At 40.1% G+C, this 72,089-nt stretch overlaps 1 protein-coding gene and 1 non-coding gene across 2 annotated transcripts; one reads left to right on the top strand and one right to left on the bottom strand.

The window, feature by feature from the left end:
• The first annotated feature begins 675 nt into the window (after window positions 1-675).
• Window positions 676-24,639, top strand: NNMT (nicotinamide N-methyltransferase). The gene is made up of 3 exons (XM_024570880.4): window positions 676-971; window positions 1,772-1,979; window positions 23,999-24,639. Exons 1-3 carry the CDS (start codon window positions 818-820, stop codon window positions 24,429-24,431), a joined length of 795 nt encoding a protein of 264 aa, XP_024426648.1. The 5' UTR covers window positions 676-817; the 3' UTR covers window positions 24,432-24,639.
• Window positions 13,606-13,712, bottom strand: LOC112314426 (U6 spliceosomal RNA). The gene has a single exon (XR_002975789.1). It is a non-coding gene; the product is annotated as a U6 spliceosomal RNA (small nuclear RNA).
• Window positions 24,640-72,089: the final 47,450 nt, after the last annotated feature.

Below are 72,089 nucleotides of genomic sequence, written 5' to 3' on the forward strand. Positions count from 1 at the left end.
TCTTATAGGAAGTAGAAGGCTTAAAGTTCACTTTGAAAGAACTGTCAGGATTCAGATTGACTGAAAGGAGTGGGGAGGCTTAGGAAGGAGTGCTTGCCAGACGCTGAGAGATGGAGTGGTGGGTGAAGCTGCAGATTTATAGGGAGGGGATGGAGGGGTGAAGCACGAAGAGAGGGTTACAGATTGTGCTAGGCATACACATGACAGAAAGCCTTATTAAGGATTTTTAGATTGCTTCTTCACCTTTCCTTTTTCCAGACTTCATCTGAGATTCCTTCTTTAGCCAGCATTCCTCAGCCCTGAACACATTTCCTATCCTTATCCTTGTCCTTCTTCTTTCTTCTCTCTTTAACATGTTTAAATTTAAACCATAGTTTGTGACTCTCTTTCCTGAGAGAATCACTATAAGAAGAGGAGAAGAATGAAGTGCTGTGAGGAGATGACCTCTCTGAACTTAGTGGTTCCTCTGAGTTCAATCATTTCCCTGATGAGCCCAGTCAATCTCTCCTGTCTATAATCCCTTTCATGCTGAACTTCGCCTCCTGGCCAACATTGCGTGCAGCTCGTGTTCTTCCTCCTGCCACTCCCCCCTTATCCTAGAATGCCTTCTCCAGGAATTTCATCACTTTCTAAAACAGCCAAACACTTCTGGTATATTTCTCTCAGTTAGTGTTTAACCCAATCCGTAAGGGGTGGCCTGAACCGACAGAAGAAATGTTGAAAGCCTGAGACTCAGGAGGACAGTTTCTGCAGGGTGGCTCCCTGGCTTCTGGAGGAGAGGTAGGGCAGAGGACGGGTGGCTTAGTGGTGAGACACAATGGAATCTGGCTTCACCTCCAAGGACATCTACCTGAGCCATTTTAACCCTCGAGATTATTTAGAAAAATATTATAGCTTTGGGTCCAGACACTCTGCAGAAAACCAGGTTCTTAAGCTTCTTCTGAAAAATCTTTTCGATATATTCTGTGTGGGTAAGTCTGTCTGTTGTCTGTGTCTCCTGTCCCTCCCCTTCCCAAACGTGAATCAAGTAGATAGGCTCTCAGGGCAGGACTGGGTTTTCTGTCTAGTCATTGCTATTTGACAGCCCTTTTGGTACCACCTACTTATGTAGCTAAGATAAAAACTAATGTTGGTATGGATATTTTACAGTTTGCAAAGTGCTTCTATGTCCATTACCTTGTATGGTTATATAAAAGGGAAACCAGACGGCAGGAGTTCTGCCTTTGATTCTGCATGGCTTTGCTATGTGACGGAGTCAGCCATTTAACCTTTGTGATTGGTCACTTCAGAAATGGAGATTCTAATACGCTGTTCCTCACTCAAAGGAATGTTATAAACATGCATGAGATGAAGACCTCTGAAAATATGAATAACTGGATGCTTTTTGGATAAAGACATCATGTAAAGTCAATTTTAAAAAAAATTTAACTTTCCCCAAAAGTATTCCTTAATAGTTTTAACATTCTCTGTGTAGCAGTTTTCCTGGATCACAGGCCTGTACGCCAGATTTTTCCTTCTCCTAGACCTAAAAATATCCTAGCAGCATGCCTCCACGCTGGAGTGGGGGATATAAAATGAAAAGCTGTTTTTAAAAAAAAAACAGCTGATGTAAGAGTAGTGAGTTGTGATTGTCTACCAGTGAGAGAGATGGTCTGTCTTTGGGGCTCTCACTGGGGCTCTCCACTGGAATGCTGTTAAAGGCAGTGCAAAGCAGCTCTATCTGCTGCCATGTAAAATCTGACTTCCTTTCCCGGTCCCTCCTCTACACCAGGTGGCATAAAGGGAGACCTCCTGATTGACATTGGCTCTGGCCCTACCATCTATCAGCTCCTCTCTGCTTGTGAATCCTTCAAGAATATCATTGCTACTGACTATACTGACCAGAACCTGCAGGAGCTGGAGAAGTGGCTGAGGAAGGAGCCAGGGGCCTTTGACTGGTCTCCAGTAGTGAACTATGTGTGTGAGCTCGAAGGTAACAGGTAGAGAACCTGGGCTCTATTTCTGGGCTTTCTGAGGGAACTTGAGTTTGTTTTTCAGAAACAAGAATTATCCCTAGAGTCCAAATTGAAAAGCAAAGAAGACAGAAAGAGAGAAACCAAAGGGAAATCCAAATGGAGAATGAGAGAATGAGAACAAGGCAGACTTGTATGCGTGTATGTGTCCACGCACCAGAACACAGGGGGAGAGCTGAAGAGATGGATGCTGAACCTTTGTAGGCCTGTGTGTGGGCTCCATGTGCTGGCCAAGTATGCTAGGACCTTGTTGTAGTACAACTTCCAGAGATGAAACCAGCTCATCATTGGAAGATTTTGGGTGGCAGAGCTGGTCTCCCTAGTGCCATTCTGCTGCCAGCCATCCAAGAACATAGGACTCTGCTGTGAGGGTGGCTAATGCTACCACCAACAGACACAACAAAGTGATGGCTATGTTTTTAAACTGAGATCATCAGCACAAAGGGATTATTTGAAAGGAACTTGTTACTTCACTATCCATAAAATTAGAGCTTTACATAACTCAATTAATGACCAAAATCTGACACTACCCTGTCTACAAATAAACTTATGCAGACAAGTCTAGTTTAAATTACTGTTCCTCCCCACATGGCAATAGTCTACTAGGCATAGGTGACCAGTTCTGCATTTCACTGACTTGTTCCCTTGTCCTGATGTGCCTCCAACTCCAGCTGACCACGAGCTCTTGAATCATCTTGTCTTTGTCGGTAGGCATACAGCTGAGACCCCAGCAACTCCTTTGTAAACTTCATAAAAAGACTAATGTTTTGTCTAGGATCTTGCTGGCCCTGTTTGCTATGTCTTATATGCTCAGTTATACTTACTTTTTTTTTCTGCTCTTGTGGGGATTTTTTTTTGTACATTTTTTTCTATCTTTCCCCACTTCCCTTACCCAGCATTTAATTTTTACATGAAATCTCTCTCTTCCTTTTCCAATCCACTTTTTCCTATATTCCCCCATTTGCTCATGTAATGTACACTTTGTGTGTTCACACAACATCCTCTGTCTTTCCTTTTATTTTCTTTCACAATGGAAATGCTTATATATTTTTAATGAACATATCTCATGACTTGGTTGGCATAGGACTCTAATTTCCTGGTAAGACAATCCCCCTCAAGAAACAAGTGCTCACATTTTTTGTACATGGTTAAAGGAACTAGCATTCATTCATTTATTCATTCTTTCAGCAAATCTATATTGATCACCTATGATGTACCACAGCACTAGTGACTGGCATAGAATGGTAAACAAGACAGAGGAGATTTCTGTCTCCTAGAATTTACATCAGGGAAGGCAGATAAGTGTCTGATCATTTGGGTCCTCCAGATCAAGTTAAAGGTTGTAAATTTCAACTGTAAAAGGATTGCATTAACTAAGACAGGTATAACCAAGAGAGTGCTATGACCCAATTTGCATTTATAAAGATCTCGCTGGCAATTGTTTGGACAATGGATTAGAGGGGGTTAGAGGAGAATGAGAGATGCAGAAAGAAAACAACTTAAATCCAGATGAGAGATGATGGTGGTTTGAACTAGGTGATGGAGAGAGGTAGATGATTTAAAGATGCATTATTGAAATAGGATGGATAAGAGTTGGTATTACATACCAGGAGTGGCTTCCATATTTCTGAACTTGAACAGGAGGGTTGAGGCAATATTCCTGAATCTCAGGGAAAATACAAGATCATGTGGTCCTAACATGGCCACAAGGAACATGCTGTCTCCATACTCTTATTCTGAAGTGATGGTCATTTTCCTATACTTGTACTTACATTGGGTTCCCATCTGGTCACCAACTGGGTTTAAACCTGAGTCAGTTTCCCTTCTGAAACTAACTTTCAGCTCTGCTTCTATTTCTTTAACCCTCCCACAATCTTTGAGTAGTTTGCTAACTCTTAGCTTATTCTAGGCCTGACTGGTGAAGCTCAGTGGGTTCGGTGTTGCCTTGCAAACTGAAAGGTTACTGGTTTGATTTCCAGTTAGGGTACATGTCTAGGTTGTGAGCCAGGTTCATGTTTTGGTTCTTGGGGGCTTCTTGCACATCCATTTTCTCTCCCTCTCTTTCTCCCTCCTTTCCCCTCTCTCTAAAAGTAAATAAATAAACTCTTTTTTCTTTTAAACAGCATTGTAGCTGTGGCCAGTGTGGCTCAGTTGGTTGGAGTGTTATCCCATAGACCAAAAATGTGTCTCACATTGATGTCTATCTCTCTTTCTCTGTCCTACTCTCTCTCTCCCCCAACTGCTCTCTCTCTAAAGCAAATGAAAAAAAAAAATTTCTTGGATGAAGGTTAAAAAAAAGTATTTTAAACTTTATCTTCATTTCTTTGCATATCGTTGTTACACTGGCTTATTGTTAGTAAACACATATTGCCAAATGCAAGTAAGGTGACTTGGTGGTGGTATAATTTTTTTCATTAATATAGTGGTATGACTACATTGGGAGTTTTATACTTTGTTCCCAATTAACCTTTTTTGCTATTATGCAGTGACTAAATTTCCACTGGTTCATACTAGTATTTTATCCCTTTTACCAGATAATGTAAGACCTCCAACTTTGTTCTTTTTCAAAATTATTTTGGCAAATTTAGTGCCATTAATTTTAGAAGAAATGTGTCAATTTCTTCAAAAAAAACAGGCTAACACTTTGGTTGTGTTTTCTTTGAGTTTATGGATCAGTTTACAAGAATGGATATATTGACCTTCTAGTCCATAAGCATGGAGTATGTCTCCATTTAGGACTTTAGTTTCTCTCTGCAGTGTTTTGTAGTTCTCATATTTTGCATATATTTTGTTAAAATTTTCCTCTGTGTCACATTTTTAATGCTATTGTTAAATGTATTTTAAATTTTATTTTTATTTCATTTTTATTTTATTTATTACTATATAGAAATACAATTGATTTTTGTATATTGGCCTTGTGTCCTGTGATCTTGCTGACTGCGTTAATTAATTTTATGAGTGTTTTCATAGATTCTATAGGGTTTTCTTTCTTTATTTTTACAACATTATGATATACATTAGACATTTATGTAAAAGGTGTTCCATTTTCCAAAGAAATTTCTTGTTTTCTTTCTTTGCTATCTTCTTTAGAGCAATAAACAGTAGTTACTACTCTCATGGACAAGCTGCTCCATTGTGTTGGGCAGTAATTATAACTTGATATTTCAAGGCATTATCATCTCCAAAAATTCCCTTTCATTTCACTGCACAGTCTCACTGCACTGCCTCACAGTAAAAATACACTCTACTCAAATTCCAAGAGCCTGAGCGATAGCTAGAAGCCCAGCGATGTTTAGGTGCTGGTTTAGTCTCAGTGTCTACTGGCACAAACCTTCTATTTATTCATATTACTAAAATTGCAATAATAGACATGAAAGCTACTGTAATGAAAAAAGGAACTCAGGGATGAGATCTTTAAATATAACTAAGTACATTTAAAAATATAATAGCATGTATTTCCTGATTTGTATCAGGTAAATATCTAAACTATCTATCCCAAATTCTGGTCTAGGAGAAAAAGAGGCAATTATGAAGAAGATGCTTCAGATTATCAGGTCCATTTTGAAAACAATGAGGTCTCTGGCACAACCACTTTAGTCTTTCTTTTTATCAGAGATTTCTGGGTAATCCATTTATGTCTGCACCCTTATAGTCTATTTTGCCTTTGCTTTTATCATTGGATTCTTGTATAGCTTCTCTAGGCCCCCTGTGGCTAACAAAGGGGAAAATAAAAAAATCACATTTTTGAATGTATATGTATGGCTCCAGGAACTGTTTGTAGACCCAGAGCAGAACCAGAGTGAGGATACACACCATTGTCCCAGCTTGAGCTCCAGAACATGAGAGGGCGGGCGGGTGGAGACAGGCCCAGGGCAAATGGGCTGGCTCCTTCTGCATGGTCTCCCAACAGCCCCTGTCCCCACCACCTCCACCCTCCACCTCCACCCTGCTGTTAGCCAGAGCCCACCCAGGATCTGTAGGGTTCTCTATGTACACTCATACCATCTTCAAATAAAAAGTTTTTTTATTTTTTATAAAAATAAAAATATATAGGGTTTTTATGTACACTCATACCATTTGCAAATAAAAAGTTTTACTTCTTCTATTCCAACTTGATGCCTTTTATTTATTTTTCTGGCCTTATTACACTGTCTAGGACTTCCAAAATAGTGTTGAGTAGAAATTATAAGAGCAGACATTTGTGCTTTTTTTCATATGGTAGGAAATCATGTTCAATGGTTTATCATTAAGAATGATGTTAGCTCTGGCGTTTTCATAGATATTATTTATCAGACTAAGTTCCCTTATAATTCTTAGTTTCTTGGAATTTTTTAATCAAATGTTGAATTTGGTCAAATGTTTGTATTTGCTGAGAGATAGTCAAATAATTTTGCTCCTTTATTCTGAAAATGTGAATTACACTGGATAATTCTGAATGTTTAAACCAAATTGACCTAAACCCCTTGGCCATGAAGTATTATCCTTGTTTGTATCTATATTTATGAGGGAGCTTGAGCTTGATTTTAAATATGTCTGGCAGATTTTGGTATCAGCATGATGCTAGATTCATTTAACAAGTTGAGAGTGCTTCTTCCTCCTCTGTTGTTTAAAAGGATTTCTATTATTAGTATTATTTCTTCCTTAAATGATATATCATTGAATAACAATAAAAATTTTTGAAAAAATGATATATAGAGTTCACCAGTGAAGCTATCTGTACTGGGAGGTTTTTTCATGAATGTGAGGATTTTTTACTAAGAAAACTACTCCTTTAATGGCTATTTGGAATTTCTATTTCTTCTTTTGTATGTTTTGTTAAGTACGATTTTTCAAGAAATTTGTTCTTTTCATCCTGGTTGTCAACTTTATTGGCACAAGGTGGTTTTTTTGTTTATTTGTTTGTTTGAACTGTATTCCTTTATTATACTTTTAATATCTGTAGAATCTGTGGTAATCTTCACTTTTTCTTTTTTTTTAATTTTAATTTTTTATTGTTATTCAATTACACTTGTGTGCCTTTTCTCCTGATCCCTCCACCCTACCCCAGCTGAACCCCCCTCCCTCCCCCACCACCAAACTCCCCCTTGATTTTGACCATGTGTCCTTTATAGTAGTTCCTGTAATCTCCTCTCCTCACTGTCCCTTCCCCACTCCCCCTTGACCATTATTAGATTGTTCTTAACATCATTGTCTCTGGTTATATTTTGTTTGCTTTTTTCTTCTATTTATTATGTTCCAGTGAAAGGTGAGATCATATGGTATTTGTCCCTCACCGCCTGGCTTATTTCACTTAGCATAATGCTCTCCAGTTCCATCCATGCTGTTACAAAGGGTATAAGCTCCTTCTTTCTCTCTGCTGCGTAGAATTCCATTGTGTAAATATACCATAGTTGTTGGATCCACTCGTTTGCTGATGGGCACTTTGGTTGCTTCCAGTACTTGGCTATTGTAAATTGTGTGGCTATGAGCATTGGGGTGCATAGGTTCTTTTGGATTGGTGTTTCAGGGTTCTTAGGGTATAATCCCAGCAGTGGAATTGCTGGGTCAAAGGGCAGTTCCATTTTTAGTTTTCTGAGGAAATTCCATACTGTTTTCCACAGTGGCCTCACCAGTCTGCATTCCCACCAACAGTGCACTAGGGTTCCCTTTTCTCCGCATCCTCTCCAACATTTGTTTGTGGATTTGTTTATGTTGGCCACTCTGACTGGTGTGAGATGGTACCTCATTGTGGTTTTATTTGCATCTCTCTGATGGCTAGTGATGCTGAGCATATTTTCATGTCTCTGGGACCTCTGTATGTCTTCCTTGGAGAAGTGTCTGTTCAAGTCCTTTGCCCATTTTTTAATTGGGTTCTTTGTCTTCCTGGAGTGGAGTCGTGTGAGTTCTTTATATATTTTGGAGATCAGGCCCTTGTCTGAGGTATCATTGGCAAATATATTTTCCCAAACTGTTGGTTCTCTTTGTAATTTGGTGCTGTTTTCTTTAGCCATGCAGAAGCTTTTTATTTTGATGAGGTCCCATTTGTTTATTCTTTCCTTTATGTCCTTTGCTTTAGGGGACATGTCTGTGAGGATGTTGCTGCGTGGAATGGATGAGATTTTCCTGCCAATGTTTTCTTCTAGGACTTTTATGGTGTAACAACATATATTTAAGTCTTTTATCCATATTGAGTTTATTTTTGTATATGGCGTAAGTTGGTGATCGAGTTTCATTTTTTTGCACGTAGCTGTCCAGATCTCCCAACACCATCTGTTGAAGAGGCTGTTTTTGCTCCATTTTATGCTTCTGCCTCCTTTGTCAAATATTAATTGACCGTAAAGACTTGAGTTTATTTCTGGGCTCTCTGTTCTGTTCCATTGGTCCATGTACCTGTTTTTATGCCAGTTTCAGGCTGTTTTGATGACAGTGGCCTTGTACTACAGTTTGATATCAGGTATTGTGATTCTTCCTGCTCTGTTCTTCTTTCTCAAAATTGCTGCAGCTATTCGGGGTCATTTATGGTTCCATATAAGTTTCTGAAATGTTTGTTCTATATTTGTGAAATATGTCATGGGTACTCTAATAGGGATTGCATTGAATCTATAAATAGCTGTGGGGAGTATGGCCATTTTGATAATGTTAATTCTTCCAATCCATGAGCATGGTACATGCTTCCATTTGTTTGTGTCTTCCTTAATTTCTTTCTTCAGTGTTGTGTAGTTTTCTGAGTACAGGTCTTTTACCTCCTTGGTTAGGTTTATTCCTAGGTACTTTATTTATTTATTTTTTAATATATTTATTGATTTTGCTATTACAGTTGTCCCATTTCCTCCCCCCACTCCACCGCATCCTGCCCACCCTCTCCCTCCCACATTACCCCTCTATAGTTCATGTCCATGGGTCATACTTATAAGTTCTTTGGCTTCTACATTTCCTACACTATTTTTACCCTCCCCCTGTCTATTTTCCACCTATCATCTATGCTACTTATTCTCTGTACCTTCCCCCCCCCCTCCCCTATTGACAACCCTCCATGTGATCTCCATCTCTATGGTTCTGTTACTGTTCTAGTTGTTTGCCTAGTTTGCTTTTGTTTTTGTTTTAGGTGTTGTCGTTAATAACTGTGAGTTTGCTCTCATTTTTACTGTTCCTATTTTTGATCTTCTTTTTCTTAGGTAACTCCCTTTAACATTTCATATAATAAGGGCTTGGTGATGATGAGCTTCTTTAACTTGACCTTATCTGAGAAGCACTTTATCTTCCCTTCCATTCTAAATGATAGCTTTGCTGGATACAGTAATCTTGGATGTAGGTCCTTGCGTTTAATCTTGGGTAATGTAATTATGATGTGCCTTGTTGTGTTCCTCCTTGGGTCCAGCTTCTTTGGGGCTCTCTGAGCTTCCTGGATTTCCTGGAAGTCTATTTCCTTTGCCAGATTAGGGAATTTCTCCTTCATTATTTGTTCAAATAAGTTTTCAATTTTTTGTTCTTCCTCTTCTCCTTGTGGCACCCCTATAATTCGGATGTTGGAACGTTTCAAGATGTCCTGGAGGTTCCTAAGCCTCTCCTCATTTTTCTGAATTCTTGTTTCTTCATTCTGTTCTGGTTGGATGTTTCTTTCTTCCTTCTGGTCCACACCGTTGATTTGAGTCCCAGTTTCCTTCACATCACTATTGGTTCCCTGTACATTTTCCTTTGTTTCTCTTAGCATAGGCTTCATTTTTTCATCTGGTTTTCGAACAGATTCAACCAATTCTGTGAGCATCTTGACAACCAGTGTTTTGAACTGTGCATCCGATAGGTAGGCTATCTCTTCCTCGCTTAGTTGTATTTTTTCTGGAGCTTTGAAGTGTTCAGTCATTTGGGTCATTTTGTGTTGGCGCGTCTGTTACTTTAAGGGGCAGAGCCTTAGGTGTTCAGGGTGGGGTAATGCTGGTGGCCGCAATGTGACGCTGTACGTGGGGGAGGGGCCAAGAGGGAGCAATGGCGCTGGCTTCACTCTCTTCTGGATTTCAATCCTTCACTCCGATACCCACAATCAAACTGGGCCCCTCTGGTGCTGGTTCCCAGTGGGTGGGCTTGTGCACACTCTAGGCCCCTGTGGGTCTCTCCAAGGACCTCTCCTGTGAGGCTGGGAGTCTCTGCTGCTGCCGCCCCAACCCCCACGGGCATTTTCAATCAGAGGTTTGAGGCTTTATTTCCCCCACACTGGAGCCCCGGGTTGCCTGGTCTGCTTCACTCGCTGCCAAATGTCTCGGTTTATCTATACGCGAATGTGGGGCTGCGGGGTGGTACCAATTGCTCTGCCTGCCCCCTTCTCCGCCACTCTGAATCCCGCCCTCTCGGTTTGTCTGTGAGCGAATGTGGGGCTGCAGGGTCCGCTAGTGCTTGGACTGCCTGCCCTGTTCCTTCCACACTCCCCCAGTCTCGGTCCTGCCACAGCCAAGCTAGTCCTCTCCACCCCAGTGCCCGTCTCTGCCCCTCCTACCGGTCTGGATGAATGTTTATTTTTTATTTCCTTGGTGTTGGACCCCCTTGCCCTTCGATTCTCTGTCAGTTTTGGTTGTGTGAGGAGGCTCAGTGTGTCTACCTACGCCACCATCTTGGTTCTCTGGTACTTTATTTTTCTTGTTGCTATATCAAATGGGAAGTTTTTCTGATTTCTGTTTCTGCAGTTTTGTTGTTTGTATACAGTAATGCCTTTGATTTCTGAGTATTGACTTTGTATCCAGCTGTTTTGCCAAATTCATTTATTAGGTTGAGTAGTTTTTTGGTGGAGTCTATAGGATTTTCCATGTCCACTATCATGTCATCTGCAAACAGTGACAGTTTCATTTCTTCCTTTCCAATTTGGATGCCTTTTATTTCTTTTTCTTGTCTGATTGCTGTGTCTAGGAGTTCCAATACTATGTTGAATAGGAGTGGTGAGAGAGGACATCCTTGTCTTGTTCCTGATCTTAGTGGGAAAGCTCTACGTTTTTGTCATTGAGTATGATGTTGGCTGTAGGTCTCTCATATATGGCCTGTATTATGTTGAGGAATGCTCTCTATTCCCACTTTGCTGAGTGTTTTTTACCAGGAATGGGTGTTGTATCTTATCGAATGCTTTTTCCACATCTATTGATATGATCATGTGATTTTTTCTTTGCTGTTGTTGATGTGATGTATTATGTTTATTGATTTGCGAATATTGTATCATCCTTGCATCCCTGGGATGAATCCCACTTGGTCATGGTGTATGATCTTTTCAATGTATTGCTGGATGCGGTTTGCCAATATTTTGTTGAGAATTTTAGCGTCTATATTCATCAGCGATATTGGCCTGAAGTTTTCTTTTTTTCATTGTGTCTTTACCTGGTTTTGGGATTAGGATGATGCTGGCTTCATAAAAAGAGTTTGGGAGTCTTCCATCAGTTTGGATTTTTTCGAATAGTCTGTGAAGGATAGGGGTTATCTCTTCCTTAAATGCTTTGTAGAATTCCCCTGTGAAACCATCTGGTCCGGGGCTTTTGTGTTTTGGGAATTTTTTGATGACTGCTTCAATTTCCTCTGCTGTTACTGGTCTGTTCAGGTTTTCCGTTTCTTCTTCATTCAGTTTTGGAAGATTATATTTTTCTAGAAATGTGTCCATTCACCTAGGTTTTCAAATATCTTGGAGTACAGTTCTTCATAGTAATTTCTTACAATCCTTTGTATTTTGGTGGTATCAGTTGTAATATCTCCTCTTTCATTTCTAATTGTGTTTATTTGGATCCTCTCTCTTTTTTTCTTGATGAGCCTACTTAAAGGCTTGTCGATTTTGTTTATCTTTTCAAAGAACCAGCTCCTGGATTCATTGATCCTTACAATTGTGCTTTTAGTCTCTATGTCATTTAACTCTGCTCTGATCTTGGTTATTTCCTTCCTTCTGCTTGCTCTGGGCTCTCTTTGTTGTTGTTCCTTGAGTTCTTGTACACGTAGGGTTAGGTTGTTTGTTTGAAACGTTTCTATCTTTTTAAGGTAAGCCCGTATTGCTATGAACTTCCCTCTCAGGACTGCCTTTGCTGTGTCCCACAAGTTTTGGGTTGTTGTGAGTTCATTTTCATTTGTTTCCAGAAAGTTTTGGATTTCTTCCCTAATCTCGTTCTTGACCCATTCATTGTTTAATAGCACGCTATTCAGTCTCCATGATTTTGAGTGTTTTGTGTTTTTTCCTTTGGGGTTGGTTTCTAGTTTCAGTCCCTTGTGGTCAGAGAAAATGCTTGGTATGATTTCAATTTTCTTGAAATTGTTGAGGCTTGCTTTGTGTCCTATCATGTGGTATATCGTTGAAAAAGTTCCATGGACACTTGAAAAGAATGTGTATTTTGCTTCTTTGGGATGAAAAGCTCTATATATATCAGTTAAGTCCATTTCATCTAGGGTATTGTTAAGTGACACAATATCCTTCTTCATATTTTGTTTGGAAGACCTGTCCATTTTTGACTGCGGGGTGTTAAAGTCCCCACTGTAATTGTACTATAATTGTGTTGCTGTCAATATCTTTCTTGAAGTCCTCCAAGATTTTCTTTATGTATTTGGGTTCTCCTGTTGGGTGCATACATATTTACAATGTTTATGTCTACTTGGTGGATTCTTCCTTTGAGTATTATGAAGTGACCTTCTGGGTCTCTTTTTATGGCCCTTCTTTGGAAGTTTATTTTGTCTGATATGAGTATTGCTACTCTTGCTTGTTTTTCCTGCCCTTTTGCTTGGAAAATTTGATTCTAGCCCTTCACTTTCAATCTGTGTAGGTCTTTTGTCCTGAGATATGTCTCTTGTAGGCAGCATACGTGTGGGTCAAGTTTTCTTATCCATTCACCTATTCTATGTCGTTTGATTGGAGCATTTAATCCATTTACCTTGAAGGTTATTATCGATAGGTAGTTATTCATTGCCATTTTTTCATACCTGTGTTCCTCTGTCTTTTTCTTTCCTTCCTTTCCTTAAAGCAGTCCCTTTAGCATTTCTTGCATAGCTGGTTTGGTGGAAGTATATTCTTTTAGACTTCTTTTGTCTGGGAAACTCTTTATTTGGCCTTCTATCTTGATTGAGAGCCTTGCTGGGTAAAGTAGTCTTGGTTTCAGGCCTCTGGTTCTCATTACTTGGAATATTTTTTGCCATTCTCTTCTGGCTTGGAGAATTTCCATTGAGATGTCAGTTGCTAACCTTATTGGGGCTCCCTTGTATGTTACTTCCTGTTTCTCCCATGCTGCCTTTAAGATCCTCTCTTTGTCTTAGAATTTTGCCATTTTAATTATGATATGTCTTGCGGTGGGCCTCTTTGGGTTCCTCTTGCTTGGGACTCTCTGTGTTTCCTGAATTTGGGTGACTTTTTCTCTCCTCAGATTAGGGAAATTTTCCATCATTACTTTTTCAAACAGGTTTTCTATCCCTTGCTCTTCTTCTCCTCCTTCTGGTATTCCTATTATACAGATATTGGTATGTTTTATGTTGTCCTGCATTTCCCTTAATCCCTCTTCATTCTTTCTGAGCCTCTTTTCCTTTTCATGCTCTTTCTGGGTGTTTTTTTCTACTTTGTCCTCCAGCTCGCTGATCCGATCCTCTGCTTCATCAAGTCTGCTTTTGATTCCTTAAAAATGTGGATCGCTTCACGAATTTGTGTGTCATCCTTGCACCGGGGCCATGCTAATCTTCTCTGTATCGTTCCAATTTTAGTATATGTGCTGCCGAAGAGAGCACAATCTTCCCTCTTTCATTCTTGAAATTGGTAATTGGTTTTTTTAAATCTTGGTAAATCTTGCTGTAGATTGGCAAATTTTATTAATCTTTTCAAAGGATCAACATTTGGCTTTGTTGATTTTCTGTTGATATGATATTGATTCCCATTCTTACTTTCATTCTTTCACTTACTTTAGTTTTTATGTGCACCTTTTCCCTAGCTTCTTAAATGGAAGCTTAAATAATTGATTTCATACTTTTTTTCTTATAATGTAAGCATTTAAACTATACATTTTTCTTCAGCATTGTTTTAACTGTATCCAATGATTTTTGATATGTCATATTTTTATTATTACCCAATTCAGCATATTTTTAAACTTATTTTGTGATTTCTTCTTTGACCATACATTATTTAGAATTGTGTTGCTTAATTTCCAAAATTTTTGGATTTTTCTAGTTATTTTATTGTTATTGGTTTGTAATTAAATTTTGTTTTAGTCAGAGATTTATTTTATGGTCAGCATATAGTCTCCCTTGGTGAACAACCTATATGCTTTCTAATTGAGAAGAACATATATTGTCCAGTTGTGAGTTTAGTTTCTATAAATATCCTTTAAGTCAGGTAGAATGATAGCATTGTTCAAATTTTCTTCATGATTTTTAAATCAATTACTAACAGGTATTAAAATTTCAAACTATAATTGTGCATTTATCTCTTGCTCCCCATCATTGAGTCAACATTTGCTCTTGTTTGCTCTTTAAAGCTTTGTAATAACTACATACATTTTTAGGATTGTTATATCTTCTGGATGAATTGACAATTTTATTATTATGAAATATTTCCCCTTTCTTCCAGTACTACACTTTGTCTTGAAGTCTACTTAGATATTAATATGGCCACATCAGCCATTTTATGCTTGGTGTTTGGGCTAGTAGGTAGCCTCCAAGACAGCCCCCAATAATCTTCATCTCAAGTATTCCAACTCTTGTTTAATTCCCTCCACCTGAGTGTCTGTTGGATTTAGAGATTGATTCTAACAAAGACAATGCAGCACAATGATGGGACATCAATTCTGATATTGGGTTACAAAAAGACCACAGCTTCCCTATTGGGTGCTCTCTCTTACTCTGACTCACATGTCCTAAGGAGTGAGCTTGGTAACAAATGTCTTCCCAGTTGGGCATTCAGATAAGACATTGAGCCAGAGGCCCTCTTCCAAGCTGTGCCCAGATATCTAATGCACAGACACTGTTAGATAAACATTTGTCATTTTAAATTGCTCTGTTTGGTGGTAATTTATGATATAGCAACAGGTGGCTAATATACATGGTATATCTTTTCCCACCCTTTTGTTTTCAATATGTCTTTTGTTTTTATATGCCATTTTAACTTGTAAACCCCTTACTTAGAGTCTTATGCTGGCTATAGCCTTCAAAATAAAGATATATTTTTCAAAATAAAAGTAATTTAAAACTTTTCTATTAATTATGTGATTCCATAGGATGAAATTAGTACTAACTAGAAAAATAACTGTAGCTATGAAGATTTGCGTAATATATAAAATTACTTAACAAATAAGGAATTTCCCTAGACTTATAGAATTTCAGAGAAAGTTTGTAAAAAAGTTCTCAGTTGCTGTCAGACAACACACCCTTCTGAAGTCCACCTCATATGACTTATTAATTTCCCTAGCCACCATACGCCTTTCCATCTCATTCAGAAATGAACCCTTAAAATCTGGCAGGATACTAAAAACATTACTTATCTCATGCCAGAATCATCAGCATGTAACAATTGGCTCTAAGACACTGTCCCTTCCCAATTGCTCCGGTAGACAAAGGAACTGTATTTTTGGCAGAAAAATTCTGCATTCTCACCCTTATCCTTGTGCTAGATCCCGTGGCTTCAACTATTTTGAGAATAATAGTTATCCCATTCAACTTATGTCTTTCTCGAATCTTCAGGTACCTCTATCAACACACAACCTATTTCCCCTGAGATTATTTCCTCTTTATCTGAAGCTATTTCTTGTGCTGACTGCTGCCAAAGACAATTTGAGCTGTCTCTTTTTCCTCTGCCTTTGGAATGTGACTCATACATTTAGATACCACTCATTTTTACAACTATCCTAAAAGTTGTAAGACATTGGTGCCAAATTCTTTTCTCACAGTATTCATTTATCAAGTCAGAATGTCAAATACTAACACAAACCAAGAAAAATGAGGTTTTACCTTAAGATATCCTAGAAATAGCATTAATTAACCTCTGGCTCCTGGAGCCTGGAACACATTGCCTTGTGGTCCCCAGCCTATTAGCTTCCACATCATTTGGGAGCTTGTTAGAAATGTAGACTCTTGGTCTCCACTCCCTAAGTACAAAATCAGAATCTGCATTTTAACAAGCTCTGCAGGAAACTACATGCATTTTACAGTTTAAGAAGCACTGGTATCTAGAACAGAGCTTCCCGATAGGTATGCCAGGGCCCACTAGTGGGTGGGAATGAGTTGCAGGTGTGCTCTGCAAGTTCTTCTCAGCCCTCAAGGCAGCCAGAGGGACCTGGAGATGCTAGAGTCCCTCCTGGTTGCCTCTTCAGAGGGCAGCTTCACCACCTACGACAGTGTGCTTGAGAGGAGAAAGCTCAAGCACCTGTTGAGGTGGCATTTCTCTGAAGTAAATGTTCTCTATACAAAAATATTTAATCTGTTTAGAAAGATGTTTGCTATTCCCCCAGACAGACACAGTTGTGCTCAGTTTCTTCCATGAACTAGTGAAATGGCTCAATTCCAAAGTGTCTGTGTTTTCATGTCTTGTAAAAGATTGATTGATATTCTTTTTCAAAATCAGAATCTTGATGGTCATCACAATTGCTTCAGGGATGCCTAGGAAAAAATTCTGCCTTTTATAAGAATGCCTTTCTCTTAAATAAGTACTCTCATGCATTATCTCTTGGGGAAAATTAACGGGGTGGGTTGAAAAACCTTTAACTGGTCATTTCCTTCAAGTTGTAAACATTCTATTCGTCTGTCTCAAAACATCTCAATCTCAATGTGCTCCAAATCGAGCTATGATCTTCCCCAAATCTGCTCCATTTCTTATCTCCTTGAGTACTACCATCATGTAATTGGACAAACCAGAAATCTGGAAGCCAATCTTGTCCTCTCTCTCTTAGTCATGTTCCATGACTAGTACCAAGTTTTATTTTACTTCTGAGTTTCTCTCGAACCAGTATCTTTCTTTCAATAACTTTCATTGCCCTGGTTTAAGCTATTATCCTCTCCCCTCCAAATGGCTTTCCACCTCTACTCTCATCCCAACATAATTAACTCAAAATGTAAATCTGTTCACATTGCTCCCTTCTTTAGTATCCCTTAATGACTTCCCATGGCTTTCATGATAAAAAGCAAAATTCCTAACATGATCCACAAAGCCTTGCCTCTTCTGGCACCGGCTGACCCTGTTTGCCTCGCTTTCCCTATGCTCTGCTTTGCCTTCCCAGATCCAGCCTCACTGGCATTGTCCTCTCCATGTTTCGTCCATCACATGGCCTTTGCATGTAGGGCCTACATTGTAAGCTTTGCAAGCACATGCCTTTGCACTTGCTATTTCCTCTTACTGGAATATTCTCCTCCCCTCCTACTCTTGGCCTAGTTAACTCCTACTTATTTATCCTATCCTGCTTACCTGATCCCTTTTTGGAGGAGCTTTGACTGCTACTCAAGCTCCCAACATTCCTCATTAGTGCCATGTGCCTCCCCTTCCTAGCATTTGTCACAGCTTTAATGTTTCATTTTTGTGGAGGATCATTGGATTAATTTGTTCTCTCTGACCAGACTGTAATCTTAATGAAGATAGGACTTGTTTCCCATTGGTTCCACCTGGTGCCCCATTGCCCAGTACTCTTCCTGGCACACAACAGGGGTTCAAAGATATTTGTGAAATAAATGAGTGCATGTGTTTTGCATTCCAGATGCTCCCTCCTAGACTGGCTTTCACCTGACTAGGCTGAGGCTGTGCCAAAGGTTTACCAGTCATTATTCCTTGCTCTTACAATCCTTACATTGACGTCCAAGTGAAACCGGAAAAGCTGGCATTCATGCTGTCTGTCACCTAGCAGACCCAATAAACAGAGACAGGGATTGAGTCTTTATGGGCACTTTATTCACGTGGCCAGCAATCTGATAGGAAGGAGGGGTTGTACCCTAACAGACCCTCTTACATTTCCTTTCAAGCCAGCCTTTTTATGACAGAGAACAAAGCTAGGTGAAGGGTTTGAAATTCAGAGAATAGATTAAAAAATTACCTGCAGCATTCTCGCCCTGGTCAGTTAGCTCGGCCCCAAGTGGTCATGGGTCTCTCCCTGGAACACAATGGCTCAGACACCACCTTGATATGCTCGCAGTCCTCCTGAGACACAAAGGTAGAAGTGCTTATGGTTTCCCGGGGTCAGGGTGGGCCTTACCTGCACTTCCTGAAACAATAGCTTTTCACATGCATTACCTGCTAGGCTTACTAAAATTTTCCAACTCTTGAGTCCCCCATCGCAAGTTTATTTAGCTTTTTATTTCCTTTACATATTTTGCTGGCTTTTCCTCAGGAGGCCCTTGGTGGAAGTGAGTGTAAAGGAAAAAAGCTTGTCCTGGAGATTCTGATCCACCACCTGCCTTGCAGAGACAAGACAGGAGGAACTTCTAAATCTCAGGATAATTACTGCAGTATGGAAAGCCGTTCTTCGAAGTGTTCTTCCCAGGAGTGCTGCTCTTTATCCGTTCATTCCTCCCCACGTTCCTCTGCCCCCCTGGGCTTTACAGATAGCATATTTATAGCGGAAATAGCTACCTTTTTCGTATATTGACTCATTTGAAAGAGTACATCTTTAGAACAGAGAAATGGCCACACTGCTGTTAGCTTTCTGTAAAACTGCATAACAGTTTTTTGGTGTGTGTTTATTACCTACCCCTTGAGCTAAACGTGAGGCTGAATGGTAATTGCCTGTGTCTCCAGGCAAGTCCATTTCCCTGCGGGGGAGCTTGCAGGCCCTGAGGAGTCCTGAGGTGTAATCTTTACGCAGCTGCCTTAGCTACTGAGTTCACCCGATGTTTGCTATCCGTCCAAGGACAAGCAAACATCCACAACAGTGGGTGTTTCTAACAAATTTCCTCTCAAATTGGCACATTCTTTGTGAGCTTTCTAGACTTCACAGTGTGTCTCACAGTTGGGGAACAATTATCATCATCCTCTGACTGGCAAGTACTGGTTCGATGGTAACTTGTGTCTTTCAAATAGCTTGCTACACAATAGGCCACAGAGGTTCATCCTGCTTCTGACTTAATCACTTATATACACATTCCCAAAATGTTCCCAATATAAAAGATCGTCTTTAAACACATTAAAAAACACTATGTTGTCACTTCTTTAGGTTTCTGTGTACATTTGAGTTATCCACATGCAATAGATTATTCGAAGATTTTCTATTCTAGATTAATTTACCTATTCAAATTTGTTTCACATAGACTTCCATAATGTTGAATTATTATCTTTTTATTTTTAATATGTTCTATCAAATACATTACCCATGTTCTATTAGGCTGGGAGGCAGCTTTGTACCTGATTTCCCCACTTTTAGAATGACTAGCTTTCCCACTTTGCCCAGGACTGAGAGGGGTTCCCAGGATCAGGGATTTTCAGTGAGAAAACCAGAAAGTCCAGACCAAGCAGAACAGATTGGTTACCCTACTATCATTTTTATCCTTAATAGGAGAGCAGGTAGAGCCAATCAAAGATGATTATTCCCTGTACACACCAGTTTATTGGTTGGTAGGGAGTCTGAAACCAATACCTTGCTAAGTTTTCTCCCTTCCACTCTCTCTCTCTCTCTCCCTCATACATAATAGCTTTACTGAGATAAAATTCACATAACATGAAACTCTCCCATTTAAAGCATGCAATTTGATAGTTATTCGTATTTTCACAGAGTTGTTCAATTCTCAACACAATCTGAGAACGTTGTCAAAACTCTCCACACAAACCCTGTGCCCATTAGCAGTCACTGTCATTTTCCCCATCCTCCCAGCACCTGGCCACCACTGGTCTGCTTTCAATCTCTATAGCTTTGCCTTCTGTGGGCATTTCCTGTAAATGAAATCATACAATACATGACCTTTTGTGCCTGGATTCTTTCACTTAGCATCATGTTTTTAAGGTTCTTCCATATTGTAGCATGCATCATTGTTTATTCTTTTTTTGTTGTTACTGAATAATAGTCCATTGTATAGATATACCACATTTTATTTCTCTATTTATAAGTTGATGGACATTTGGGATTTTTCCTATATTTTGACTATTGTGAATAGTGCTGCTATACATACTTAGGTACAAGTTTTTGTGTGACCATATGTGTTCATTTCTCTTGGGTAAAAACTTATGAGTGGAATTCCTGGATCATGTGCTAACTCTACATTTAACATTTTGAGGGACTTCCAGGCTGTTTTCCAAAGTAGCTGGACCATTTTCCATTCTTACCAGCAGTGTGTGTAGGTTCTAGTTTCTCCATTTCCCTGTTAACGCTTGTTATTATTTATCTTTTTTATTGTAGACATTCTAGTGTGTATGAAGTGGTATCTCAGAGCTTGATTCAAATTTCTCTGATGGCCAAGGAGGTTGAGCATCTTTTCATATGTTTATTGCTAAGTTTCTTAAATGGAAAATTACAATAAACATAAAGGATGGTATAGAAACTACAGCATATCATTATATGCTGTAGGCTTAAGCTTTTAACTAAATATTTAAATAAGATATCCACAACTAATTGCTATTTCCTCAGATCATTCCACCTGGAGATAAGTCTCTGAGTTTCATTTAAACCATTGACTTTTCATCATGACCAGAAATGGTACCAGTTAAGTCTCTCACTTGCTCTGATGTTGGGCCATCCTCTGCTCTCTCCATCAGGCCTTGTTGCCCAAGTGACTTTCTTCTGCTGGAGCCAAGGGACTGTGTTCCCTGAATGTAAGCCTCGATATGTACCATGGTGCTTTGTTAATTAACTTCCTCAAAAAGCTCGATGCCAAATCGTCACTCTATTATTTGGGCTCTGAGGCTTTGTGGGCACTTTGTACACACATTTCTTCCCTTTCTCTTACCTCGCTGATTTGATGCTACTTCTTTCTCCTTTGTCTGTTTCTCTAGTTTCTCTTGTGCATTCTGTGTGTGTGTTTAATTTGTCAGTCCGTTCCTTCATTCCTCCCCTAACAAATTCGAAAAGGATCCAAGGCACTTTATTCCATCTCCTGCCTTTGCCTTCTCTGCTCCTTTTATTAACTGATTTCCTCTCAAGACACCCCATTGATTTGGTGAAGAGGACAGGATTCCTTGTAAGGCTACCAAGAAAATTATCTCCTTCAGAAAACATACTCTCTAGTGCAATATGGCTTAGAGCCTGAAAATGGTACCTAGTTCTATTCTTTCTAGAGAGGTTCTGGCCACAGCTGTGCTATAGTGATCAACAGTTTCTAAAAATGTCCATGATGACCCCACTCCCCTCATTAACCGGCATCTGCAACAAAAATACCATTTCAACATTTTAAATCCATTACTATTTAATATGTATGGTCAAATAGCACTACCTTGCAATTTGGTAGAGGGGACAAGGGAAATAATGTAACAATAAATAAAAATAACCAATTAATTAATGATAATTAAATACTAATGATGATGATGATAATAATAATAATAATAACAACTGAGCCAGGTGCTTTTTTAAGCAGTGGAGGAAGAATAATTTCATGGGAGCAGTCCAGTGTAAAAATAGGCAGTTAGTTTATTTTTTTACTGTATTTTTTTCATTATGATTTATCCCCCTTATACTCTCTTCCAACTCCCCTGATCCCACTTTCCTGCCAGGTATTCTTAATATTGGTTTTTTATTGATTTTAGAGAGAGAGAGGGAGAAAGAGCATCTATTTGTTGTTTCACATATTTATGCATTCATTGGTTGATTCTTTTTTTAAGTATATTTTATTGATTATACTATTACAGTTGCCCAATTTTCCCCCTTTGCCCCCCTCTGCCTGGTACCCCCCTTCTTCCAGTGATCTCTCACCCCCCTTAGTTCATGTCCATGGGTTGTATATATAACTTCTTTGGCTTCTCCATTTCCTATACAGTTCTTAACCTCCCCCTGTCTATTTTGTACTTACCCAATTGTGCTTCTAAATCCCTATACCTTTACCCCCATTTTCCCCCTTCCCCCTTGAAGCTGATATCCCTCCAAATGATCTCCATATCTATGATTCTGTTCCTCTTGTAGTTGTTTGCTTAATTATTTTTTGCTTTTTAGATTTAGTTGTTGATAGTTGTGACTTTGTTGTCATTTTAGTATTCATAGTTTTGATTTTCTTCTTTTTCTTAAATAAGACCCTTTAACATAATATGGGCTTGGTGATGATGAACTCCTTTACCTTTACCCTGTCTGGGAAGCACTTTATCTGTCCTTCCATTCTAAATGATAGCTTTGCTGGATAGAGTAATCTTGATGGTGGGTACTTGCTTTTCACCCCTTTGAATACTTGATGCTAGTCCCTTCTTGCCTGCAAAGTTTCCTTTGAGAAATCAGCTAATAGTCTTATAGGAACTCCTTTTTAGGTGACTCTCTTCTTTTCTCTTGCTGGTTTTAAGACTCTCTCTTTATCTTTAACCTTTGGCATTTTAATTATGATGTATCTTGGTGTGGTCCTCTTTGGGTCCAACTTGTTTGGTACTCTCTGTGCTTCCTGGACTTGTATGTCTATTTCCTTTGCCACATTAGGGAAGTTTTCTTTCATTATTTTTTCAAATAAGTTTTAAATTTCTTGCTCTTCCTCTTCTCCTTCTGGCACCCCTATGATTCAATGGTGGCCCTTTTGGAGATGTCCCAGAGTCTTCTTAAACTCACCTCATTTTTTTGAATTCTTGTTTATTTATTTTGTTCTGGTTGAATGTTTATTTCTTCCTTATGTTCCAAATTGTTGATTTGAATCCTGGCTTCCTTCCCTTCACTGTTGGTCTGTGGATTTTTCTTTATTTCACTTAGTGTAGCCCTTATTTCTTACCTTATGCTTTTGCCATAATCAATGAGATCTCTGAACATTCTGATCACCAGTGTTTTGAACTCTGTGTCTGGTAGGTTGGCTGTCCCCACATCGCTTAGTTCTTTTTCTGGGATTCTGTTCTTTTCCTTCATTTGGGCCATATTTCTTTGTCTCCTCAATGTGGCAGCCTACCTGTGTCTGTGTACTCAGTAGAGCCACTTTGACTCCCTGTCTTAGCTCACCTGCTAAGTTGTATGGGGCGGAGCCTTGGGTATTTGCCAGAGTGGGCAGCCTGCTTTACCACTTTGTGGCTCCATGTGTGGGGGAGAGTAGGAGAGGGGACAATGCCACTGCTAGCTGACTTTTGGGGGCTTGCCTGGCACTTGCCCCATTTCCAGTCACTTCACCCACTTCCCATATGTGGGTGGAGTCCCTCCACATCCCTGGCATCCCTCCAGCCCCTGTCCTGGTTGTGGTTCTGAGTGGGTGGGTTTGCATACGTTCTGGGCTCTCCTGAGAAACTGGCAGTTTCTTCTGCTATCCCACCCCCCGCTGATTTCTGCAGTCAGAAGTTATGAGGCTTTATTTCCCGAGCACTGGAACCCTGGTTTGTGTGGTCTGGCCTAGGGCTAGGCTCGCTTGCTCACAAGGTGTCCCCCTGATTTTTATCCACCACACATGAATGTGGGACTGCCCATTCCACTGGCTGCTGCCGCCACCTCTCCCCACCACACCGCATCCTGGCTCAGCCCCTCCTACCTGTCTAGATGAATAGAGCTTCTTTAAATTCTTGGCTGTTGGACTTCTGTACAGTTCGATTTTCTGGCAGTTCTGGGTGTTTTTCATCTTGAAATTAGTTGTGATCCTTCTTATGGTTGTGCAAGGAGGTGAAGCGTGTCTGCCTATGCCTCCATCTTGACTGGAAATCCATTGGTTGATTCTTGTATGTGCCCTGAAGGGAGAATTGAACCTTCAACCTTGGCATGTAGGGACAACGCTCCAACCAGCTAGGGCAGGTATTTTTATTATTATTTCTAAGTAAAAGATTTAATCCAGCACAGGATAATGTGATCACATTCAGATACAAAAATGGTTTCTCATTTCTTCTTTCTCTGCTTTTACAACTGGGATAGCCCTAAAGATATAACACTTGGGACAACTTTCTGATTTTCAGCTCTGAGCAGAGATTTTTGGTCCATGTGAGTCGGGTTGCACAATGTGTGTTGGCTTTTGTGTTTCAGAGTGAAAGGGCAAGAGAAGGAGGAGAAGTTGAGGCGGGCAGTCAAGCAGGTCCTGAAGTGTGACGTGACCCAGAGCCAGCCTCTGGGTGCCGTCTCCCTGCCCCCAGCTGATTGCCTGCTCAGCACTCTGTGCCTGGATGCTGCCTGCCCAGACCTCCCTGCCTACCGCACAGCCCTCAGGAACCTCAGCAGCCTGCTGAAGCCAGGGGGCTACCTGGTGATCGTGGATGCCCTGAGGAGCAGCTACTATATGATTGGTGAGCAGAGGTTCTCCAGCCTCTGCTTGGGCCGGGAGGCAGTAGAAGCTTCCGTGAGAGAGGCTGGCTATACCATCAAGCAGTTTGAGGTGATCTCTCAAAGTTATTCTCCCACCACAGCCGACAACGAAGGAATTTTCTTCCTGGTGGGACAGAAGATGAACAGCTCTGCATGACACTTTGTGGTCACAGCTAAGGCAATTCATCTGACTAACCCAGTTGACATCAGTCCCTGGTTCTAACTCTTGCTGAGTAGAGGCTAGTGGCTGGGGCTCTGAAGGTTTGTCTACGACAGGGCTGTAGCTGTCAGTCAACCTAGGAGTAATTGGTTGACCACCTACTCTTCACTACCTGTGATTATAAAAGAAAATACATTTTCCTTAAGCATTCTCATTGTGATGGCTTAAGCCCACATAACCCTATAGAGAAATTTCTGAAGTTATTTGGTATTTGTGACCTTGGGGGCTTGCTATCTCCTTTTCTCCCACAAACAGGCTGCTCCTCCTCTTCAACTCTTGCCTTCTCTAGGGACTCCACCCTCTGCTGGGGTCCACTGGAACCACTACTATCTCTGGGGTCAGAGAACAGGTGTTCCCTTTGCTCCTGGGTCCCAAGGATGAGTCAGGCCCTTTTTTTACTCCCCTTGACACACCCAAGCGAAGCAATGACTTCTACCTGAAGAGGAGTTTAGGAGTTAGCATGAGAGATAACAGACACTATTTTGCAGCAGCTATTAGAGTCTACATCCTTAGAGGGTCCTGGAAGGTATCCTGTTGGCATAGGTCTTGGCCAAGTCTCTTGAGATGAGAAAGGGTGAGGAGGAAACATATCCCCCCATGGCATGCCTACATTCTCTGGTTCCCAGGCACCATCATCCATGATGCTCTAAAACAGAGGCTGACAAACTATGGCCCATAGGCCAAATGAAGCCTGCTGCTTGCTTTGTAAAATTTTACTGAGACCTAACCATGACCATGCATTTACCTAACGTCTGTGGCTGTTTTTGTGCTGTAATGCCAGAGTTGAGTACTTGTGACAGCAACTGTATGCATGGCCTGTGAGGAATAGAGTGAAGAAATAAAATGGAGTCACTATAGTCAAGCTGTTAAATGATTAACTTCTTCCAGTGGGTGGAGGCATAGGGAAATAATTACTTTTGTTTTAAGTGACTCTGGGAAGTTAAACTTATGAACTTCCCACTTCTGTGTCAATCTGGGTGCACATCACTGTGTTTTGCGTTGCTGCCTGGATGTACATCAAACTGCCAGGTAACCATAAATGACCTCAAGAAGCAAATGTTCCAATTTTTCCACTAATCTGATGATTAGCACCACACATATAATGACTATCATCTTGAACCAATCTGGGGGGTGAGAATGTAGAATTGATTTTCCTCAAGAATATACTTTTTACTGTAAGAACCCTCAACTATTCTTTCCCTTTCAGAACACTCTAGCTATTTCTTAGCTGTGTTTCTGGTTTGCAAACCTGCAGACCATTGAATAAATCTTTGTCATTTATTTCTAGCCAAAGTTCCTGACTCTTTTGAGCTCGGCTGACATTTAGCAGAGCCTGAACTACCTATTATCTGGATCAATGCAGAAAAAGTTGGGGGTCCCCCTACAGTAAAGGAGAAAGAGGTTTCCCTCCTCATTCTTTCATACCCCAAGATTTCCCTTTTCCTAGGATTACTGATAGTGGACCTTTCTGCTTCCCACAGGGGAGAGTCCTTTCTCTCAACTCCCCCCACATTCATGGACAGTCACATCAGAGCACAAGGGTTCATTCAACATTAGTAAATTTTTATTTATGTGGTTGTTTAGGACAATAGTATCATAATACATTGTGGTCCATTTTCAGGATATTTTCAATAGTTCAAGTTCATAGGACATTCACATGGAAACACGATGTTCTAATCTGATTTCAGTTCCAGAGATTCTATCCTGAAGGACAATTAACAGGCTAGTCCTGGATCCAGAAAGTAAAGTCCAGCTCTTTTCCTTTAGCACGTGGTGATGATTGGTCTTGCACATCCTTTCTGGAAGAAACTGCCCCCCAGAAGAGCACACTTAACTCCACAGGAGCCAGCACCAAATTTACCCAGGCCACCAAGAAGTGGCCAAGTCTTTAGAAACAGTGTTCTCTCAAACATGTGCCAGAGACCTCACCAACCAAGAGTAAAAACCACAGCTTCTCCCAAAACATCCATATTTGGTTACTTCCCCCAAACAATAGCCCTTGCTTTTTTATTTTTGCATAACTGCAAACAAAAACACAAATATTCCTTTAAAACAGGATTTCCTGGCTTAAAGCTCTTTTAAAAACAAGTGAACTCCACCCCTATTTCCATTACTGAAAACACAGCTCCTTGGATTGAATATTTCCTTCAAAACATTTTGAATTCAATGTAGTGCCCTTGAAAGGTAGAAACAAATAACACATTTGCTGTGATCTGACATAAAGGCTATAGGTAAATTCAAACACAGCCTTGCTCTATGTCTCAGCCCAGAGAACTCAGCAGACTGTCAGTTAAAATTAGCTACACTGAAGATAGATTTTACAAGACAGGACATAAATTAAGTAAGTAAAGTAAAATAAACAAGAAAAAAAAATCAAGTGGTCTCTTTTTAAAACAAGCTTGGTAGTTGTGGGGTTGGGGGTGGGGCAGGAGTGAGTCTGAAAGCAGACCTGCTGCAATAGTGTCGCGTAGCTCCTAAGCAGACCTCCTCTTCTGTAGTTTTTACTTCTAGGATATTACACTTGTTACATTGGATAACTTTGTCTGTTTCTCCACTGAACTGTGAGCCTCTGATTTATATCGAAATTTCCCAACACTTTGGCCAGACACATTCTAGGCCTGGGGACAGAGCAGTGAATAGTGGAGAAAAGAGCCCTGTTCTCAGGAGTTTCTGTTCTAAAAGAAGGGTTGGGGGATAGGCAGATAAGGAAGATAATCAATAAATAAGATACTTTCTGATAGTGGTAAGATCTTCTAAGGAAATATAACAGGATAATGGAGTGGAGAATGTCTGAATGACAGAAGATCAGACAAAAATTGTTTAAACAGCAGGGGGTTATTAATCTGCCTAACAAGAGATTCAGGGGTGTGCACTTTTGGGAGGAAAAGGCGCTCAACGGCATCATCAAGCATCACGTCCAGGTAACATCCGTCTTTCTCCTCTGCCTTTGCCGGAGAGTGGGGTGTTCATGGTTGGAAATCCATTTCAGTAGGCTCCAGCAGGCTTCTTACATCCTGTTGACTAGAACTGAGTAACATACCCACCGCTAGACCAGTTACAGACAAAACAGAAAGACACAGGGCATATCCCTTAAGGTTTGTTAAATGAATTAATACATTCTTAGATGACAATAAAAAGAAAAAAGAAAGCCCACTGGACCCAATCAATGAGCCAGTATCTCTGTTATCCTAGCGATCATTTTTTTTTCCAAATACAAAATCATCTTATTTTTAAATTCTGGTTCTGCCACTTACTAGCTGTTTTTCCTTGGGCAAGTTATATAGCCTCTCTGTGCTTCAGTTTCCTCGCCTATAAAACGAAATTAAATTAAAACTTCTTGTAACAAGAATAAAAATAAATTACTATCTATAAAAGACCTAGAGTAATGTTTAGCACTTGGTAAGCACATAATATTTATTTATTTGTTAGCTACAATCACTCTCATAATCTTCATCTTTGGTATTAGTTGTCAAAGCAGCTAAGAAGAGATACCATGATCTCCAAGTAGGAGAGACGATTTCAGTTCTGGGTTGCAGTCATCCCAGTTCCTGATTGGCATTGCCTTCCAGAGGGGCCCTAGGAAATCTCAGTTTCTATACTACATACCACCAGTTCCTGTCTCATTTAAGAAATAGTCAGCAAACATTTATTTAGCATCCTCCATATACCTTTCCTACACCAGGCACTGAAAAGGCAAATAAAACCCCAGTGTTAGCAGGCTCACGGGGCCTCATCTTTGCAGTCACAGTAACACCCCAAGTGTTTCCCGGCTTCCACAGGCAGTGCTGCAGGCTGCACCCACAGTCCCCACTCAGAGCTGCCCAGTTCATCTTCTTCTGCTCAGGCTGTGCTGCTGCTGGTCTGTGTCCCCTGCCTGAAAATGTTGGGGATGACAAGCGCTACCTTGAGAAAGATACTGAGCATGCCCAAGGGTCTGCTGTTGCTGCCTCAGAGTTATGTGGGTGTCCTCCCAGGGAGCAAGGAAACATTTTGTGTCTATACCAAGGGTTAGAAACTTTTTCTGCAAAGGGCCATAAAGTAAATATTGCAGGTCTTCCGGTCTTGATTGAAACTACTCAAGTCTTCAGTTATAGTGAACGCACCCCTAGACAGTATGCAAATAAATGGGCGAGGTTGTTCCAATAAAACCTTATTTACAAAAAGAGGTCGATGACTGGATTTGGCATGTGGTACAAGGGCTGTAGTTTACTGATTCCTGATCTAGACACTGAAGCAACCTTGTTTGTGCCCAATGTTTTATAAGATTTCTCATGGACATTGCGGTTAGTTTTTAACACTCAGTTCTACATGAAAGAGCTCAAACCCAGTCCAAGGAGCTGAAAGGGGAATAGGCGAACTGATTTCTCAATGTCCTATCCATGCTCCCTCACTCTTTTCCCTGCTGCATCGCCAATCACAACTCCTTTCTCCTCCATTTTGTTAAAGAAAAACAGGTGGAATCCCATCCCGCTTTCCCCACCAGCCTCATGAGTGGAGTGCACAAAAGGAAACACCATGGCAAGGCTCCTTGTTTTGAAAGGCTTAACTCAATTTAAATTCCTTGCTGCATAAATGGGCAAATTCAGGAATGAAAGGCTCCAACAATAGCCTCCCCCACCCTCTTCTGGTTATGGGAGGGCCGAGGAAAGCTTTTCATTTGGTGCAACACTGTTGCCAGCAAGGGAGAAGAGAGCAAGGATCGACTCAGAGTTGATCATTTCTAAGGGAAGCCACCCCTTCCATTAGAAATGAAACCAAATCAACAAAACAAACAAGCAAGCAAAATATAACCAGAGACATTGAAATTATGAACAATCTGACAGTAACCAGAGGGGAGGTGGAAGGGGATAATAAGGGGGAAAGGGGGAAGGCTCGTCAGGAACATGTATAAAAGACACATGTACAAAACCAAAGGGGGGTAGGATAGAGGTTGGGAGATGGGGATGGATGGGGTGGGGGGAGCGGTGGGTGGGTCGGGGAATGGAGACAACTGTACTTGAACAACAGTGTAAAAAAAGGAAATAAGAAGTGGGGCAGAGGGGGCAGATAAAGCCAAATACACTAATATTTTTTAAACTGCAAATTGGCATTTAATAGCATGTCATAAAATCAACTTAGTGTACCACAATAAACATTTGGAAAAATAATAGAGAATAAACTGGAAGACAAAATTCCAGATAATGGCATGTCATGTGTTATTATTTTGTTAAGTTTTATAAAATTACACTTATGTATATATATTTGTTAATAGATCATTATGTACAATGTATTTATTACTGAAGGTTGTGATGAAAAAGTGTTTGAAAGTCACTAGACTGTACTCTGGGCTTCTGGGACTCATCTCTGCTAGCCCATATTTTTCTTTCAAACAGAGATGAAAGGCATGGTCCTATTCTTAAAGGACTCTGAGTCATTGGGGGAACCTGACATGCAAACTGTTAAAATTCAGCACAATAAGGGCTCTGAGATGAGTAAGCACAGGGTGCTCCAGAATGGGATTGTCAAGAAAGGTGGTATTTGCTCTGGGTCTTTCGAGCTGCACAGGGGTGTGTTTGGCAGGAGGGGAAGGGGAGCAATCACACTGCTCACAGGTTTGTTGTCCAACTGAAGCTGGGACCTAAGCAAATATTTGGCTGCTGGTCTTGTGTTTATTTTCCCTGAAATCAAACAGACCAACCAAGTCACTAGCAAACACTGACTAGGGGTCACTCTGGTACTAACCTATAAATGTCTTTGACCACTGACCCAGCACGGGGTTTTTTTTGGTCCACTTTCTGGGAAAATGTTCAACAGTCTGACCCTGCGCAAACTTTTATGATGCAGGAAGATGTTAGTCTGTGTGTAATATTCTGAGCAATGACTGGGAAGGGAAAGCTGTTAAAAAGGCTTTTCACCCATCTGGTGTTGTGCAGCCAGACCAGCTCAGCCCTTCTAATTCCCATCATCTGGCTGTCAAGAGCAATAAGAGGAGATGTCCATGGGATGACTTAGTAGGCTGATCTTTAAAAGCTGTGACTGCCCCCTCTAATTTTAGTGTCAGCCAACTCGAGAATGCAAGGTGACCATTACATCTATGGACACTAGGAGATGTGAAAGGCTCAAGACTGCCAGACAGAAAACATGTGTGAAGCTTAGCCTTATTACTTCAGTGCTATGGAAGCATCATTTCACTTGCCTCTAATAATCACATCTCAGCACTACTAAAGGCAAATGAGGTACCTGTGAGGACATTTTGTAACCTGCTAAGTGATATATAGCTATTAGATAACTTTGATATTACTAATCCTTTCTAGAACAGCCACTATGCCAGATGTTGCTACATTCATTAAGATTCCTTTTGTGACCTAAGCATGACCTTCAAAGCTCTTGTAAAATTCTTCAAAACCTTAATCATGGCATAGAGAGGCTCCGGCTGTGACCAGTCAGCACCACTAGCACCTTTATAGCTGTTCACTCATTCAGTAAGTATTTGTTGTGCCCCCGTTGCCTGCCAAGATTGGGCTTGGGGGTTGAGAATGATATACTGAAGATGACACAGCCTCATGGGATTCTATCCCTGTGAAGGAGACCAGAAAGTAATGCACTCTTACAGAACCTTAAAATAAGTACCAGATTTTTTTGGTTCACAACTCAGCCTGTTAGGAAACTTTGCCCTTTCTGACAGAGCCCATCAAAATTAGACAAACCTTTCTTATAGCTGCACCTTCTCATTTACAGATCAGCTTCGCTCCAAAAAAATAAAAAAGCTACGGATAAGGTGTTTAAGAAAGATTTTCACAAAGGCAAACACCACAGTGAGTGGAGTCACTAAAGCTTTCTACTTATTTCTAAGAGAAGTGGTGGCTTCCACACTGAGTAGACCCTTCTCTCTTCTCCCTTGCTGGCAACAGTATTGCACCAAATGAAAAGCTTTCCTTGGCCCTCCCATAACCAGAAGAGGGTGGGGGAGGCTATTGTTGGAGCCTTTCATTCCTGAATTTGCCCATTTATGCAGCAAGGAATTTAAATTGAGTTAAGCCTTTCAAAACAAGGAGCCTTGCCATGGTGTTTCCTTTTGTGCACTCCACTCATGAGGCTGCATAAATGGGGAGGGGATTCTGCCAGTTTTTCTTTAACAAAAAACATCTATAATTAGTTTTATAGATACATACATTTAAAATTTCCCTTTAGGACTATACCCAAAATGAGAATTTTAATAAGCCATACAGAGGCTCTCAGTCATATTAGCATAAGAAATGTTAACTATTAGATTATGCAGTTAACTCACCATCATCTTCTATTTCTTGTTTCTTCAAAGAAGGACAAAAAATTTTTGTATTTTTTCAAAACCCAGTTTTTTATTATTTAAAAAATAAAGTCTTTCTATGTTTGTTGACCAAACCAAGATGCTTAAAATGTTCAATTTTACTTTAATAGAGTCTGATTAATCCAGGGTAAGGGTTGTGGTTGAATTTCAAACCATCAATGAATGAGTGTGAATTAATATAGTTTTAGTTCTGACTCAGTGCTGAAGACCAGGAAATGATTTCTTCCCTAGTAATTTACTGTCTCTCCAAATTCAGAGAAAATTTGTACATTCAAACAGAAAAGGAGTTTAAAAAACTGTAAGTAAGTAGTAGTTAGGTTGGTCTTCACAAAGGTCAGAAACAGCAGGAACAACTCACTTTGAAGCCTACCACCAAAGTGACTGGTATTCTCCTTAAGAGCATGGCCATGAACTCTCCATATGCAACAAAAGGCGGAAAAGGTTTCTGCAAGGAGATGTTTCTAGTTTATTGTCCCCTTTCTTCTCAAGGGTCAATTTCTGTCCCTTCTCATCACTCTCTAATATTTGTTAAATGCTATGGAAATCCCAGTTACTTGATATGACCCTTACCCGAATGAAATTTAATAATCTTACTTATGGCCCTGACCAGTGTGTAGCTCAGTGGTTGGACATCATCCTTCAAAGTGAAAGGTTACCAGTTTGATTCCTGGTCAGGGCACATGTCTGGGTTGCAGGTTTAGTCCCCAGTGAGGGCGTGTACTAGAGGCAACCATTTGGTGTTTCTCTTCTGCTCTTTCTCCCTCTCTTCTGTCTCTAAACATAAACAAACAAACAAACAAACTATAATTTTATAAAATTACACATTTATGTATCTATATATAAGTTAAGATTTACAAAACTAAAAGTCAAAATCTCCTGTTTTATAGCTGAAGACTATGTAATTGATCTAGGGCAAGGAACTTCAGCTTTCTATGCCTCAGTCTCTACTGTAAAATGAGAACTTGAATTAGCTACCTATAAAGTCCAACATTTTCTGATTTATGAACTAGAGAATAATACTTCTTAAAGTAGAATTCTAACAGATGCCAGCTAGCTAATCCTATTTTTAAAGATTCAATTGAAATTGGCTCAAAACTCTATTCTTCATGCAACCCATGATTCCTTTACTGTTTCAGGGAATTGGGGGAGGGGTGAGAAGTGACTTATATTTCTCCTGGTTACCCCTGGATCTGAGCTCCCACTGGCACTGAGCTCTAGTTTGTGAATCATCTCACTTTAAGCATGTGCTAATACTTTTCTGTGTTATATGGCCCCTTACCAGACTCACCCTTCATTATCTGAAATTCCTCTGGCCCTAACATATATGAGTATCAGACTGTACTGAAGCTTCGAGACAATGAATGGTACGGATTCTTGCTGTAGGACCACAGCAACTTAAAATACTCAGTGTCCTTGTTCTTAACCTTCTGGGGAATTTCTCAGTGACTCACTTTCTCCACTTGCCCCTCACTCTGTTGTTCTGCTGTCTCCACTCTGTTGACCAGTCTCCAGCCCTGTCCTCATTGGTTTCCTTACTCCACTCCCAAATACCCATACCCATCTTTGCATTTCACTTGCCTTTTCTGGTCTCAATCAGAAAAGGGATTTTCACTTTCCTCAAGTCTTCAGGGCATTTTCCTTAATAGAAACTTTTGTGTCTGTATTTAATTAGAAAGTTCAGTCCCCTTTGCTTAATCAGGGGTTTGGATTCTGAGCTTCCTGGAACCCAAAGCAAAAAAATGGAAATATCAGTTACAAGGTGCACTATACTTATAAATTCAAAACAAAACAGCTGTAGCTGTTGTTCAGCATTAGCTAAACTTTTGCTGGCCCTGTAAACTCTCCCACAGGTCATGGCAATGGGGGTATAGCGCAGGTATTACTCCCTCCTATCTGTCTGTACTCGGATATGCCTAGTTAAGCTCAATGAGCAATTGTAGGTTTTCAAGTTTGAAACCTGTAGAAAAATGTTATTAATTCCTGAACACAAAAACCATTTACTGAGTGTCAGGAATAGTTCTAAGTACTGGATAGAGAGGAACATAAAACAAACATGGTTGCTGACCTTCTAGAGCTTACAAGTCAAGGTGGGCACAAACCAGCAGGGGTCAGCTGTAATGTATTAATGTGGTATAGAAGGGAAAACAGAGGAGCATCTAGACTAGTTTTGAAGGTCTGGCAGAGGAAACAAGTTTCAGGCAGAAACTTGCACTACCTGCCTGGACAATATTGTGAGAGGGACAATACACAGGATTAGTGTGCAGTAGATGCTGCAGTGCCCCACCCAGATCACCTTCTCCTGGTCGCACACCCAACCCTAACTGCTGGGAGGGTTGGCTGCTAAGGGCTCACAGCTTCCCCCTTCTCTTGAGAATTGCTCTTACCTGATAGGAGGCCCTTCGTTTGGAAAGTTACAAGTCATTACCCCTCTGCCATCCCCAGGGGTAGCCCACAGCCAATGACTGACTGATACAGGGCTTCAAAAGGCTGGTGTCCTTGCTGCAAGTGGGGTGGGGTATTGGGGGAGTGCACACTTGTATATGCAGTTTATGCTCCAAGCTCCTTCCCCCTCCGTGGATCAGGCCAAGGCTAAATTTTGCCTGAGACCACATCCTTGCTCAGTTTCCTCCTTCCTTCATAAGCAGTGTTTCCTGAAGAGCGCTCCCTCAGTAAATTACATGTTCCCAAACCCCTGACCTGCTTTTAAGGAACCTAAGCTATGACAGTGACAAAGACACAATTGTTGAGATTGAATTATCTTTATGCACTTGGTTCAAATTTGAGCCCCATTCATCAGTAGATTTACTTCAGTTACTACTGTTTTCAATAAAAATTCTTTTTTTTTTAAAGATTTTATTTATTTACTTTTAGAGAGGGAGTGGGAGGGAGAAAGAGGGAGAGAAACATCAATGTGTAGCTGCCTCCCACACGCCCCCAACTGGGGACCTGGCCCGCAACCCAGGCACCCTGACTGGGAATCAAAGTGAGAACCCTTTTGTTCACAGGCCAGCACCCAATCCAATGAGCCACACCAGCCAGGGCTCAATAAAAATTCTTATGTGACATGTTTATTTTCTGATACTAGGATCACAGTTAAAACAGCCCTGACCTAAATTGTAAATAAGGACACCAAGACTCAGCAAAGCATGATATTTGTTAGGATACAACTAGACTAAAACATACCTCAAAAATAGCTAACATCTTTGTCCTTACTGGTGTGGCTCAGTGGGTTGGGCACTGTCCTTCCACAAAGCAAAAGCTTGCCAGTTTGATTCCTGTTCAGGGCACAGGACTGAGTTGTTGGCCAGGTCTCTGGTTTGAGGCATACCAGAGACAACCTATTGATGTTTCTCTCTCACATCGATGTTTGTTCCCTCTTTTTCTCCATTCTTCCCCTCTCTCTAAAAATAAATAAATAAAATCTTAAAAAAATATATCTAACATCTTTGCCCTTTTGGGATGTGAGGACAGGAATGCCCTGGATCTCATCAACAATATTCTGAGTTCAGGCAATGCACAATCCTCCCACCAGGTGAAAAGACTCTTTGTTCTGGTTATGACTTAGTCTCTTATGAGTCTGATTACTGTGAATCAGTGATGAAATTAAGTTTCTGAATCTACAGGACTAGACACACTTTGACATAATCTGAAATAGTCTCATGTCTTCCTTCCTGCCTTTATCCCCTAGAGATCAGTTTGAAGGACCTACCATAATGGTAGCTAGCAGCAGAATGGGAGCTGGACCTTGCCAGGTGAGTAGAAAGAATTCTGAGACCCACTGGGAAGCAAAGAAGCAGAATACCTCCCCTGCCAATGCATTGTGCTTTTTTGTTTCCTGCTCCCAGTCAATAAGTATAATCCATGAATTAAGGATAATTGGTGTCCTTTAGAAAATGCAGCTGTAATTATAGATACTTATGTCCACTTAGTGCATTGAATAAAAATCAATTGTTTCACAGTTCATAGTTCACAGAGGGTCCTGCTTGCTGGAGGGCCAACTCAGCACCCTGAGTGATGTGTGTGATCATCCTTAGCAGTGCATGGAGCTTAAGGAAACCTGGATCCCAAGGATCACAAGCACCCACAGTGGTGAATGGAAACTTCAATCATCAGTGTAATGCAAAACACCTCCAGTTCACAGACTGGGTGAGCTGGATGCAAAATCCTGAGGGGAACCTGTTCTCTCCCTTGCCTTTGGGCTCACAGGCACCAAGTACTAGGGATACAGACAGGAAATCAGACATACTTGGTTTCTGCCCTCTCAGAGATTTATGGTCTGTTTGGCAAAGATGGATAACAAATCAAGCGAGACAACTCAGTGTGAAAAGTGTCATGTAGGGAGCATGCACAGATATGGTTTTTGGGGAAAAGTGACTTTGACCCTGAAACCTAAAGGATGAATAGAATAAGCCAAGCATATGTTGCAGGTAGTGGATGGGGAGTGGGGGAACCATATTCCAGAGAAAATCAGCAAAGACCTGAGGCAGAGAAACCATGGCTCACTGAAGAACTGCAAGAAGTTCCATGTGGCTGGTGTGCAGGGTTTAAGTAAGGAAGCAGTGAGAGATGAACTAAAAAGAGAAACCAGCTGAGTCAGAAAGGCTGAAGGCATTTATACTTAATTATAAGCACAGAGAGAGGCCCTCAAAGGTGTTAAGTAAGGAAATAACAAAACCTGGCCTTGAGATACTTAGAGCTTTCACTATCCTTCTCTGTTTCCAGGGAAGGAAATGCCGTAGCTTCCTTTTTTTTCCTGAAATTTAATCTTTATTGTATTTTTCCTTTACTGTTTAGTCCCCTTATACTCCCTCACCCCCAAAATCACCACACTGTTGTCTATATCCATGAGTCCTTTTTCATTTTTTGCTCAGGCTCTCCACTCCCTAATCCGACCCCCTCCAATGTCAACTGCTCTCCATCTATGAATCTGTCTCCATTTTGATTGTTAGTTCAGTTTGTTCATTAGATGCCACATATGAGTGAAATCATGTGGTATTTGTCTTTCTCTGACTGGCTTATTTCATGTAGCATAATGTTCTCCAAGTCCATCCATACTGTTGCAAAGGGTAAAATCTTCTTTTTTATGGCTGAGTAGAATTCCATTGTGTAAATGTCCCATAGTTGTTTTATCCACTCATGTATTGATGGACACTTGAGCTGCTTCCGTATCTTGGCAATTGTAAATAATGCTGCAATGAACATAGGGATGCTTATGTTCTTTCAAATTAGCATTTTAGGTTCCTTCGGATATATTCCCAGAATTGGGATCACTGGGTCAAAAGGCAGATCTATTTTTAATTTTTTGAGGTATCTCCATACTGCTTCCCATAGTGGCTTCACCAAACTGCATTACCACCAACAGTGCAAAAGAGTTCCCCTTTTCTCCACATCCTCACCAGAACTTGTTGATTTATTGATGATAGTCATTCTGACAGGTGTGAGATGATATCTCACTGTGCTTTTAATTTGCATTTCTCTGATGATTAGTGACTTTGAGCATCTTTTCATATGTCAATTGGTCATCTGTATGTCCTCTTTGCAGAAGTGTCTATTCAGGTCTTTTGCACATTTTTTAATTGGGTTGTTTAATTTTTTGGTGTTCAGTTTTGTAAGTACTTTATAAATTTTGGATAGTAACTGCATATCAGATGTATCAGCAAATACGTTCTCCCATTCTGTGGGTTGTCTTTTTATATTGTTGATGATTTCCTTTGCTATGCAAAAAATTTTAGTTTGATATAGTCCCATTTATTTTTTTCTTTTGTTTCCCTTGCCTGGGGAGATATATGCAATAAAAAATTTCTATGAGCAATATCCAAGATTTTGCTGCCTATGTTTTCTTCTAGGATATTTATGGTTTTGGGTCTCACATTTAAGTCTTTGATCCATTTTGAATTTATTCTTGTGTGTGGTGTAGGAAGGTGATCTAGTTTTATCTTTCTGCATGTATCTGTCCAATTTTCCCAACACCATTTATTGAATACACTATCTTTAGCTCATTGTATGTACTTGCTTCCTCTGTCAAATACTAATTGACTGTAAAGGTGTGGGCTTATTTCTGAGCCTTCTGTTCCGTTACATTAATCTATATGTCTGTTTTTAGGCCACTACCAGGCTGCTTTGATTACTATGGCCTTGTAGTATAGTTTGATATTAGGTAGTTTGTTCTTCTTTCTTAGGATCATTGTTGCCACACAGGGACTTCTGTGGTTCCATATAAACTTTTGAAGTATTTGTTCTAGTTCTGTGAAAATACATCATTGGAATCTTGACAGGAATTGCACTGAATCTATAGATTGCTTTGGGTAGTATGAACATTTTATTGATGTTAATTCTTCTTATCCATGATAACATTATGTGCTTCCACTTATTTGTATCTTCATCAATTTCTTTCTTCAGTGTCTTATAATTTTCTGTTTACAGGCCTTTTACATCCTTAATTAAGTTTATTCCTAGGTATTTTATTCTTGTTGAAGTAATTATGAATGGGATTGTTTTCTTAAATCCCTTTTCTGTTAGTTTGTTATGGCATATAAAAATGTAACTGATTTCTGGATATTAATTTTGTATCTGGCTACTTTGCTGAATTCATTTATCAGTTGTAGCAGTTTCTTGGTGGAATCTTTGGGGTTCTCTATGTAAAGTACGATGTCATCAGCAAATAAAGATAGTTTTACTTCTTCCTTTCCAATTTGGATGCCTTTTTTTCTTCTTGTTGTCTGGTCACTGTGTCTAGGACTTCTGGTACTATGTTGAATGAGAGAGGTGAAAGCAGACATCCCTGTCTGTTCCCAATTTTAAGGGGAATGATTGTAGTTTTTGCCCATTGAGTATGATGCTGGCAGTGGGTTTGTCATATATGGCCTTTATTATGTTTAGGTATCTTCCCTGTATTCCCACTTTACTGAGAGTTTTGATCATAATGGGTGCCGGATTTTATCAAAAGCTTTTCTCCATCTACTGATATGATCATGTGGTTTTTATCCTTCATTTTGTTTATGTGGTGAATCACATTTATTGATTTGCAAATGTCGTACCTACCTTGCATTCCTGGAATAAATCCCATTTGATCATGGTGTATGATCTTTTTGACTCATTGCTGTCTTCATTTTGCAAATATTTTGTTGAGGATTTAGCACCTATGTTCATCAGGGATATTGGCCTACAATTTTCTTTTTTTGTAGTGTCTTTATCTGGTTTTGGAATTAGGATAATGCTGGCCTTGTTAAATGAGTTTGTGAGCCTTCCCTCCTGTTGAATTTTATGAGTTTGAGAAGATGTGTTAGTTCTTTTTGGAATGTTTGGTAAAATTCACCTGCAAAGCCCTCTGGTCAAGGGCATTTGTTGGGAGTTTTTTTTAATACTGCTTCAATTTCACTAGGTGTGATCTGTCTATTCAGATTCTCTGATTCTTCTTGATTTATTTTTGGAAAAATGTATGCTTCTAGGAATTTATCCATTTCATCCAGGTTGTCCAGTTTGTTGGCATATAATTGTTCATAATATTTTCTTATAATCCTTTGTATTTCTTTGGTGTCTTTGGATCCTTTCTCTTTTTCTCTGGGTGAGTCTGGTTAAAGGTTTGTCAATCTTGTTTATCTTTTCAAAGAACCTGATCTTGAATTTATTGATAATTTGTATCTTTTTGAAGACTCTATTTCATTTTTTCTGTTCTGGTCTTTATTATTTCCCTCCTTCTACTTGCTTTGGGCTTTGTTGTTCCCTTTCAAGTTCCTTTAAGTGTAAAGTTGGATTGTTTATTTGAGCTTTTTCTTATTTTTTGAGATAGGCCTATAATGCTATGAATTTCCCTCTTAAGATTGCTTTCCCAGTCTCCTACAGATTTTGGATTGTTGTGTCTTCATATTCATTTATTTCAAGGTACCTTTTGATTTCTTCCTTGATCTTGTTGTTCACCCACCATTATTTAATAACATGTTATTTAGCTTCCACGTTTTTGCATGTTTTTCAGTGTTCCTTTGTGGTTGATTTCTGGTTTCATAGCATTGTGGTCAGAGAAAATGCCTGATATGATTTCAGTCTTAAATTTATTGTGACTTGTTTTGTGTCCTAGTATGTCGTCTATCCTAGAAAATATTCCATGTTCATTTGAAAATTATATATATTCTGCTGCTTTAGGGTAAAGATTATCAACTAAATCTATTTTCTCTGGTGTGTCACTTAAGGCTGCTATCCCCTTGTTGATTTTCTGTCTGGGAGATCTAACCATTGAAGTCAATGGCGTGTTAAAATCTCCAACAGTAACTGTATTTCTGTTGGTCTCTTCCTTTGTGTCCATCAAGATTTGTTTTACATATTTAGGTGCTCTTATGTTGGGTGTGTAAATATTTACTAGAGTTATATCCTCTTGTTGGATTGTTCCCTTTATCATTATGTAGTATCCTTTGTCTCTTACTATAGCCTTGGTTTTAAAGTCTAATTTGTTGGATATAAGTACTGCTACCCCAGCTTTGTTTCTTTTCCATTTGCATGAAATATCTTTATCCAACCCTTTACTTTTAGTCTGTGTGTATCTTTTAATCTAAGATGGGTCTTTTGGAGGCAGAATGTATATGGGTCTTGTTTTTTTTATCCATTGAGCTACCCTATGTCTCTTGGTCAGAGCATTTAAGCCATTTACATTTAAGGTGATTATTGACAGATACATATGTAGTGCCATTTTATTGTTAGACTGTTTTCCTCTGTTTTTTTTTTCTTTCTTCTTTCTTTCTTTCTTTCTTTCTTTCTTTCTTTCTTTCTTTCTTTCTTTCTTCCTTTCTTTCTTCTTTCTTTCTTCTTTCTTTCTTCTTTCTCTTTTTCTTCTTCTATGCAAGTCCTTCCACATTTATTACAGTACTGGTTTGATGTTAACAAATTCCTTTAGTTTTTCCTAGTCTGGGAAGCTCCTTATTTCTCCTTTAATTTTAAATGATAGCCTTGCTGGGTAAAGTAGCCTTGGTTGTAGGTCCTTGCTTTTCATCACCTTGTATATTTCACACCACTCCTTTCTGGCCTAAAGTGTTTCTGTTGAGAAATCAGATGCCAGTCTAATTGGTGCTCCCTTATAGGTAATCACCTGCTTTTCTGTTAGGCTTTTAGGATTCTCTCCTTGTCTTTAAGCCTTGTCATTTTAATTATGATGTGTCTCAATGTAGGCATCTTTGGGTCCAACTTGTTCGGGACTCTCTGAGCTCCCTGGACATGTATGACTTTTTTCTTCACCAGATTAGGGAAGTTTTCAGTCATTATTTCTTCAAATAGGTTCTCAATCCCTTGCTCTCTCTTTTCTCTTTCTGGTATTCTCATGATGCAAATGTTGTTATGTTTCATGTTGACCAAAATGTTTCTTAAGCTCTCTTCATTTTTAAAAATTCTTCTTTCTTTCTGCTGCTCTGCCTGGGTGTTTTTTTTTTTCTACCTTGGCTTTCAAAACATTGCTTCTACCCTCTGCTTCATCTAACTTACTGTTTATTTCCTCTAGTGTATTATTTATCTAAGATGTTGCATTCTTTATTTCTGACTGGTCCTTTTTTATGGTTTCTAGGTCTTTTTTCATGCATAGAGTAATCATTACTCTAAACTATCTAATAAATTGCTTACTTCCTTTTCATTTAGTTCTTCAGGAGAATTCTCTTGTTTTTTCATTTGGCGTCTGTTTCTTTGTCATCCCATTTTGGCTGCTTTGTATTTTTTGCCTCAGGTGTTAAACTAATCTGCTGCTAAACTGGTCAGTTGGTAATCTAATCAAACTGTAATCAGCAATGTGGCTTAAGTACCACAGAATGGGGCAGAATAACTCCTGCAGGCAGGCATATTGATTCTCCTCAGGCTGATGCCACTTGGAGAGGAGTGCTATGCTGGAAAAGATGACTCCTACAGTATGGGGAATGACTCAGCACAGGGATCCTGGTAGCTGTTCCTTCAGGTCTTCCCAGAGAGCCACTAGCCCCAAACTGTCCTCAAGAGTCTCTAGTCCATTCTGCCATCCCTCTGCTGATGCCCAGGGTAAGTGGCTGCAAATGAAATTTTGTGTGTTGGCCCTTTAACAGGTGCTCTGCATCTCCAGTTATCTCTCTCTGGCAGACAGAATCCCAGTTGTTTTTCATAGCTGGATGTTATCTGGTTTCTTTCCAGCTCTGGTGCTGTAGCCTGGGGAGCCAGGCTTGTGGTTTAGACCCCACACTTTTCAGGGGAAACCCCCTGGCTGCTGAAATATCCCTCCAGAACTTCAGCTGCCAACCCTGAGGGACCAGCCAGCCCTCTCATGCTTCCTCCACCCTCCCAGTTGTGCTTTGGTGAAGTGGTTTATTCCACCTGTCCGTGGTTATAAGGCTTCTCTGCAGCTAGTGTTTAGTTGGTTATTCTGGATGCTTTCTCTACAATTTAGTTATAATTCCAGATTGGTCCTGGAAGGAGGTTAGCATAGCTTCCACTTAGTCCTCCACCATCTTGGATCCACCAGTCATTGTAGCTTCTTTGGGTCATTCAGTCTACTGTGTAAAGGAAAGAAGGCATTTAGTTTTACCTAAGCCTTTGCTCTCTGGGTCACTCCATAGTCCTGTCTAAAAAGCCTTTGATGATTCTCCATCACACACAGACTAATTCCAGACCCTTTAGCATGGCACCCGGTGCCTTTCTTAATGTCCCACCGAATCCTGTCACCCATGCTCAACCCTTACCCATACATCCCTGACACATAGGATGAGTTCACTAAATATTTGTTAAATAGAAGAATGATAGATTGTCTTTGGATTTCTGTCTCAGTAGTTCACAAACATGCTTTCAGGCCTTCATATTTGCATATGTTGACCCACATTCCCAGATCACTGTAGCCCTCTCTGACCTATCAGGAAGCTCTCACTTTCCCTTTGCCAAGTCAACTCCTCTAAGAGGAGAAGTTGCCTTTATAAAGAAGTGCCTCCTCTGAGAGGCCTCTTCCCTTGGCTGAGCTGATAACTCCTCTTGTGAGTTCTCTGAGCTTTTTCTACACAGAGGTGATTCTTGTTATTCACAGCAGTTATGTTCTATAAAGTCACTACAAATAGCGAACCCTTGGCCCTGGGGTAAATACAGGGTTAGTTTCCTATGAGCCTCTGGTCACAGCATGTTCATCAAGGCCTGCCTAGGGCCAGCTGTAGTTTGTGGGTTCTTGACCTCAGGTAGGACAGATTTCATAATGTGAGTCCGGGTGATTATGAGTGTATGTTTACTAAAGCTGGGGACAGTGAAACAAGGAAGGGCTTAGCATAGAAGAAACAACAGTAGAGCCTAGGCTGAACTGCCTTAGATCACTGGGAAGTCAGAGGAAAGGGGGCCTTGGAGACAGGTTCAGGGAATTAGCCTGGGATGAGCTGCTGCCACCCATAGCTCCTAACTGCAAGTTCCTCAGAGTTCAGGAGAGCATGCCTGTGGGGGAAGAAGAGAGGGAAGAAGAAGGGAAAGGGAGAGGCTCGGGCTGCTCCTCAGAGAAAGAGTTCCAGTACTGGGTCCTTTGTCTTGAGTTTTCATCTCTTTCTTGAAGGGGGGAATGTCAGGGGAGGTCTCAGGGGAAGGTTTCAGCAGGATATTCATCAGTTCTCCAGGCGTGCCCTTTCAGGGTCATGGTCTCCTCTGATTGGTCAGTGACAGGGCAGGGGTCATTAGTCATTGCGGTTGGTCCTGGCATCACCCACCTGGCTTTGCTTCTTTTCTGGGCCTGGAGCTGAAACACAACTGAGGTCTAGATGCTATCTCCACAGACATGATCTTCTGTGTCTGGCTGTAAATTGCTCTGCATTTGTTCAGCTATCTGTCTCAGTGTCCCTATTCCCTTTACCAAGGAATTTTCCTAGCTTTTTACTATCCTGAGTCAAACTGACCAATATACAATCTTGTGTTTTTTAAAGACCTCTTATTTAGGATATACTGTTGATTCATTAACACTGAACTCAAACAGCCAACAACACTTATGACTAATGATTGAATGGAGCTTATGCAAATGCATTTTCCCGGTAAGGCACAGCACAGCCTTCTTTTGCTCAGGAACACTAGACAGCACTGCAGCACTATGCTTTGGGGCCATTTTAAACAGAAAATAACCAACAAAAAGCATGAAAATATGAAAAACATGGCACTAAATAGACCATGAAAAGGACACTTATTTACAGTCTGAGAGCTGAAACAAGAAGTCAGAGCATCATCTTGTTCAGCCTCAGCTGGGAATGTGCATGAGCATGTCAGGTGACTCAGTGTTTTTGCTACCCTGTGCATGTTCGAGAATGAACTCAAAAGCACTGCAAATATTGATTTGGGGGTTAGAAATAAATTCCAGTGAATGGGCAAATCCACAGATACAAAATCCATAAAGAATGAGAATCAAGTACACTTTCATTACAGCATTTGTAATTCTGAATTGAAGTTAATAATTCTTTTTTTAAAAGATTTTATGTATTTATTTTTAGAGAAAGGGGAAGGGAGAGAGAAAGAGAGGGAGAGGAACATCAGTGTGTGGTTGCCTCTTGCACTCCTCCTACTTGGGGATCTGGCCCACAACCTAGGCATGTGCCGTGATTGGGAATCAAACCAGTGACCCTTTGGTTCGCAGGCCCACACTCAATCCACTGAGCTACACCAGCCAGGGCTGAAGTTAGTAATTCTTTTGGGTTCCTGGACCCAAAATGAAACTGTTTGTGTGTATTATGGGGGGTTCCCCACACCAATAGCAAGCACTGCTCTGGACACTAGCTGCATATCCTACAATTCAACTCAGTTCTGACACTACCCAGAGACAGCATCAGACTCCACAGGTTGAGGGCTCAGTCCTACAAAATTGCCCCTCCTCATTCCACTTCAGATGCCCATCCAAAGCCCGAGTGTTGTTACTTGTTTTTCTGAAGGACTGGCTATAAATCAGCAGTTTGCATGACCCTTCCTCGGATTTGATTAATTTGCTAGAGAAGCTCATAGAACTCAGAAATATTTCACTCACCAGATTACCGATTTATAGGTAAGTTGGTGATATAACTTAGGAACAGCCAGACAAGAGAGGTGCATAGGGCAAGGTAGGGGAACAGGTGTAGCTTCCATGCCCTTTCTGAGCACACCACTCTTCCCACATCTCCATGTGTTAACCCAACCTGAAAGTCCTTTTGGGTTTTTATGAAGGCTTCATTACATAGGCATGCTTGATTATATCATTGGCCATTGGCAGTTGAACTCAATCTTCAGCCCCTTTCTCTTCTCCAGAGATATGGGAAGGAGGACTAAAAGTTCCAACTCTAATCATAGGGTTGATTCTCCTGGCAACCAGCCCCCCCCATCCTTAGGTTACCTAAGGGCTTTCTAAAAGTCATCATTAACATAACAAAAGACACTTTTATCCTCTTATCACGGGAAATTTTAAGGGTTTTAAGAGTTGTGGGCCAGGAACTATGGACAAAGACCAAACATATGGGAGAAATATGACCAAATATATATTTCTTATAAATCACAATATCACAGTAATTGATATGCCTCTTTTTTCCACAGTCTGGTGACTGCTATACTGTGAGCTTTTGAAAAGTTAGCATACAGCAAGAAATAACAGCAACTAACGTAGAGATCTTACTACAAGGTTTTCCATATGCACTTTCTCAGTTCTCACAAGAATTCTCCGAATTATGTACTATCATTCCCATTTTATAGATGAGGAAACCAAGGCTTAGTGATGATAGTAATACTTGCCTATGGCAACATAGTAAGTAGTGGAGGTAGGATTTGCACACAGGCTGAGTCAGAAGCCCACATGCTCATTGCTGGGCTATCCTGCCTGTGAATGTAAGTGCCTGTGGAGAGAAGCATGGAAAGGAAATACAAGATCTTTAGCAAGGTTAGCTGGTCAGCCCCTGAGAGTGTCTCTAGGAGGGAGTAGTTGATGGGTAGTCCCCTGGAAGACTGAATTCACTCACTGGTTTGAGAAACCAAATGGTTAAGGCTGTTACTCTTTGGAAAGAAAAGTTTTCTTTTTATAGGTGAAAAAAGAAAGGTCACCATTTTGTTGTAGTGAGTAAATTATCCAGAAGGGACCTATTTGCTCAAAGGCACTGGTATGGGCAATACAGCCTATGTGTGGGCTTGACAGCACTGGGTGACAGGCTGGTACCAAGGCAGCAAAGTTTGGAGCCCAGAGGGGATATGACCTTGGGGTATGAAGGTCTTTCAGGTAGCAGCTAGGCACCTGGTTATGTCAGAAGTGATAAGATCATGCTTCAACCACCCAGGAGGTAGAAGGCTGTGTGCAGCATGTGAGAAGCCCCTGTAGGGAAGACACCTGCCTCAGCAATCATCCCCACTCACTCCGGGGTCAAAGCGGGTTACTCAGACCAGGCCAGAGCTCTAGCTGGCCAGTTATATGCCATTTTCTGGCTGACTGTGAGCCCAGACTGGTGACCCTTGAGTAAATGGCTCAGGGAATGAAGGAGTATAAAGAGATATGTCACCTTGAGTACAGGGACATCCATAACTCCTCTGGCCAGAGAGAAGCTCCTTCCCTCTCTGGGAAAACTGAGACTTGAAGCCCTGTTTGTGGCCTAGCTATTCTGATTCTGAACATAACTGCACTTTGTTCTCAAAAGACATTGTTGTCATTCACATCATGAGTGGCTCGCAGTCCTCACCTGAGGTTCTGCAATGTCACAGGAAACCAGGGGAGGCAGCTCAGGATGTTTGTGGCTGGAAGGAGACTCTGGAATGTCTCCAGCGAGAGCAGTTCCCATACTTCAGAGCAAGTTGTCAGATGATTCCAGGAACAGAAAGGCCAAGATCTTCAGAGAATGGACAACCACCGTGTGTGCACAAATTCTTTTTCTGCCAGAGGGAGTGCTTAGCATTTGTCTCAATCTCACCATGGAAGATAAATCAAGAACCTCCTCCACACAGTTTCCCCTCACAGCCCACCTCCCTGGCACTGTTTTGAAGAGGTCATCTTGGGGAAGGCCAATATCCTCCCCGCCCCAAAATTACTAAAGTAACTGACCCTCTTCAGGGGCCATTGTTCCACTTCCCCCTCATTCTGAGCAGCCATCTGAGGACAGTGGCAGTCTTAGTACAGGCCCAGTGTTGTGGGTAGCATTTTCATCTTCACAAATTTTCCCTTGACCATAATTTATTTTATTCTGGTCTAATTAAATTTCTCCAAGGCCTTAGCCTATGGACTGGTGATCATTTGTACAACAAGAATGGATCTGGTCAAAATGATGAAGTGAATGAAATTTGTCTCCATTATCCCCACACCACCTAGTTCTCTCCCTTTTCAAGCTCCCTTGTGCTCTTGAGCAGCTGCTGACTATGCCTTCACGTTCTCTCACCCAGGTTCCTTCACTGTTTGGGCTATTTTACCCTTGGAATTTTCACTGTAAGAAACAGTGTATGAATATGTAACCCAAGTAAAACTTGTGGCCAATCTCCACCAACAATACCTTAAAATGAAAATTTTAAAAATCTGACTCCAAAAACATTGAAAAGCAACACAATGTATTATATATTGTACAACATAGAGAAAGACTTCCTAAAAATTCTTTTTGAATCTCCTGCAGTCCCACCCCTCACAACAGCAGATTTTACTCCTTTCTCTTTGTTTTTCTCCCCCCAAACCTTTCTGCTCCAAGCCCCTGTATGTCACTTATGCCCCGTGGCACAGCCACCCACATTACCGTGTCATCCCCTTTTCCTGCCTCCTGGATATTCATCCTTCCATAGCCGCATTTTCTATTTTTTTTTTATTTTAATTTTTTATTGTTATTCAATTACAGTTTTGTGCCTTTTCTCCCCATCCCTACACCCAACCCCAGCCCAACCCCCCTCCCTCCCCCACCTCCACCCTCCCCCTTGATTTTGTCCATGTGTCCTTTATAGTAGTTCCTGTAATCCCCTCTCCTCACTGTCCCCTCCCCACTCCCCCCTGTCCATTGTTAGATTGTTCTTAACTTCAATCATAGCTGCATTTTCTAGGCTTCTTCAATTTTGCATTTTCACTACTTTTCCCACTTGTTACAATAAAAGCCTGGTGGTAGAACAACAGAAAGAAAAATCCTGAGGTTATAAGGAAGGCAGTATGTCAAAAAGAAAGGAATGGATCCCAGCAATGGTGTTTCCTGGCTACAATGCTTCTCCTGTGGGAGTTGGTGAGATGCCTGCAAAATGTTTTGTCCCACTCAAAATCTATGGCTCCTTAGAGCCGTGCTGGTATTTCAAATAGGTCAGAGGATCAGAGGTTTCTTTTTAGGAAAATCTTTTCTTAGTCTTAAAATCATCCAGTGAACATGTTGTTTCCAAGGCTTCGAGTTATTTTGCAAATGTTCAGAATCTGGCTCCTGACTATTACCACTAGCTCCTTGCTTACATGTTTCCTCCACTCTAACCTTAACGCACTACTAGCATCTTTTTTATGTATTGTGCCATTTTATGTTGGAATGCCCTCAATCCCTCCCTTCTCTCTACTGTGCTCTCTATAGTAATTGCCAGCACTTCTGTGATTTCCCACTAGATGGAAACCCCTAGTTTCTAACAAGGACTGTGACAGAAAATGAATTCTTAAAAATGTTTCCTGTATGGATGAATAAAATAATTAATGAATGGGGAGTTATAAAAAGATTACAATGTATTTCTAAGCTTTAATCAAAAATTTAAAAAATCATTATTGTGAAAATTATTACTGCAAGTAAATCAGTACACTGAATGACTTCTTATTTTTATTCTAAGGATTTATGTTTTTCTTTAATCCTGGAAAATTCTTAGTTTATTATCTCTTGTAACATTTTCTCTCCCCCTTTTTAACTATTCTCACCACTTGGAACAGCAATTTTGGAGCTTCTCAGTCTAGCTTCTATGATTTTATTTTCATTTTTCTATGTATATATCTTGTTTTATTATATTCAGAGTTACATTAGGTTGGCCAAAAAGTCTGATTAGTTTTTTCCATAAAATAAGACACATTTTTCATTTTCAACTTATTGATTTGGATATTTTGAGTATGTAGGCTACCTCCCATGTGGTATAATGTTGATTGTTCTCAATTACTGTCTTGATTTGATCACTATCAACTTCAACTGGTCTACCTGACTGTAGAGCATCACCCAGTGAGAAATCTCCAGTACGAAACTTCACAAACCACTTTTGACAAGTTTGATCAGTCACAGCATCTTCTCCATACACTGCAGAAATCTTTTTTATTGCATTTCAGTTGTGTTTTTACCTTCCTTGAAATAATACAGCATAATATGCTGAAAATGTTGCATATTTTCTTCCATCTTCTATATTAAAACAGCTACACAAAAATTTACCAATTTCAATTTTTTAAAAATGCATGCTGATATGACAGCTGTCACAATACAATCTAACAAAATTGTTTCAAGCAACTAACTGCTACTAGAGCCATCTTACGGGAAAAACCAAACAAACTTTTTGGCCAACCCAATATGTTCATTGATAAACTATGCTATGCTGCACAAAATAAACTCATAAAGCAAAAAGAAAACGTGTATTTTTTACCTATGTCACAACTTGAGGCAGGTTGGGAGGCTCTTTGAACAGATCGCTTCCGAGATGTGACTTTTATGTTAAGATACTGCCATCATCATATGCTCTTCATGATCTCCAGGGAAGAAAATGATCATCCAGGAGATTTCGTGACCAGGCCTAAAAGAGATACACTTCACTTTCACCCCTATTCCAATCACATGACCCTTATCTCACTATGGCAGGTGGAGGGGGGGCATCCAGGAAATACAGTTTTCTTGTGTGCCTGAGAAGAGGAAATAGAGTTGGTGAATATGTGGCAAATCTCTACCACATTTATTTAGTTCTCTTTCCCTATATATTGATTCTCTTTTACCTTATCTAGTCTACTATTTATCACATCTGCTAAGATTTTTTACTCAATTTTGTATTTTCAAAATTTTTCTTTCTTTTTTTTATTATGCCTTTTCCAATTTAATAACCTGTTGTCATTTCGAGTATGCTATTTCTTCACTTATCTCTGCAGATACTAAACAAACTTATTTTAAACACTTTGGCTAGTTCCATCTACATTATTTCTGTTTCCTTAGGTGTGATTTTTCCTATTTCCTGGGTCTGCCAACCAGTTTTCATTATTATGGATATCATTAAGTGCTTTGTAATTTTTATATGAAAACTGATCATGCATGGAGTGTTTTTTCCCATGCTTGCTCCTCCCTATAAAATGATTTCAGCATTGCATTAGCCTGGTCTTCCGAAATGCACAGCTCTAAACTAAATCTTTGTATAAGAATTTGGGTATTTGGATCAATTATATATAGTGTATCCACTTGATCCAATATTTGATCAATTATACATAGCACCATTTTTGGATACCATACATAGGCCCAATTTCTGTTTTCATACAAGAATCACTGCTTCCTGTTCACTAAACCAAAAGTCTGTAAAATTTTACTCGAAGCTATCTTAGTCCCAGTTCACTAATAGATACCTTTGGCTTGGTCCCAGGCTTCAGAGAGGAAGCTGAATTCTAATTCCCATAGGGTGCTCTTAGGCCCGTTTCTCACTGAATGGTTAAAGACCTGGCCCCCCCACCTTCCAGCTGACCATAGCTTTGCTTGTGCATGGCTTTAGTTCCTTTTCTGTAAAGCCTTCCCCTATCTTTCAAACAATTAAATGTGCCCTCTTCTGTTACCCAGCACACATTTTATCATGGTTATTTGGCTGTAGCTCTGTCTATAAACAGTTTGTATAGACTATGAACACTTTGAGGGTAGAGATTATGCCCTATTTATCTTGCTGCCCAGTGTCTAGCACAATGACTGCAGATTAGAGATACTCAATATTGGAGAAATTGAATTTGAGATGTTTTAGTGACTCTTGAGAAATCCAGTTTTTATTGTAACCCAGAAATGAGTCTCCAGTGATATAGCATTATGTTTGTGGAGGATAATTTACAGGCATAACCAAAAGGCATGTATGTATTTGGACTCTGTAAATGATGTCCAGATCTGCTTGTTTGTGTGCTAACTTGTGCAGGGCCTTTTATTTGCTCTCATTTTGCTCCTTTGAAGACATAATTGCTTCTTGGTTCTATGTTTCTATTGCTCATTACAGTGTTCCATACCATTTCATTCTGAAAATAAAACAAAATAGGATATTTAAAATTAATGATGTAGGGTACAACTTTTTTTTACTTTCCCTCTACCTCCAGGCAGAATTAGCAAATGGCTTGAATACCAGCCATTCAGAAGCATATGGGTTTCATTACAGTAAGAAAAATCACTGATTACAAGGTAAGAGGTCAGAGACCTCCTTTACAAAGGATCCCTGGGATGTTTACCCCTTACCACCTTCTTACCAAACCTGGCAGGCCTGTGGCAGCTACTTCTGTTTCAAGACAAGCTGAAGAGTCATCCTCATTGATTTTTGAAATTCGGAGATTCCTAGTATAAGGCTTTGCTCATTGGCTTCATTTTCAAAGATTCAGAAAATGAAGTTTCTTGGATGACACGAGTTCCTATGAGCTCTGTTTCTTTTGCAACCATCCTTGTTCTTGAAGAAACTATAGCATCATTGGAGTCTACTGATCATGTTTTCTAACTTACAGGGGTAATTGAAGGTTTGTCCTTTCCTTTTCAAGTACCATAACTGAGTTAAAATGGAATTTGCAAAGACAAACAACATTCATTGAAAGAGATAATAATAGGAATAATAGTAAAATTAGTACTTGGTTTTGGTGGTGACTTTCTATCAAGCCCTTTGCTTATCTTCTTTCATTTGGATATGTTTGTGTTGGAGGAAAGTTATTTTAGATCTTTGTTTTCTAAACTTGGTTCTCTCTTCCCTCCCATCTGACTGATACAGGAAAATCTAACTTCCTATTCTGAGGGTCATCTCTTCCTTTGAAAACTCCAGTAGTATTAAGGGAAACCATGAGATAGGCTTCCTAAATTTACATGCTTATGTGCTACAGCCACGTTAATTTTAAATCTGCAATTACTGGAAGTGCAACTCAAATTGGTTTGAACAGTAAAGGGAATTTATCGGATCAAATGCCTGAAAAGACTAGTATCGTGAGGCTCAGTCCAGTGTTTACCTAGCAACACCGGTTGGGTCGGTGTGAAGACGCAGGGGCCTTCCATTCCTGCCTTCCACTGCATTCAGTTCCTCCAATGGCCACAAGATGGCGGCAAGCAGCCGTGCGGGCTGAGTACTTCCTTGTTCACAGTCAAAGAATGTCTCTTGAGTATTTCATTTTTTAAAAAAAGATATTATTTATTTAATTTTAAAGAGAGGGGAAGGGAGGGAGAAAGAGAGGGATAAAAATATCGATTGGTAGCTTCTTGCGCTGAGGCCTGTGCCCTGACTCGGAACAGAACCTGTGACCTTTTGGTTTGCTGGGTGACGTCCAACCCACGGAGTCTCGCCTGTCAGGGCTTGAGTAGTTTCTAAAGAAGAGTGAAGTCGTTTTCCCCAGAAACCTCCATAAAATGTTTCTTTGATAGACCTTAGTTCGGTTTTCTGTTCCTTCCCAGAGGCGGGAACAGGAAGGGGCGGGGCCTTGGACGGCAATGCAGGAGTGAAGGCCGGTCCTCAGGCCGGAAGGCAGAGTGGCAGGCGTCGGCGGTGTGGAGGGCTGGCGGTCCCCAAGTGGGGATTGGTGACCCAGTGGGAACGGACAGACGGCAAGGGCTCCAGAGACACTTACTTCCTCAGGAGGACAGCGTCTTTGCGTTCCCTTTCTAGTCCTGTCAGGGAAAGACTTGGCTCAGCCCGCCCGGGATGAGGCCCTGAGGGAAGGAGAGAGTCTCCAGCCCAGCCCTGGGGTTGAAGAGACGAAAAGGCTCCCGGGCTGGGAGACCAGGTCAGAGAGCAAGGGCGCTGCGGGGGTCACCGGGAGCGGCAGCGGGGGCTCCCTTCCGGCCGTCAGCATCGTCAGACCAGCATTAACGCTCACCACCTGTACGAGAATAGCCCAATCACCCCACTTTTCTTCTGTGAAATGGAGACAATAGGATCCTAATAACTCCATTGCCTATTTCTTGTGGAAAAAAGAGGCAGCGTTTCTGTTCTTTGCCCCAGGTTTTAGTCTCTGCCCATAAAAGTGGGAACTACCACCCTCATTCGTACGCCCCTGGCCTCCCTCCCTTCCTCCTACGAGCGCCTCCCGAAAGGAAGAAGAACTCCGGACTCGGCCGGTCAGCTGGCTGCCCTTCACCTAGTGACGGCGCCAGAAGGTGGGGTTGCCGGTGAACCGCTGAACCGGTGTCGGCGCTCCTGCTCGGCGCCGCCCCGTCCTTCCCGGCCTTTCTCTCCGCCCTCCGCAACCGCACCGAGCAGGGCCTGTCTTGGGCTCGACATCTTTTCCCGTCACTTCTTGTGAAACTGGTGAACAGAACTGTTCCGGGGTCTGGTCAGCTCTCTAAACACAGGTGCCCCCGGGCAGCAGCTCTTCAGTTTGGGTGTGTGTCTGGTGAGAGGAGCCCTCGCTTTGACTTGGGCTCACCGTTCCCAGTTCAGCTCTTCGCGTTAGAATGTTGGGTTCTTGTCCTGCCCCGTTTACTGACACGACCACTCCTTCCCATCTGGCTATTCTTTGTGTGGGGGCTCCTTTGGCAGGAGCACAGGTGAAGACCTGGGGATGAGTGGGGTCGGGGGTGAAAGTAGATATAGAGATCTGTCCAACCTCCGAGTTGTAGAGATGGAGTGAAATTACACCTATGAAAGTATCTGAGAAGTTACCTTTGGACACAGACGGAAGAGGGCACTGGCCTCCTGATTGACAGTGTAAGGAGTGATGCTCTCTCCCGGGACTTTCGTCCTACAGATACCAGTTCTGTAAAGGGCCATTCCGACTCCAGACACCCCTTGACTGTTAGCTGGGAGATTTTCCCCTCCAAGATGTGGCTTGAATAAAAGTGTATAATGGCATAATATGCAGACACCAACTCAGAAGTTGGGACTGATGTTTCCAACTTGGAGGGACAATTAGTAGTAGTGTCACTGGGCCACTTCCATGCTGCTGGCTGCCCTGCCACAGCACAGTCTGGGACATTTCATGTGTCAAGTGACCTTCAGGTTCTTGACTTGTGCAGGAAAGATTTCAAGACACAAGTCCAGGTGAAAAGTGAGAGCAAGTTTATTAAAGCTTAGGACAGTGAGGCAAAGAAGGATAGACAGGATCAGGGGGTAAGCCGGGGAGGACTGCCAGTGTGCACTGTTCTCCTGAGTTCATGACTCATCGGGACACTTAGAGCTTAGGATACAAGAAGCAAGTATATGCCTGAGGAAACAAGGGCACAGGCGTGCTCAAATAAGAGCACACGCTGGCATCCTTTGTCCCAAGGGTTCTATTTTCTTTTTTTCATCCTCACCTGAGGACATTTTTCTCATTGCTTTTTAAAGAGAGAGGAAGGGAGAGAGAGAAACATCAATGTAAGAGAGAAACATCAATTGGTTGCCTCCCATATGCTTCCAGACCTGGTATCATATCGGCCCTGATTGGGGATCGAACCTGCAACCCAGGCATCTGTGCCAACCAGGAATTAAACGTGCAACCCTTCATTTACAGGACGATGCCCCAACCAAGTCACTCTGACCCAGGGTTATCTGTTTTCTATTGGCAGGAATTTTAGGGGAGGTCCCAGGGGAGGATCTCAACAGACAACTCTATTAGATTTCCAGGTGTGTCATTTAGTATGCTGGTGTATCAAAATGAGCATACAGTGGGGTCAGGGGTGATTCTCATGTTAGTTTTACCTCTGTCTTAGGTTAGTCTGGCTCTAATTGGATTTTTTTTTAATCTATCTCCCTGACTGAGATGATTTAAACACCTGCTCTTAGGTATCTTTGGTTAGAGAGAATAGATTTAGACCACCTGCTTTTAGATATCTTTGGTTAGGAAGGATAGTCTTGTGATTTATCAGCTGGCTGTTAATTGCTCAGATGCTACACCTGTTTGTTCAACCATTTGTCTCAGTTTCCTGATTCCACTTGCCAGAGAATTTTCCTAATTTCTTACTAACCCACCTCATTAGATCCTCTCTTCCTTTTCTATGGGAAAACATATCTTCTTGCTGAATTGATTTTCTTACAATGTGCCTTCAATTTCAGAGTCTCCTGGGACTTTGGTCTCTCCACAAAGGGGTCTACGATTTTGAAAGATATCTTGTTTTAACTCTGCCTTTCTCTTGAGCTACTGCTCACTCTTCTTTTCACTTACTCTCCACCCCCACGTTTCTTTGCCACAGAATGATTGCCATGCCTGTGGCTGTGCTAAGTTGCTCTCTCCAGTGTCCCATGATGTCATAGTGATCACATCCAAATTCAAATATCTTCTTGGTTCTCACTCTCCCTGATGTCCCTTTACTGTTGTTCACCATTTCTTTTAAAATTATTTAATATTCCAGTAGCTTATTTTCTAAAGCACATCCACAATTTCACTATATTTTTGCTAGTCTTTAGTCATGCTTATAGTTTTTTAGAGTTGGAAATACTGTACAAAGAATTATTTGTTCTTTCATTCAATATTACTTACAGACACATTATACAAAAATAAAGATGGGAAAGGCCCACAGATAGGGTATAGATTCTATATTTTACAGATGAGAAAACTAAGGTTTGTGGGACATACCTGATGGAAACCAGTGGCCAGGACAACCCAAGTTCCAGCCCGTCTTCCACCTCAGCCACTGGATCCACAGAAGGTTCCTCCAAATACAGATAAAGCACTTGAGTGTGTATTAAATGTAATTTCCAGGACACTACCACATCACTTAATTGGACTTTCCAATGCTGGGACACAGGCATTCGCAAGTTTAACAGGTACTTTGATGATTCTTAAGTATATTAAAATTGAGAACCACTGTTTTGAAGAGCTTAAATCAAAGAAGACATACAGATAGATGTTCAGTGCTACCAACTGGGGCTTCTGAGTGGGGCTAGACCACCACAGACTTTGCCAAGACCATAGGCTGGGTAGGCAGCCAGACCCTTTCTAAGCAGAAAGCATGTTCAGACCTGCCCTACCACAACAAAACCAACAAAAATAAATGTGTTTGTTCATGTGATTTTTGTGAGAAGTCATATGGTTTCTAAAGTTTGAGTTATGGGAGAAAAGAGGGAAGGAAGAAATAGCCCAAGAAAGTTTTGAGATAGTAACACCAACTGAGAAACACGTTAACTGAGTGCAGTTGTGATAGAAATTATTATTTCTCCTGACATATAAACCATACTCTTTGTTGGGTATAAAAGCTTCATGGTACTATAGTTACTGCCATCTATGGCTCCATTTTGGCCATGACCGTTATTAGAGCTTTTCTTTGGATGTATCGTGTATGTGTGTGTGATTGGGGGAGGGTGTCGATGCTGGAGAGATGGGAGAAGAGGTGGCAGTACCCCTATTAATTGGACTAGTGTTTTATGAACTGCTGGGTTTGACATCATTCTAGTGACCAGCATTTTTAAATGGAGTAGAAAGGAATGAAATGTGTAACGGAGTAGAATAGACCAGACCACTGCATAAGGAGGTACGCATGTGTGGGTATACTTAAAGTGGATGTCAACATAAGAAACATCCAAACCTGTAAGAATTTTTATGAATTTATTTGAGTCAAACTGATGGTGATTGCCGGAAAGGAAAATTGGTTGAGACTGGGAAAATGCTCCTGAGAAGGGCAGTTTTTGCACCTTATTTTATACATTACAATTGAAGGAGGAAGTGTGAGGGAGTTACATGAAATTCATTGGTGATAGATGAGGGAGGTGGGAAAAGCAAAGCGGGGAAACCTCTGGGATTAGATAAAAAGCAAAACAAACAGACACATACTTGTTTTACATAGGTGGGTATAGGAGAGTTAACAGTTAACATGATAGTAACGAGGGGATTTGTGGTCTCTGCTCTGGTGACTTGTGCTTTGAGGGGTTTAGAAAAAAGGAAATTACTTTGACAATCCAAAGTTACTGTTGTGTGTGTGTTATCGTATATGAAGAAAAAAAGACAGCAGACAGGCTCAGTTAAGGTAAAGATCAACCTTTGTTAGGGAAAAAAACACTGGCTTAGGACATGACTACCCACCATGAACAGCTCTTAGTTAGAAAGGTTTCTTTCAGACCATCCTCAATGTTTACTTTAGGTCTTTGAGTTTGTGAGGCCACCATGCAGGCTTCCCCTGAGCCTGTCAGGTTTAGTATGTGGCCCCTTTTCATCTATATGGATCAGAATGTAAAATTTCTTAATTTTGATAGTGGTCAAAACATTTGAAAGCTGCTGGGTTGTAAAAAGACTAAGAGATTAACCAAGTTTAGAAAGTTTGAATCCTTACTTGAAGGTCGCCTAAACCTTAGGCCTCTTGGCCCCAAGCCCAGGGCTCTCCCCTTTGGCGTGGTGCACACTTCCCCTTACATGTAGTCCTCATGTGTTCTCATTCCTAATGAGTGATTATTAGATTAATATAACAGCATTGTGTTACTATTTCCCTGTTTTTAGCTATTATAAATAATTCTGCTATAAGTATTTTTATAGTTATAGGTTTGTTCTTTTTTGAGGTACTTATGTAGGACATATTTTCTGGTATGATCATTTTTATGACTCTTACTCAAAAAAGCAACCAATGTACACTTCCACTAGCAACCATTTCCCACTAGCCTCACTGATACTGAATTTCACCATTTGTCCTTATATTTGCTTATTGGATATGTGTTAAATGGCCTCTTATAATTGTTTTAATGTGGATTTTTAAAATTACTTTTGGGGTGTAATGTTTCAAATGTTTGTTTTATGTTGGCTTTTCTAGTGTATGAGCTGCCTATATATGTCCTGAACTATGTCTCTACTGGGAAACTGGTTTGAATGATTCAATATATTTTAGCCATTAAACTTTAAATAAAAAGTCATATTTATAACAAACATTTTTCTTATTCTGTTATTTTTTTGGCTTTGTGGAATTTCATTATTTCATGGTTTTACATTTTTATGTAATTCAATCCATCATTATTTTTTACTTGGAACTTCTTCCATGTTTTAAATAATCTAGTTGTTAGAAAAAGCATTCTATTTCATTTTTATAATATGATTTTTAATTCTGATATAGATGCACAAAATGAAAAATCCCTCACTTTTGTGGAACATGAAGGTGTAAGTGAAGGACAGAGTTGTAAGTGTTTTTACTCTTCTAAATTGGTTGTTCTCAGACTAGCAGCATCACATCACCTAGGAACTTGTCAGAAATGTAAATTCTCAGGCCCCATTCCACACCTGCTGAATCAGAAACTCTGGGGGGGTGGGGCTCCCCATTCATCTATGTTTTAATAAGCCCTCCAGGTGACACTGCTACATGCTCAAGCTTGAGAACCACTGTTCAAAATCAATCCTAAAGCATTTTTATTTGGGTGCAAACTCAGACACAATTACACTTGCTTCTAACTTTTAATTAATGGGTAGTAGAAATCGTCTGCCTTTACTAGGCAATTCCCTTGGAGCCCGCAGAACATAGTTTATTCCATTTATCAAAATGTTTAACTACAATGTCCCCTCCAGCCCAACCCCTTATTAGTGTAGTCAATTATATGCCTATGCCTACAATTCTCGGTTTTGCTTGTAACCACCCTCCACTCAACATCCTCATTAGTGCTTTATACTCTTTAAGGTTTGCATGAAACTATTTTTCCAGTTATCCTCCTGGGCTGTTAGCTTTGAGATATTAGTTGTATTTTTGTCTTTGCTTATGGAGAATTTCTCAGCTATGCTTTCTGATCATTTCTTACTCTCCTGGGTCTATGTCTAGTGGCTTCATTGCTCATCTTTTTCCTTCTCCCATGGTCAGTTTTCAAGTATGCTTCAACAATAAATATAAATTGGCCAAAGAAAACAGTTGTAAAATATAGTTTTAAAATATCAGAGGAAATTTCAGAATTTTTTAGGAAAAAAATTAGGAGAAATCAATGTTGCTAACTAGGAATGCCATTAAGTGTACAGAAGGAATTTCCAAGGGCAGGAATGTTGATGGAGTCACAGGAAGTGATCCAGGTTCTAGTATTAGTTCTAGATATCCACAAAGTGCACTTTATCACTTTACCCAAAGTTGATCAGGCTCTCAAGAAGCTGATCAATAAGAGTGAATGTCAAACTGCTAACACTGTTTGGGATACTCCTCTAGAAACCTCCTTTCTTTGATCTATTTCACCATTAATTATCTCCATCTGGGAAGGCTTGCCTTATCTAGTACCAAAAGTGTCCAACCCATGGCCCTTAGGATGGCTATGAATGCAGCCCAACACAAAATCATAAATTTACTTAAAAACTTTGTTTTTGCTCATCAGTTTTCATTAGTGTTTGTGTATTTAATGTATAGCCCAAGACAACTCTTCTTCCAGTGTGGCCCAGCGATACCAAAAGATTGGCCACCCCTGTAAGTAAACCATTCCTGCTCTGCCTGGCCTAAGCAGATGCCATTCTCCATAACTCAATATCCTCTGCTGTCTCAGATGGATGCAATGGAATGAGAACTATATGCCTACCAGAGCCAGCATGAGCTCCATCACCTGATGCAATGGGTAGGGTTCTACTCAAAGAGTGATCCTGGGAACCAGCAACTATTTAAGAATGCCCCACAGTGCATCACAAACATTTGCTGGAAGGGCCCAGCAATGTCTCAAAACTGCCTGGCCAGACAGAATATGTTTGAGAATGTTTAACCAGACTTGGATCTGTAGGTGGGATGAGCACACTCACCTCTAAGTGCATGCCTCTTAGCAACCAATGACGTTAAGTTGTAAACATCTCTGCTTCTCATCACCTTTTCCCAACTTGCTGCTATTCTAATTCCTTCAAAGACAATTGCTCAGTCTCCATGTCAGACTTTCCCATTCTAGACCTCCTCTGGTCGGATCTCCCTCTCATATGGTCCCTTGGATCCAATCCACACAAGAAGCCTCAGGTGTCTTTCCAGCAGAGTTCTAGGAGATTGCAAATATTTACCACATATATCAGTTGTAGAGCCATATGTACATGGAAGCATTAAACGATCTAGGTCTTCTGTAGCCCCTGGGCCTGAAAAACAGGGTGTTGTATGAAAGCCAACTCCATGGGCAGGTAGCCATCTTTACTAGATAATTAGCAGAAATAAGGGCCAAGCCTCACAGATTCTTCTCATATCATTTGTGCAGGCTTCAGAGTAACAAACTCCCAAAGCACATCAAGATAATTTAAGAAAGTTTGCTGTCCTCCTTGTACAGCTGCCAAACATAAACATTTGTCACCAGCACCTTTGGGGGAAAAGTGAAGAAATGGGTTATTTTATGTTTGAGACATAGCAACCCCCTGTTGAGGGGTTACTTAGGACTTCTGGCCTTCCTCTGGTCTGAGGGATGCAAATGGAAGAACTTAGTTAACTTCTCACCCAGCAACTTACCCAGGAATGGGTCCAAGTATCTAGAACCACTGATTTTGGGCTGCTGACCAAAACTGCAGGGGGCAGTTCTCAGACAGACACAAGAGGGCTCAGAGTTCTGACAGATGAACAAGTTCAGAGCCCTGAGCATGATAGTGCCCTTTTTAAATTTATTGTTTAGGGAAGGGGAGGGAGGGAGAAAGAGAGGGAGAGAAACATCAATGAGTGGTTGCCTCTCATGCACCCCCTACTGGGGACCTGGCCCACAACCCAGGCATGTGCCCTAGATTGGGAATCAAACTGGTGACCCTTTGATTCACAGGCCAGCGCTCAACCACTGAACCACACCAGCCAGGGCTGATGGTAGCTCCCTTCTTAACTGGCACCCCAGGCAAGCTCTCCAAAATTAGAGACTTAGGCATTTACCTGATGTTTCTTATATACTACAGAATGTCAATTTATTAACTTAAAGTAGCGACTGTACTTTTCTAGTGATTGGAAGTGACTTCTTTCTAAGAAACCCACTTATAGTATTGAGTACCTGGACACTCATATCAGTGGTTGAAAGGATGCTTGGTGGGTAAGTAATCAGTTTATAGCTTGAAAGGTCTTGAGGGATTTCATTCAAGCCAGAAATCTCACTGAAGTCATGCCTATTCTGCAAAAACAGGAGTGATGGAAAAATTTGTGCCCACCAGGTATGGTCACTTCTCTCTTTGAAATGTAGTGGTTAAACACTAACATGTTCTTATTATTCAATTGACTTTCCTTCTTTCTTTCTTTCTTTCTTTCTTTCTTTCTTTCTTTCTTTCTTTCTTTCTTTCTTTCTTTCTTCTTTCTTTTTGAGTATATTCTTTTTATGTCTTTTGAATTATTTTCTTGGGACAAAGTCCTCAAAGTTCAAGAAAAATTTCTTTTTTAAAAAAATATATTTATTGATTATGCTATTACAGTTGTCCCATTTCTCCACCTTCACTCAACTCCATCCTACCCACCCCCTCCCTCCCACATTACCCCCCTATAGTTCATGTCCATGGGTCATACTTATAAGTTCTTTGACTTCTACATTTCCTACACTATTCTTACCCTCCCCCTGTCTATTTTCCACCTATCATTTATGCTATTTATTCTCTGTACCTTTCCCCCTCTCTCCCCCTCCCAATCCCCTATTAGTAACCCTCCATGTGATTTCCATTTCTGTGGTTCTGTTCCTATTCTAGTTGTTTGCTTAGTTTGCTTTTGTTTTTGTTTTAGGTGTGGTTGTTAATAACTGTGAGTTTGCTGTCATTTTTACTGTTCATATTTTTTATCTTCTTTTCCTTAGATAAGTCCCTTTAACATTTCATATAATAATAGCTTGGTGATAATGAACTCCTTGAACTTGACCTTATCTGAGAAGCACTTTATCTGCCCTTCCATTCTAAATGATAGCTTTGCTGGGTACAGTAATCTTGGATGTAGGCCCTTGCCTTTCATGAGTTGGAATACTTCTTGCCAGCCCCTTCTTGCCTGTAAGGTCTCTTTTGAGAAATCAGCTGTCAGTCTTATGGGGACTCCTTTGTAGGTAACTGTGTCCTTTTCTCTTGCTGCTTCTAAGATTCTCTCCTTCTATGTAATCTTGGGTAATGGAATTATGATGTGCCTTGGTGTGTTCCTCCTTGGGTCCAACTTCTTTGGGACTCTCTGAGCTTCCTGGACTTCCTGGGAGTCTATTTCCATTGCCAGACTGGGGAAGTTCTCCTTCATTATTTGTTCAAACACGTTTTCAATTTTTTGTTCTTCCTCTTCTCCTTCTGGCACCCCTATAATTCGGATGTTGGAACCTTTCAACATGTTCTGGAGGTTCCTAAGCCTCTCCTCATTTTTCTGAATTCTTGTTTCTTCATTCTTTTCTGGTTGGATGTTTCTTTCTTCCTTCTGGTCCACACTGTTGATTTGAGTCCCAGTTTCCTTTGCCTCACTATTGGTTCCCTGTACATTTTCCTTTGTTTCTCTTAGCATAGCCTTCATTTTTTCATCTAACTTTCAACCAAATTCAACCAATTCTGTGAGCATCCTAATTAACAACCAGTGTTTTGAACTGTGCATCTGATAGTTTGGCTACCTGTTCGCTGCTTAGTTGAATTATTTCTGGAGCTTTGATCTGTTCTTTCATTTGGGCCATTTTTATTTTTGTCTTGGCACACCTGTTACATAAAAAGGGGCAGAGCCTTAGGTGTTCCCTGGGGCAGTGTAACTCTGGTTGCTGTGCTGTGACACTGTCCGTGGGGGATGGGCTGAGAGGGAGCAGTGGCGCTTGCTCCACTCTCCCCTGTATTTCAGTCACTCCCTCCTCTACCTGCAATCAAATTGGGCCCCTCTGGTGCTGATTCCTGAGTGGGTGGGCTTGTGTATGCTCTAGGCCCCCGTGGGTCTCTCCAAAGCCCTCTCCTGTGAGGCTGGGAGTTTCTCCTGCTGCCACCTCAACCCCCATGGGTGTTTTCAATCAGAGGTTTGAGGCTTTATTTTCCCTGCGCTGGAGCCCTGGGTTGTGCGGTCTGCTTTGCTCCCCCACCTTTTGTCCCGGTTTATCTATGCACGAATGTGGGACCAGGGGTCTGCTACTGGCTGCACTGTCTGCCTGCCCCATTCCTCCCACACTCCACCATTCTCTGGGTCCTGGTGTGCAAGGTGAGTCTTCTCTGCCCCGGCTGCCAGTCTCTGCCCCTCCTACCAGTCTGGAGGTCTGGATGAATGTTTCTTTTTTATCTCCTTGGTTGTGGGACTTCCTTGCCATTGGATTTTTCTGTCAGTTCTGGTTGTGTGAGGAGGTGCAGTGTGTCTACCTACGCCTCCATCTTGGTTCTCTCAGTTGACTTTCTTATAAGAGATGACTACATTATTTTAATAAATAGAACAATTCCAATAATGGTGAAGTAGTAATTGATGTTTTATATCAATTAATGATGGATTTAATTAATCCTCAATTAATGAGGATTAATGATGTTTATATGATGAACAGTTTTGTTCAGTTTATATTCATTTATCTATTCATTTAGCAAGTATTTATTGAGCTGCATCTATGTATCAGGTACTATTCTAGGTACTGGAGATATGGTTGTGGAAAAGGTAAGAAAGGTTTTGCACTCATGGACCTTATAGTTTTCCCTCTGTGTTTCCCAGGAGACACACTGCTTGCTTTAATTAAATCTGGGGTTTTGCCAGGACATCACAGAATAAGAGAGCACTTTCTGAGGGTGACTATCCCAAGTTGGAGGCCAGCTATTCCACATTTGTAGAAAAGAAGTATATTTTCCTTTGGTAATGACCACTAATACCTGATATTAACGTAGCATTTTCTATTTAAACAAACAATTTGCTTCGGCAGGAAACAGCAATCAATAAATGAAATTATCAACAACATACTAAAAACAAATGGGGTAGAATTCATGAGCGGCAGGCACAGGCTGGAATTTTGTTGTTGTTTTGTGTTTTAGTGACAGGTAGGAAGCACAGTACTAAACTTCATGGGAATGTTCTGAATTTTTAAGTGCAATTTGACAATGTTTGGATATTCTTCCCTGAAAATGCTTAGTCTTGAAATAAACACCTCACATGGTGTATGTATTTTATGAGCATGGAAGAAAAGTAAAAGAAAATTATAATCCCATAATTTCATGCAAGACTCAGGAGTTTTCCTTCAGTACCTCAGCACTGGTCACATTTAACATGTACATTCTCTTTGTATAAAACCGTATCAGCATCATGCTTGTGATAGTTGTTGTTGATTCCCTTCCAACAGCATTCCCTTTGTTCTTCCTTACTGGCAGAATCGTTATGTCCTTTAGATGGTTCCTACTGAACCCAGAAGATGAATTGTGATTAGTCTGTGATCTCATCCTCCTCGCCAGTGATTAGTTTAGGCATGAATATTGGATGCAATTTGACCAATGAAAGACGAGGAGAAATCTGCCTGGGGGATTCTGGGAAGGGCTTCCTTATCTATAAAAGGAGATAGACAATGAGGATGGCAGAGCATAAAAATGGAAAGAATTTGGGTCTATTGTGATGTCCTTGGCCACTAAAGTAACCATTTTGAAATTAGTATGAACTTACTGGAGATAACAAACCTCTTATAATTTAAGCCAGTAGTTTCCAAAATGGAAGAAAGAAAATAATGGAACATCAATTTCTATTTTTGTTTTAGCACACACATTTTAAAAACATTTAAACTACAGATTAAATCTGTAGCTTTATTCAGTCTATCATTTGTCAGACAACTGTGTCTCTAAACACACCCTAGAAACAGAAGAGACAGTTCTACAGATTAGTGTCTTTCTCTCTCTCTTTCTTTCTTTCTTTTTCTTTTTCTTTTCTTCCTTCCTTCCTTCCTTCCTTCCTTCCTTCCTTCCTTCCTTCCTTCCTTCCTTCCTTCCTTCCCTCCCTCTCTCCCTCCCTCCCTCCCTCCCTCCCTCCCTCCCTCCCTCCCTCCCTCCCTCCTTCCTTCCTTCCTTCCTTCCTTCCTTCCTTCCTTCCTTCCTTCCTTCCTTCCTTCCTTCTTTCCTTCTTTCTTTTTCTTTCTTTCTTCTCTTTCTTTCTTTCTTTCTTTCTTTCTTTTCTTCTTTCTTCTTTCTTTCTCTTTCTTTCTCTCTCTTCCTCTCTCTCTCTCTCTTTCACTTTCAGCATATTGTGACGTATTACAATTTAAAAATGCCCAGTGACATGGATTCAAAGATTATATTTCCTAAGTAATAGAATTTTTACAAAACTTTGGGCAATTTTTAAAATACATATTTGAAAATGTATTTAGTTGCTAAAATTTATGCCAGCGTATGGTCATCCATAAGAACATAAAGTCATCCAACATTTTAAAAAATCTTCTTTAACAGAACCTTGTCAATAGGTTTTGAACTCATTTGTTAAGAATAAAAACTAAAACTCCAATTAGTTTTTAGAACAACAATTTTCATTAAGGAAGTTGATGATACATTGCCCAGTTTCACAATCCAAGACTGAAAAGGGGTGTTCACAGCCTGTCATGAACGTCTGTGAACATTGGTGAGGATCTTTTCCTACACTGATAGCCACCAAAACCTAGTATAAAAACAAGCAACTTTCCTACACTGATAGCCACCAAAACCTAGTATAAAAACAAGCAACTTAAAATCTGGCCTCTGGCTCTGACCAGGTAGCTTTGTTGGTTAGAACATTGTATTGATATGCCAAGGTTGAAGGTTTGATCCCCAGCCCTGGCACATACAAGAATCACCCAATGAATGCATGGAGAAATGGAACAACAAATAGATGTTTCTCTTTCTCTAAAGTCAATAAATTATAATTTTTTTAAATTTGACATCCAAAGTATGTTTTTCACAAATTTTAAAATATTTTTCAACTTAAAAAGTAATAAAGCAGAGTGCTACTGCTAAAACATTAGTAATAAAATAAAAAATTTTTAAATTATTTTTTACCTTTTACTTAAAATTGTTAAAAATTCTATTTTATATACATTTATAAAATGTACAAAATATTTTGTTACAGGTAATGATAATGTATATACTTTATATATAAATTAATATCTATTTGTTGTATGAATTGTTGAGTGCACTCTCAAACTTTTTTTGCTATATATCAAAAAATACATAAAAACATGTGTTTAAACTACTTTTATTGGGTCCTCTCTTACTAGCAGCCAAAATACCCTCACATTTTGCTTTACTTAGAAATGGCTTTCACACATACTTTTTTTTTCATTGATAGACTTTATCTTTAAGAACAGTTTTAAGATTACTAAAACTTTCTTTACGATTACTTTCTGCTCATTAAGAAAGTTGAGCAGAAAGTGCAGAAAGTTCCCTTGTACCCCCTCATGTTTCCCCCTACTTCACAGTTTTTCCTTTTATAACATTTTGCATTTGTGTGGTACATTTGTTATAATTAATGGGTCAATATTGATACATTATTATTAACTAAAGTCCAAAGTTTACACTAAGAGCCACTCTTTATGTTGCACATTCTAAGAATTTTGACAAATGCATAATGTGTATCCACCATTACAGTCTCACTGCCTTGGAAACCCACTGTGTGCTACCTATTTATCTCCCCCTCCCTCCAAATCACTGGCAACCACTGATCTTTGTACTGATTCCCCAGTTTTGCTTTTTCAAGAATGTCAGATAGTTGGAATTATCAAGTATGTAGCCTTTTCAAATTGGCTTCCCTCAGTAAATATGCATTTAAGTCTCTCTCCATGCCTTTCTGTGTCTTGATAACTCATTTATTGTTAGCTCATCACTTCATCACCGTGTAGTATTCTGTTGATTGGGTGCAGCATTTTGTTTATCTACCCATCTATTGGAAGATATCTTGGTTGCTTCAAAGTTCTGACAATTATGAATAAAGCTGTTATAAACATTTGTGTGCAGGTCTCTGTGTAGACATGTTTTCAACTCCTTTGGGTAAGTACCAAGGAGCATGGTTGCTGGATAATAGGGTAAATTATGTTTTGTTGTGTAAGAAACTTCTGAAGTGTCTTTTGAAGTAGCTGAATCATCTTGAGTTCCCACCAGCAGTGAATGAGAGCTTCTATTGTTCACATTCTCTACGGCGGTTGGTGTTTTCAGTGTTTTGGATGGCAACTTTTCTAATTAATATGTAGTGGTATCTCATTTTAGCTTTAATTTGCAATTTCCTAATGACATATGATGTTAAACATCTTTTCACATCCTAGCTGCTATTTGTATAATTTCTTTGGTGAGGTGTCTATTCAGATATTTTGTCCATTTTTTAATTGGGTTGTTTATTTTCTTATTGTTAATTTCAAGAATTATGTATATATTTTGGATAACAATCCTTTATCAGATATATATGCTTTGCAGATATTTTCTCCCAGTCTGTGGTTTGTCTTCTCTCTCTTTTTTTTAGTATATTTTATTGATTATGCTATTACAGTTGTCCCATTTCCCCCCTTTTATTCCCCTCAGCCCTGCATACCCCCTCCCACTTACATCCCCCGCTTTAGTTCATGTCCATAGGTCATATATATAAGCTCTTTGGCTTCTGTATTTCCTATACTATTCTTAATATCCCCCTGTCTATCTTCTACCTACAATTTATGCTACCTATTCTCTGTAGCTTTTCCCCCCTCTCCCCACTCACTCCCCCAGTGATAACCCTCCATGTGATCTCCATTTCTGTGATTCTATTGCTCTCCTAGTTGTTTGCTTAGTTTGTTTTTGTATTTGTTTTTGTTTTAGATTCGGTTGTTAATAACTGTGTTTGTTGTCATTTTAGTGTTCATAGTTTTTGATCTTCTTCTTTTTCTTAGATAAGTCCCTTTAACATTTCATATAATAAGGGCTTGGTGATGATGACCTCCTTTAGCTTTACCTTGGCTGGGAAGCACTTTATCTTCCCTTGCATTCTAAATGATAACTCTGCTGGATAGAGTCATCTTGGATGTAGGTCCTTGCCTTTCATGACTGTGAATACTTCTTCCCAGCCCCTTCTTGCCTGTAAGGTTTCTTTTGAGAAATCAGCTGATAGTCTTATTGGAACTCCCATAAACACACAACTATCAACCACTGAATATAGAAAAACAAAAACAAACTAAGCAAACAACTAGGAGAGGAACAGAATCACAGAAAAAGAGATTACATGGAGGGTTATAAGCAGAGAAGGGGAGGGACGAGAATGGGGAAAAGGTACAGGGAATAAGAAGCATAAATGATAGGTAGAAAATAGGTAACTGTCTCCTTTTCTCTTGCTGCTTTTAAGATTCTCTCCTCATCTTTAATCTTGGGTAATGTAATTATGATGTGCCTTGGTGTGTGCTTCCTTGGGTCCAACTTCTTTGGGACTCTCTGAGCTTCCTGGACTTCCTGCAAATCTATTTCCTTTGCCAGATTGGGGAAGTTCTTCATTATTTGTTCAAATAAATTTTCAATTTCTTACTCTTCCTCTTCTTCTTCTGGTACCCCTATGATTCAGATGTTAGGACATTTAAAGATGTCCTGGAGGTTCCTAAGCCTCACCTCATTTTTTTGAATTCTTGTTTCTTCATTCGTTCTGGTTGAATGTTTCTTTCTTCCTTCTGGTCCACACTGTTGATTTGGGTCCCAGTTTCCTTCACTTCACTGTTAGTTCCCTGTACATTTTTCTCTTTTTCACTTAGCGTAGCCTTCATTTTTTCATCTAACTTTCAACCAAATTCAACCAATTCTGTGAGCATCCTGATTACCAGTGTTTTGAACTGTGCATCTGATAGGTTGGCTATCTCTTTGTCACTTAGTTGTATTTTTTCTGGAGCTTTGATCTGTTCTTTCATTTGGGCCATTTTTTTTTTGTCTCACTGCACCTGTTACATATAAGGGGCGGAGCCTTAGGTGTTCATCAGGGCAGGGCAATCCACTTTGCTGCGTTTTGACACTGTAGGTGGGCGGGGGGTCTGAGACGGAACAATGCTGCTTGTTCCACTCTCTGCCTGTTTTCAGTCACTTCCCCCGCTACCCACAATCAAATTGGGCTCTTCTAGTGCTGATTCCCAGGTGGATGGGTTTGTGTACATCCTAGGACCCAGTGGGTCTTTCCAATGAACTCTCCTGTGAGGCTGGGAGTTTCTCCTGCTGAGGGACTCAACCCCCACAGGTGTTCTCAATCAGAGGTTTGAGGCTTTATCTCCCCTGTGCTGGAACCCTGGGTTGCACAATCTGTCTTGCTCCCCAGTTGTTCCTCTCAGTTTATCTGCATGTGAATGTGGAACCGCCCAGTCTGCAATCCGCTGCCTCGCTGGGTCTGCCAGTCACTGCCTTGCTGCGAGTTCTCTCCACCCCTCCTGCTGGTCTGATGAATGTTTCTTCTTTAACTCTGTGGTTGTTGGGCTTCCATACAGTTCAATTTTCTGGCAGTTCTGGGTTTCTTTTTTTTTAAAATTTATTGTCCTTCTTTTGGTTGTGTGAGGACTCACAGTGTGTCTACCTATGCCTCCATCTTGGCTGGCTCTTTTTCTTAACAGTTTTTCACAAAGCATTATTTTTAATTTTTATGAAGTTCAGCTTTATTGATTTTTTCTTTCATGGGTTGTGTTTTTGTTGTTGTATTTAAAAAGTCATTGCCAAACCCAAGCTAACCTAGATTTTCCCCTATGTTCTCTTCTAGGAATTTTATGGTTTTACATTTTATATTTAGGTATATGATTTACTTTAAGTTAATTTTTGTGAAGGGTATAAGGTCAGTGTTAGGATTCCTTTTTCTTTCTTTCTTACATTCTTTCTTTTTTTCTTTCATTCATTCATTCTTTCTTTCTTTTTTCTTTTTTCTTTTTGGTATGTGCATGTCCAGTTGTTCCAGCATCATTTGTTAAAAAGACTATCCCTTCTCTATTATATTGCCTTTGCTCCTTTGTCAAAAATCAGTTGACTATATTTGTGTGGATATATTTCTGGGCTCTCTATCTTGTTTCATTGATTTATTTGTCTGTTCTTTTGCCAATATCACACTGTCTTGATTACTTAGTTTTATAGTAAGTCTTGAAATTGCATAGTTCAGTGCTCTGACTTTGTTCTTCTTCAATTTTGTGTTGGCTATTCTGAGTTCTTTGTCTTCTTATATAAAACTTAAAATTGGTTTATTGATAACACATACACTTTTTGAAATTCACAGCAATTTATGCAGAGGTATGGAAAAGATTATTTGATTTACCCATTCACAGATGAGCTATGGAAGTCTGCAGGTAGTTAGAGATCTTCCCAGTTTCAAGCAGAGATTCACATCCAGGTCTTCTGTTGCCGAGCCCCCAGTGTTTTCCTCTCTACTTAGGTCTAAATAGCGGGATCAAATGTGTATATGCTGGCTTAAAAATGAGTTCATTGTCTAGTGTATACCTGGCCTGTGTGCAAAAACAGTACCCAGTGTTTATCAGGGCCAAATTTTACTGCACAGCAGCCTGTTTATGAAGCCACCAACAGTGCAGAGCAACTGGGAAACCTACAGCCTGTGGTGTTCAGAGTAGTGGGAGTGAGGCAGCTGGCAGCCCTCCATACCAGAGATGAGAGTGGTCAAGCTGTTATGATGTGGCTGCCTGAAACTCCCTTTGAAAACCAAACTTGGCTCATGGGAACTTTCACCAAAGCACTAAGAGGCCAAGTACGTTGTCTGAACTAAAACACAGCTAGCCCTTGATCTTAAATCCCTGGCTATTTCACCACTACATCTTTAAAGCCCAGTGAAAAATTATTCTCTTCTATCATGTGACACACTTCCCAGGCCAAATAAAAAGTATTATTAGAAAAATAATACAGGTTTTGGAAAAGAATTCAAAAGTACAGAAAACTCTAAACAGAAAACAAAATTACATATATTCTTCTCACTCAGAGACAAACCCTATTAACAGTTTAGTAATTTCCTTCAAGAATTTATTCTATGCATATATACTTAGTGTCTTAAGGTTGTTATTTTTAATTATTTTTAATTACTTTTCTTTGACCCACAGTATTTGGACATGTGTATATGGACTTATTATTACATTTTGTCATAGCATTTCCTATGACATTGCATATACTTCATGAATATGATTTTCAGTGGTTTCATTATATATATTCTATGATTTTTAACAGTTCCATTACTACTAGAAAATTTACTATTAAAATTACATTCTTAAAGCATAGTCTTGAACATATATGTCTTCCACTATATCTCTGGTTTCAAAATTGTCCTTCTTAAGTAAGACAAGGACACTTTTTGTCTCAGGAGGCAGCCCACTTCAAAGATTTCATGTCAGTTTTGTCAAAACATGTGTTTTTAACACATTAGTGCCATATTCTTCCCCCTTTTCACATCTGAAAACAATGTGAAACACTTATCTTGTCTCTTTTCCCTCAATTTGTTCACTTTTATCCTTCTAGCTTTTAGTCAGATATAAGGATCTTTTTCCCCTCCAGTTAAGATAGTAACTGGCTTTTCAAAAGAGGTCCTCAAATGAAAACTAGGCCAAAGAACTGTTAAAAAAGCTCCATCCAAACTTGTTGTTAATAAGGCCCTGCCAGCCAGAATTTGCTGCTTTTTTAGATGCTTCTCTGCACAAAGATGATTGAGATGACCCGAAAACTTTCTCTTCAAATCCCAGTAAGTTGAATTTTTTCATTTTGAAATTTACAGATCTAAATGCAAGAAAATAATAATTAAATGACAAAAACAATTTTTTGCTCTCTTTCCTTTTCCCTCTCCTCTCTCTGTATCTATCTATTTATCACCTATCTATCTATCTATCCATCTCTCTGAATATATTAGATATGTCTGAATCCTTTTTTTTGCCAATTTAATGATTTTTTTATATCCAGTTCATCAAATCTGCTGTGCAATCAATTGGATTGAGTCATTGAAATCACCTAAGACATTACACCAACTATATTTTCATAGCAATGTTTAAGCAAACCATACATATAAAATGTGTCTTAATGTAGAGGGGGTATTGTCTACTCATATAATTGGAGACTCACCAAAAAACCCACCAACTTCAATATATTCCCCCATATGTCCAGTCACTTTTGTATTACTTATTCATAAAAATATAGTCCTTATTACAAGAAAAAAAAGTGTAGACTAAAATTCCTCATGAATAAATGCAAAAAATTCTCAAAAAAATATTAACAAATCAAATCCAGTAATATGCATAAAGGATAACATATAATGACAAAGTAGATTTCATTCTAGGAATACAAGGTTAATTTAACATTTAAAATCAGTCAATGTAATTCATCATATTAACAATGAAAAAGAAACACATCTTAATAGTTAAAGAAAAAGCAAGCAAAATTCAACACCATTTTATGATAAAAAATTCCCAGAAAATTGGAAATAGAAGGAAGTGTCATCAACCTGATGAAAGACATCTAGACTTCCAGCCACATGGAGGTGTAGGTAGATACACTATGCCTCACAACCAAAAGA

This window comes from Desmodus rotundus, chromosome 5 (genome assembly GCF_022682495.2).
Source record: "Desmodus rotundus isolate HL8 chromosome 5, HLdesRot8A.1, whole genome shotgun sequence".
NCBI classification, from domain to species: Eukaryota; Metazoa; Chordata; class Mammalia; order Chiroptera; family Phyllostomidae; genus Desmodus; species Desmodus rotundus.

Excerpts from the sequence above, each read along its gene's own strand:
- NNMT (XM_024570880.4), top strand. The coding sequence starts at position 818 with ATGGAATCTGGCTTCACCTCCAAGGACATCTACCTGAGCCATTTTAAC. Across the intron at positions 972-1,771 it reads TTTCGATATATTCTGTGTGG|GTGGCATAAAGGGAGACCTC; the intron begins GTAAGTCTGTCT and ends CCTCTACACCAG. Across the intron at positions 1,980-23,998 it reads TGTGAGCTCGAAGGTAACAG|AGTGAAAGGGCAAGAGAAGG; the intron begins GTAGAGAACCTG and ends TTTGTGTTTCAG.